Source organism: Papaver somniferum, chromosome 3 (assembly GCF_003573695.1).
Source record: "Papaver somniferum cultivar HN1 chromosome 3, ASM357369v1, whole genome shotgun sequence".
Classification (NCBI taxonomy): domain Eukaryota; kingdom Viridiplantae; phylum Streptophyta; class Magnoliopsida; order Ranunculales; family Papaveraceae; genus Papaver; species Papaver somniferum.
Genome location: NC_039360.1, coordinates 153,099,592 through 153,171,680, shown reverse-complemented (window position 1 = coordinate 153,171,680; position 72,089 = coordinate 153,099,592). Strand labels below are relative to the sequence as shown.

General features: G+C 36.5%; 2 protein-coding genes across 6 annotated transcripts; both read left to right on the top strand.

Moving 5' to 3' along the window:
• Positions 1 to 45,180: 45,180 nt before the first annotated feature.
• On the top strand, positions 45,181 to 49,561 carry LOC113357701 (BEL1-like homeodomain protein 7). Of its 2 annotated transcripts, XM_026601141.1 has the most exons (6): positions 45,181 to 45,621; positions 46,223 to 46,258; positions 46,360 to 46,972; positions 47,430 to 47,809; positions 47,899 to 47,959; positions 48,567 to 49,561. In XM_026601141.1, exons 3-6 carry the CDS (start codon positions 46,376 to 46,378, stop codon positions 49,194 to 49,196), a joined length of 1,668 nt encoding a protein of 555 aa, XP_026456926.1. In that variant the 5' UTR covers positions 45,181 to 45,621; positions 46,223 to 46,258; positions 46,360 to 46,375; the 3' UTR covers positions 49,197 to 49,561. The 2 variants fall into 2 exon arrangements, with proteins under 2 accessions (XP_026456926.1, XP_026456925.1); XM_026601140.1 differs by having other exon boundaries at positions 46,223 to 46,972.
• A 1,196-nt stretch (positions 49,562 to 50,757) lies between these two features.
• Positions 50,758 to 53,807, top strand: LOC113357700 (BEL1-like homeodomain protein 11). 4 transcript variants are annotated; one of them, XM_026601136.1, is made up of 6 exons: positions 50,758 to 50,879; positions 51,074 to 51,120; positions 51,370 to 52,382; positions 52,481 to 52,857; positions 53,131 to 53,191; positions 53,284 to 53,807. In XM_026601136.1, exons 3-6 carry the CDS (start codon positions 51,642 to 51,644, stop codon positions 53,461 to 53,463), a joined length of 1,359 nt encoding a protein of 452 aa, XP_026456921.1. In that variant the 5' UTR covers positions 50,758 to 50,879; positions 51,074 to 51,120; positions 51,370 to 51,641; the 3' UTR covers positions 53,464 to 53,807. The 4 variants fall into 4 exon arrangements, with proteins under 4 accessions (XP_026456921.1, XP_026456923.1, XP_026456924.1 ...); XM_026601138.1 differs by lacking the exon at positions 50,758 to 50,879 and adding an exon at positions 50,894 to 50,912; XM_026601139.1 differs by lacking the exon at positions 50,758 to 50,879 and having other exon boundaries at positions 50,952 to 51,116.
• Positions 53,808 to 72,089: the final 18,282 nt, after the last annotated feature.

The following is a 72,089-nucleotide window of genomic DNA, read 5'->3' as shown; positions in this document are numbered from 1 at the left end:
CTTATTTACAAGAGCGAAGAAAAACAAAAGATGAGAGCTATTGAAGTTTAGGATACAAAGACAATACAAGTTATGAAAATTCAAGTGGTAAAGTACTTCTTTCATGACCATGTTAATTTTGATTTCATTTATATTTTTGTAGTTCCAATCCTTTTGAAAAAAAGAAGATTTGCATTTAGGTTGTTATTTGTTCAATAAGGCCATAGGGAAGAAAAATATATAAAGAAGTTTCAAGCAACAAGGAAATAGAGGAAAAAAGTTACAAATTGTCAAAGTTCTACGAAGTTTAAGAGTTTATCATCAACAGTTGAAGACCGAAGACGAAGACCAAGAAAATGAATAAGATGAGCTGAAGGAAGACGTTTCTATTGGATGTTGTGAGGGTGGTGCTACCATTACTGCCAATCGGATGTGAAGGTGGTAAGTATTCCCATCCTTTCTATAGTGGTTGATTTCCTTTCTTAGAGATCATCAGAAAAGAATTTTTATTTCCCACGATCTTGTGGGGTCTCCAGAAATAATTCGGAAGGTTTCCTTCCCACCATTCAACGTGTGTAGGATTTATCTCTTCATTCCTACCTGCACAATGTGAGACCCATAAAAAAAAAAGTCGTCTTATTGAGTGTAATTATCATAAAACCCTATTGGTGAGGCAGAAGTCGAGGCGAAATGCTTATTGATCGCTCTCAAACACGTGTTCTCTCATTATGGTGTGGTTATTTCTCACTCAACATTTAAGAATGAGAATATGTTCTTTGGTATTTCTAACTTCTTATTACTAGCATGCAGAAACTCTATGTCCTCATAGCTATTTGGATGCTTGGGACGCTGGAGCGCTTTGAAGTTGGAGTAAGCCCTCACGAGACTATAACTCGTCCACTAGGAACACCTAGGGGTTTAAAGGCTTGTTACACATGCTAAGTGTGACCGTATCCTCGGCGAAATGGAGTTGTTGTATTTTAAGTTAGATAGTTTGCTCGAGGACTAGCAAAAGCCAAGTGTGGGGGAATTGGATAAGTGCATATTTCACATATATTTAATGTCAAATCCATTCTATTATTTGTTGGTTTTCTTGCAAATTATTGTATATTACGCTTGTTTTCTCTTATTTGTGTTTTATTAGGAAAAATCATCCAAAAGAAGTGAATCGACAATTAATTGTGAAATGAAAGAAGCTAGCTACAAGTGGAGAAGGGCCAAAGACCAATTGGAACTCGTTCAAATTCAATATTTCTACTTTCATTGTGTATAGGACGAGAAGACGGAGGCAATGGAGAAAGAACGGAATCATTCTGAGTTCGTATGAAGAAGTTACGAGCAAAACAAGAACTTAGAAGCATAAAAGGGCAAAGTGGTCATTTTAAAGGACAAGTGCTATTGGGACCCCCGATATTCGTTAAGGGAAGTCACTCTGCTAAGGTCCATTCAAGTTTCAAAGGAGATGCTATAGGCAGTCAGGTCTTTCACAAAGGGGGAGGCAGGAATTCAAAATCTGTTGAAGGCACCCGGCCTATTTGCTAGGGGCACTGCATCTTCATTAATTCAAAACCAGACACAATCGACGGCTGCTGTTACTCGGGATTGGTCATCATGATCACAGATGGTAACTGATTTGAAGTGATGTTCGAATGGGTCATTAGGTCATTGGAGGCAGTAGGAAATACGGGTTGTTGTCTGATTTCGATAATTCGAGATAGAAAACAGAGAACGAGGTTGCTGCCATTATCGAGCAGTGATGAGAGAGTCTTGTTCGTTGGGAGCTCGAGATCGAGTTGTTGTTGTGATGAATTCCTCCAGCGATGGAGATTTGAGCAAGGTAACTGTCGAGTAGGAATAAGAACATAGTGATGATGGTACTCAGTAATGGTGGTTGTTTAATATCACAGATGAAGAGCTCGTGGAAGAACAGAGGATGGTGTTGATTATCGATGATGAATTTGATCGTTTCTGATGGCTCGAGTCTATCATGGAGGAACTTGGAAGATGGGTGACGAATAACGAGATTTGAATCTGTGTTGAGTTTGGTAGAGATATGGCTACTGCTATTGATTGAAAGAAGAAGAGAAGAAGACAGAGAAGGAGTTGTTAGATGACGTCATCAAGGGACCCACTTCTATTGTGATAAACTCGTACAAGTCAGAAGAGGGAATAGGCAGAGCACGTGGTGGAGAACTTTGACGCGTTTTGAACATTAGTGATGATTATGTGTACTACGGAACGTCGAGGCTGGAGAGGTTGACGGTGCATATGAAGATACAAATGGTTCCTCAAAGGATCGGATGGATCATAATCCATACGTACGTTACTAGAATACACCTCGCTGCACTGAAGTATCAGCAGGATAAATTCCACAACTTTCGTTTTCTTCTTCTACGACTTTTGTGGATCGGCTAGGGTATGTATAAGCTATAAATAGGAGTTGAAAATCGGAGAAAAAATCACCTCTTCTTTTATTATTCCTTCTGTAGCTAGAAACAAAAAAATTTTGCTTCCTGACTTTTCTTGTAAACTTTTATATTTAGTTTCAATTTCTTTCTTTCTTATTTATTTAATTCTTATTACTTTTTAGTTATGAGTAGCGAAACTTCTTTTTGATTAGGGATGACTTGAAAGTTTTGAACAATGAAGCTTTAATTTCTTAAACCAAGTTTATTTCAAGTTTTATTTTATTGTTGATTATCTTTATTATTTTTAATTTTTAAGAATATTGATGGGTTATTTAAAATGATCAATTAAATTAACCAATTGATATTTCTTCTACTAGTTTAGGGTTGTGTGTTAAGTGTAATTGTCACATAAGCTCTTTACAAAGTAGTAAATCGCAGAGGTGACAGAGGGATTCTGTTAAGCAATTGTGTATAAGGATAACACTAGTAAGCGGGCCGAGCCTATGCGTCTGATGCTAGGATCAACCTGATTCACAGAGTGTAAAGCATTCGGTTAATCTACACCTTGAGAGATTATTCTTGGTGGGTTAGTTGGATAGAAACTGGTAGTCGAGCGCTTCCGTATCCAGTGACAACAGGAATCCGGGGGATAACATAGCTTATTGCTATTCTACGGTTGGTAACAATATAAATTCAACAATAGAAAACCTTGTATTTCAATTAAGTTTCATTTCAGTGACGGCGAAGGATTCCCTGGTCATCTTTTTTCTCATTGTTTACAACAAAGCTGTATTATTTCTTTTATTAATTAGTTCAATTCAAAATCTAAAAACCCCCCTTTAGGTTACTTATAACAACTAATGTCTCCATGCTCTTCGTGGGAACGAACTCCTTGCCATTATATTACCAGTTAATAGTGTGGAAAAAAGTGAATTAATTTGTTGTGTAAACGACGCGCATCAAGCTGCACATTTTAACTAACATCAACATCACACAAGGGGAGTAACACTCTTCCACCAATTTCAGATCCTCTTGACTGATAAAATTAACAGCTACAAGATCACCTGCCTCGGCTAAAACCCATTCAACCAACTACTGCAGCTTTGTATCTGAACCATTTCAACCATAACTCCATGAATAACAGACTACCAACACCTCAAAACTCAGTCGAAACCTTCATTGATCTCCAATAGTGTCTTCACTGCCACTACCCACTGCAACTCCCATTCTCTCTTTCACTGAACTTCCAACCCCGTAGAGCATACATTCCATAATACCGAGCACCTGCAACTCCACTTGCACCAGTTGCATTGCCACAATCACTTATAGCTCAGTTCAAACATCTTCGCCCTGTCTTCCACAGATTCGTGATTTCTTCATCTTCCTGCTCTTAGAAGTAAATTCATCAAAACCCCAACTCTGATTTCTTCCATGAGTTTCAACATCTCAGATCTACCATCTTCTTTATCTTCATCAGCACAAAACCCACATTCGAATTGAGTTTCACCCATATTATATTTCATCACCATCTCTCAAATCAACAACCATAACAGACCCTAACTCCATATTCTATAAACCCATTTCTTCACAGCTTCAATTAATCAAACTCAGGTCTTATGAAACCCTGAATTACAATCCTCTCTGATTCATGTCTTTCAATGCTACTGAATTCAAATCAAACCCTCTCAATTAATCTTCACCAGCAGCATCACACCATCTCGATCTCTCTCATCTTCCTCATCAATTCATACTCTGAATCTGCATCTCCAACTCTACAGCATCCGTCACTAGTTTAGGGTAAAAGAAGAAATAAATGTCTCTTCTCTGAATTTCAGGTTATCTGTATGAATGGCAATTTACAGAGGCACCCTTCAAAACGATACAGACCACCAAAGTGATATTTGGCCTGTCAGTTTTAGATAACTGACGGCCTATTCTGTTGGCTTACTCAACTGTCAGTTGTGCGGAACTGACAATTATTCTTCACCTCCTTTACTTTCTTCACCTCCTTTGATGCATAACCTACGCTGGTTCCAAGTGTCACTCGCCGGTGAATTGACCTTTTTGCCTTTTTTGCGATAAATGGACGTTTTTTCCTTCTTTTGCTCTAAACGACTCCAAAGCACCTAAACACTCAAGAGTAAACATAAGATACATATTTTACAAGAGAAATAACAAGGAAAGCAAAAACAATAGATATAAAATCAAGGTTTTTTAGACACCTATCAGTAACATCATCATATGCAGCATCACAATTTCTCTTTATATATGGATTTTCAGGTTTCTCCCATTCTCTAGTGGTTTGCATAATATTTGGAGAAACAGTTATGCTACTAGAACAAGCTATTCTATTACAATCAACATAAATAGTTATGGTACCAATTTGCTTGGGGGAGTACCATTCCATTGCAAAGCATGTTTTGTCTTATTTGAAATTTGGTGCACTTCCAAGTAAATAGGTACCCCTGTGTTTGAATCCAAAAAACTCGCCGTTTACTAGTACAATAGATTGAATATTGGTGGAGTTCTACTCTCTCTTTCTCCTTGTGAATAAGAGGGTGATAGTATTTAGGTACACGTGTAATAGGTGGTTTGGATAATTTTTGTATATGGTGAAAAAGATAGGATACCATGTACACCACAAACTTTTTATTCGGAAACTTGTATGGAAAAACGTGTCACGATCAGTAGCAGAGATCAAAAATAAAGATCCAATACCTGGTATGTGGACAAGTTTTACTTGACCGATCTCAAAAATCAATGTTCAAGTAAATAACCTAGTATGTACTCGAACCATAATAAGGACCGAATTCCAATAAGAACAAGTCTTGTAATCTTTCTTTCAAGACACAGATCCTCAAGAATAAATCTTGTAGGTTCTAGACAATCTTTTAGGCTTAAAGACTATCCAAATTATTTAATGTACTAATTGTAATATTAATATTATAAAGATAAACAACATCATGTAGGAAAGAAATAACATAAGGCAGCAAAAGTTTTGTTAATGAAGAAAACTGCGGTTTGCAGAAAACCCAGGGAACCAGTCCATAACTTGAACACCACATTGTATTAAGCCGTTACAAACAGTAGCATACTATCAGACTTTGGACTGGAATGTAGTTGAGGTCGAACTGACCCTTCAAACAATTCAACTTCAGTTGTGCTCCTTTACATCTCTTAGATATCGCAAAATCCTGCCAATATGATTCTCTAGATGACGTCCTTGACAGGCCTTGGAGTTGCTTTAATCAAAATGAAGACTATTTGACTATTTTTCTCTAACTGAAAGCCTATTTGATTTCCTTTCAGAAAAATATTCAATCAGGGTATGGAAATCTACATGCTTATGATATGGATCTTCAAGAAAAAAAAGTATCAAGAAAACTCAACGATTATGACAACTTATTCTCTTCAAAACTTATAGAGATGCTGATGAGGGTAGATTTATGGAAAACAACTATATTATTTTATTATTATTGTTTGTATTTTACTAATGATATTTTTAGTAAAAAATAATGCATTCTCGGATTCAATATTTAGGGTAATTTTAGGATAGTCTAGAAGTTTATTTTAAGAGTTTAATAAGTTAGGAAAGTTACCTAAAGGTGGTAGATATCTTATGCGTGTCGTGAGTACAATAAATTAAATCACTTATTTCCACACAATTAACTAGTAATATAAAGAAAGCAAAGATCGTTCCCACGAGGAGCAAGGAGTTTTCAGTTGTTGAATGTCACAAAAGGAGAGTTTGTTATAGATTACTAAACAATCATTAAAGTAATATATTCATTTATTCGTCACAAGTTATAGATTATCACCAACCATAGGATTATTATCAAACATTAGTATCAACTGAAGAAAAAGGAGTAGCATCCACGATGGCAGCATCGAGGTTGATCAGGACGAGAAGTATCATCATCCTCGCGGGATTGATCAGTACGAAGAGTATTATCAGCTTCACCACTGTCATTCAGAATAATGTCATCCAAAGCGACATACTTGGAATGCTTGTCCTTTTTAAAGAAAACACCGACATCATGATCGCTAATGTCACTTTTAATGGCTTCGCTATCCTCATTAGACAACTCATAATCAACTTTTTCCTCCTCATCATCTTCATCATTGCTAACTGGGCAAAATCCAAAGTCATCGGGGGAAGATTATGTTCCTCGCAAATCCTATCAGCAAGTTTCTGAGATTCAACATTGAGAGCTTGTCGAGCATTCTTCTTAACCTTGGTGATTGAAGACTCTATAACCCAGGTCGAAGAACTTTTGTTAGAGCACTGCTCGTTCGAACTCGCATGCGTTGCTATCTCAAGCATGTTTGTCAATGTTAGTGATCAAAACTATAAGTATTGATTTCTAGCCTATTTATAGATGTCTCGGACTAGGACATAGTTTGTGTAGTTGAGCTTAGACTTCACGGCGCTTATCACTTGAAGACGAAGAACTACTAAGGAGATCTTGTGGAACTTCATCGACAAAAGGTATGTGCAGACTTAGACTCATCTATCACTTGGAAAGTCTATTTCTACTCCATCTCCTATATTTAGACATAAGTCGTGTTACCATATAGTTTTCTCTATACACATTTGAGATTTCGAGCTGAGTATATCTCGCTTACATATTTATCGAAATATGCGTTGGTAAGCTTTCGCTTTGACCAAGTTCATCTTATATCATGAGAAAATTATCGAGTAACAACTTACATGGTTTGTGTGATACAATCATTTGGTGTAAGACTTGGAATGTTTCGATAATGATTATTTCAATATCTTGAAAATTGCTTTGATGCTAATAGTGTGTGAAAACGGTTATTGTCATTATAGAAGAATGTTTCAATAATTGAAATAAAGAGTTGAGATTATGTAACCATCTTTGGATATAAGCATATATAGTATGTTCGCACATTAGTGTATAAATCCATAAAGTGGGAACCAAGAGTATGCATATGTGTGTATACGAAATTGGTGAAGGAGACAGGTTAAGTATGTGTACCCGTAAGCATACTGGCGGAAGTTTTCCAACCGAAAAATTCTGCTGAGTTTGGGAATTAACAAGCTCTTAACTAGTCACCTTAAGTACGCATACTGGCGGAAGTTTTCGAACCGAAAATTTCTGCTGAGTTTGGAAACTAAACCAACTCATATCCGGTTGTTTAAGTACGCATACCCGTATGCATACTTAAGTTGGTTACTTTATCAAATCGGCTAGTTCATGAACTAAAACATTTATCAATAAGGAATACAATCTTTGCAAATGGTGGCTATAATGTTCATGTATTTATTCGAGTGAATCAAATCGATTTTGCTTCAATTGTGTTCTTGTATAAATCCATGATAATATAGCAATTGAACAACTCTTTAATTAGTTTCGTTTGAGTCATTTGAACTAGTAATGGTTAAGCTGAATAAGGTTGATATGATAGTAATCATATGGTTAACCTCGGTTAACTATTTATGAACCAACATGGTGTACACGTTTAGGTACGGTTACATAAACCTAAATGAGGGTACATTTCATTTGTGTGTAACAAGCTAAGTTCGATATAACAGTTGAAAGATATTAGCTTGGTTGAATCAGGTTTTTCATCTAACGGTGATTATTGAATGCTTTGTTACCAAGGTAACTTGGATTACAAACCCTGATTTGAAAACTATATAAAGGAGAACTCTAGCAACTGGGAAACCTAATCCCCACACCTACTGTGTGTTACTAGTTGCATAACTAGAGTCGATTCTCCTTTAACCTTAGATTTCTTCTCGAGACCCTGTAGGTTAACGACTTGAAGACTTCATTGGGATTGTGAAGCTAGACCCAACTATTCTCTTTGTAGTTGCGTGATCTGATATGTTGTTTCTATCGTGATTGAGTGCGATTGTAAAATTGGCTTGAGATTTATATCCGATAGGCAAGATAGAAAAGTAATCATAAACATTTTCGTCTCATCGTTTGTGATTCCACAATAACTTGTTTCGCTAGTCGATTAAGTTTATTGTGAGGTGATTGATAATACTAGGCCGTTCTTCCGGAATATAAGTCCGGTTTATCAATTGGTTCCTGTTCACCTTGATTTATCGAAAGACGGAACAAAAACTCTTGGGTATTTCTGTGGGAGACAGATTTATTCAATCCTATAGACTTTTCTGTGTGAGACAAATTTGTTTATCAAGTCTTCGACTTTGGGTTGTAGCACTCTTAGTTGTGGGTGAGATTATCTAAGGGAATCAAGTGTGTAGTATCCTGCTGGAATCAGAGACGTAAGGAGCGCAACTGTACCTTGAATCAATGTGAGATTGATTAGGGTTCTGTTAGAGCATTGCTCGGTCGAACTCGCATGCGTTGCTATATCAAGCATGTTTGTCAATATTAGTGATTAAAACTATATGTCTTGATTTCTAGTATACTTATGACTAAGTCCCGGTCTAGGATAGTTAAGAATAGTTGAGCTCCAGACTCCATGGCGATTATCTTGCAAAGACGAAGAACTACTCAAGGAACCGGTGGAACTTAATCTGACTAAAATGTATGTGGAGACTTGAACTCATCTTGTCACTCAAAAGTCTATCTACTCTATCTCCTACTCTTGAGACAATAGTCGTATAAGTATGATAGTTTTCATACATACACATTTGCTATTTCGAGCCGAGTTTACTCGCCTATCTTTTTCTCGAAATACGTGTTTGTAAGCTTTTGCTTTAACCATCTCCATCTTTACCCGTGACGAAAGTCATGATGACGTTTCAATCTTGAAAATAGCTTTGATGACGATAGTCGATTCTTTATGTCTAACGACTATTATAACATTATAGAAGAATGTTTTAATGATTGAAATGTAGAGTTGAGAATATGTAACCACCTATGGATGTAAGCATTTAGTGTGTTCGCACATTTTTGTATAAGTCCATGTGTCGGAAACCAAGTGCGTGCATATGTGTGCATGCGGTATTGGTTAAGGAGATAGGTTGGGTATGCGTACCCGTACGCATACTAGCGGAAGTTCACGTCCGTGAAATTCTGCTGGGTTTGAAGTTTACGAATTCAAAAAACCAGTCACCTTAGGTACGTGTACCCGTACGCGTACTGGCGGAACTTTTCACCCGAAAAAGTCTGCTGAGTTTGGAAACTAAAACCAACTCAAAATTCGATAGCCTAGGTACGCATACCCGTACGCGTACCCAAGCTGGTTATTTCTCAAATCGGTAGTTCATGGACTTAAAACAATAAATTATAAGGAATGCAATCTTCGCAAACCGTGGGTATATTGTTCATGAATTGATTCAAATGAACAAACCGATTTTGTTTCAATTGTGTCTATGTATAAATACCCAAGAAATTGAACAACTCTTGAACTAGTTCTTATGAGTCATTGGAACTAGTTATGAGAAAGATGAATACGGTTGATATGAAAGCACTCATATGGATAACCATTGGTAAACCATTTGTGAACCAACCAATGTACATGTTTAGGTACAGTTACTCAAACCTAAATGAATACATTTCATTTGTGTGTGACAAGCTAAGTTTCGATCTAACGGTTGAAAGATATTAGCTTGGATAAATCAGGTTTTCATCTAACGGTGAATATTGAATGCTTTGTTACCAAGGTAACTTAGATTGCAAACCCTGATTTGAAAACTATATAAGGAGACGTCTAGCAACTTTGCAAAACTAATCCCCATACCTCCTGTGTGATGCTAGTTGGTTTGCTAGAGTCGATTCTCTTTTAATCGTAGGTTTCTTCTCGAGACCCTGTCGATTATCGACTGAAAGACTTCATTGGGATTGTGAAGCCAGAAGAAACTACTTCTCTTGTAGTGAGCGATTTGATCTTTCCATTTTCCATCGTACGAGTTCAGTTGGACTAATTGACTTGAGATTGTATCTTCGATAGGGCAAGATAAAAAGAAATCACAAACATCTTCATCTCATCGTTTGTGATTCCACAATATCTAGTTTCGCTACCATACGATTTAGATTATTGTGATGTGATTGATAATACTAGGTTGTTCGGGAATATAAGTCTGGTTTATCAACTGGTTCTTGTTCACCTTTGATTTTTATCAAAAGACAGAACAAAACTTTTAGGTTTATCTGTGGGAGAAAGATTTATCTATCTTTGTAGACTTTTCTGTGCGATACAGATAAAAGTATTCGACTTTGGGTCGTAGAAACTCTTGGTTGTGGATGAGATCAGCTAAGGGCATCAAGTGCGTAGTATCCTGCTGGGATCAGAGACGTAAGGAGCGCAACTGTACCTTGAATCAGCGTGAGATTGATTAGGGTTCAACTACAGTCCAGACCGAAGTTAGTTTGTAGTAGGATAGTGTCTGTAGCGGCTTAATACAGTGTGGTGTTCAATCTGGACTAGGTCCTGGGGTTTTTCTGCATTTGCGGTTTCCTCATTAACAAAACTTCTGGTGTCTGTGTTATTTCTATTCTGCATTATATTTTGTTATATAATTGACATATCACAGGTTGTGCGTTTGTATCGATCAATTGTGAAATCCAACCTTTGGTTGTTGATTGGAAATTGATTGATCCTTGGACATTGGTCTTTGGTACCATCCAGGTTTATCTCTCTTGTATTTAATCGAGACTCGCAGATTTCTTGAGTAAGATTTAAATCAAGAGATAGAGATATAAGAACTCTTTGATATACTTTTCTATTGATTGAGTGTAACTGTCTAGTTGATTCTCATAAAAGTATATTGGAGTTAGTCCATACAGATTGCTAATCGAAATATTGGGTGAGGTTGTTAGACCCCCGCTTTTTCAATTGGTATCAGAGCAGGCAAACACGTTAAAGACCTTATAAGTCTGTGTTTGTAGCTATATGATTATGGATGAGTCTATCCCTAATAACATATCAGTTCAGAAATTACCAGATGATTCTAAAAGCTTGGATTCACCTGAGAGAACTGTCACATCTAAGTCAATATCAAAACATTATGTTGATACAAAAACTGTTGATTGGGAAACTCTCCTAGAAGAACAGTTGGATGAACTTTCTGATGAAGGTGATTCAGATATTGATTAAGATGTTGATGAGGAAGTATCAGATTATGTTAAGTTTTTGGATTCGTAGAATATGAAGAAGATTACAACCTCTCATGTATCACCTCTTCTGACTCCTCTCTGTCGAGAAAACAAGAAATTGAGAAGATGATATGCAGGTGTTTATTTTTCGAATCGTTCTAACGAATCGATCCTCAAGGATTCTGAGGAAAACCTACATATGAAGCCAATTGAATGTGATAATCTTTATCAAAAGTAATTTTTGTTGGAAGAGAAACTTGCAGAATCTGAAGCATGGTTTAACTCTCAACAAATTAGTTTTGATGACAGAGAAAGTGCTTGTCTTGCTCGAGAAAAACGCCTTGAGGCTGATTTAGCTGCTGCTCTTGATAAAATCAAGATGTTGGAAGATGACTTGAAAAAGTTAAATACTAGTTCAAGCAAATTAACCACTATGCAAGGAGCAAGTAAAAATCATCATGATACACGAGGATTGGGCTATAAGGGAATAAATGCTCCAAGTATTAGCAAAGAGGTAAAATTTGTCAAGGCTAGTGATTCTTCTCAACAAAAGGTTTCCACTGATGGAAAAAGTGAAATACCTTCACCGACAATTAGGGTTCGAAGAGCAAAGTATATCAACCTCCAAAGTCAGCACATGCGGATCGAGGTAAGAACATTCCTTATGTTTGCCACTATTGCGGAAATAAAGGTGGAACTTCTCGACAAAAAGGTATGTGAAGGCTTGAACTTATCTGTCACTCAAAAGTCTATCTACTCTATCTCCTACTTCTTGAGACAAAAATTCGTATGCTATATATATAGACTTAGATTATACACATTTGGTATTTCGAGCTGAGTATACCTCGCCTATCTATATCTCGAAATATATGTTGGTAAGCTTTTCGCTTCGACCAAGTTTATCTTTACCTAGTGACGAAAGTCATGATATGTTTCAATCACTTTGAAAATTGCTTTGACGAGAAATGGTGTAACAACTATATAACGTCCTTTAAGAATGTTTCAATGATTGAAATGAGAGTTTAGATTACATAACAAATGATGGACATAAGCATTTTTGTGGAAACACATTTATGTATAAGTCTTATTCCTTGAACCAAAGCTTGCGAACTTTATTGATCAAGAGAAACCGGAAGAATGACAAGTGCCAAGTCCGCGAACTGCCGAAGTTCTCAAACCCGAGAATTTCTGATGGAGTTGACATACTACTTGCGTGAGCTAAGTCCGCGAACTCAGTCCGCGAACCCAGTTCGCAAACCGGCGAAGTTCTCATCCCGAGAATTTCTGCTGGAGTTTTTAAACTCTGTCCGGTGTCTTAAGTCCGCGAACGTAGTCTGCGAACTTGAGAAGGTTATATATTTGAAGATGATTTCTGAACTTAAACTTTAAAAAGACTAAGGAATGCAGTTTGTAAACCGTGGCTATAAAAGTTCATGAACTGAATCAAGTGAATCAAATTATCTTTGCTTCAATTATGTCTTGTGTAGTTACATAAGATTTCCTCAACTCTCTAACTAGTTCATTTGAGTCATTTGAACTAGTTATGGTGAAGAAGAACATGGTTGATATGAAATTCTCATATGGCTAACCTTTTGGTTAACTATTGTTGAACCAACAATGTACACGTTTGGGTACGGTTAACAAACCTAGAAGCGTGCAGTTCATTTGTGTATAACAAGCTAAGTATTCGGTCTAACGGTTGATAAATATTAGCTTGAATCTAAATCAGGTTTTCATCTAACGGTGAATATGGATTGCTTTATAACCAAGCAAAACCCTGATTTGAAGGCTATATAAAGGAGACATCTAGGATTGTGCAAAACAAATCCCCACAGGTCTGTGTGATACTAGTTTGCGTACTAGATTCGGTTCTCCTTTAACCTTGGTTTTCTTCTTCTAAAACCAGGTTAACGACTTAAAGACTTCATTGGGATTGTGAAGCCATACCGATACTACTTTTATCATAGTTGTGTGATCTGATCTTGCATCTTCTATCGTACGAGTAAAATCAGATTGATTGGCTTGAGATTTTATATCTCCGATAGGCAAGCTATAAAAAGTAATCACAAACATCTTCGTCTCATTGTTTGTGATTCCACAACATCTTGTTTCGCTACCATACGATTAAGATTGTTGTGAGGTGATTGATTAATCTAGGATGTTCTTCGGGAATATAAGACCGGATTATCAATTGGTTCTTGTTCACCTTGATTGTTATCAAAAAACGGAACAAAAACTTTAGGGTTTTTCTGTGGGAGACAGATTGATCCTTTGATAGACTTGTCTGTGTGAGACAGATTTGTTTATTGTCAAAGCCTGCGATTTTGGGTCGTAGCAACTCTTAGTTGTGGGTGAGATCAGCTAAGGTAATCAAGTGCGTAATATCCTGCTGGGATCAGAGGCGTAGGGAGTACAACTGTACCTTGGATCAGTGGGAGACTGGTTGGGGTTCAACTATAGTCCAGTCCGAAGTTAGCTTGGAGTAGGCTAGTGTCTGTAGCGGCTTAATACAGTGTGTGTTCAATCTGGACTAGGTCCCGGGATTTTTCTGCATTTGCGGTTTCCTCGTTAACAAAATTTCTGGTGTCTGTGTTATTTCAATTTCCGCATTATATTGTTTTATCTTTATAATTGAAATAATACAAGTTGTGCGTTAGATCAATCAATTGGAGAATCCGACATAACGGTTGTTGATTGATATTGATTGACACTTGGATATTGGTCTTTGGTACCATCCAAGTTATTCCTTGTATTTGATTAGTACTCGCAATTTCTGTTTGAGGAAATCAAATCAAGAGAGAGATATAAACTCGTTAATATACTTTTAATTGATTGAGTCTTGTTGATTCTCTTAAAAGCATATTCGAGTTTGTCCATACAGATTGCTAAGCGAAATATTGGGTGTTGTTGTTAGACCCCCGCTTTTTCAAAAACTACTTCTCTTGTAATTGAGCAATCTGATCTTGCCATTTTCCATCGTACGAGTTCAATTGGAATAATTGACTTGAGATTATATCTCCGATAGGGCAAGATAAAAAGAAATCACAAACATCTTCGTCTCATCGTTTGTGATTCCACAATATCTAGTTTCGCTACCATACGATTTAGATTATTGTGAGGTGATTGATAATACTAGGTTGTTCTTCGGAAATATAAGTCCGGTTTATCAATTGGTTCTTGTTCACCTTGATTTTTATCAAAAGACAGAACAAAACTTTTAGGTTTATTTGTGGGAGACAGATTTATCTATCTTTGTAGACTTTTCTGTGTGATACAGATTTGTTTATTAAAGTCTTCGACTTTGGGTCGTAGAAACTCTTGGTTGTGGGTGAGATCAGCTAAGGGAATCAAGTGCGTAGTATCCTGCTGGGATCAGAGACGTAAGGAGCGCAACTGTACCTTGAATCAGTGTGAGATTGATTAGGGTTCAACTACAGTCCATACCGAAGTTAGTTTGTAGTAGGCTAGTGTCTGTAGCGGCTTAATACAGTGTGGTGTTCAATCTGGACTAGGTCCCGGGGTTTTTCTGCATTTGCGGTTTCCTCGTTAACAAAACTTCTGGTGTCTGTGTTATTTCTATTCCGCATTATATTTTGTTATGTAATTGAAATATCACAGGTTGTGCGTTTGTGTCGATCAATTGTGAAATCCAAACTTTGGTTGTTGATTGAGAATTGATTGATCCTTGGACATTGGTCTTTGGTACCGTCCAAGTTTATCTCTCTTGTATTTAATCGAGACTCGCAGATTGCTTGAGTAAGATTTAAATCAAGAGATAGAGATATAATAACTCTTTGATATACTTTTCTATTGGTTGAGTCTAACTGTCTAGTTGATTCTCATAAAAGTATATTGGAGTTAGTCCATACAGATTGCTAACCGAAATATTGGGTGAGGTTGTTAGACCCCCGCTTTTTCAGGTTCAACTACAGTCCAGTCCGAAGTTAATTAGTAGTAGGCTAGTGTCTGTAGCGGCTTAATACAGTGTGGTGTTCAATGTGGACTAGGTCCCGGGGTTTTTCTGCATTTGCGGTTTCCTCGTTAACAAAATTCTGGTGTCTGTGTTATTTCTTTTCCGCATTATATTTTGTTATATAATTGAAATATCATAGGTTGTACGTTAAGATCAATCAATTAGAATATCCAACCTTTGGTTGTTGATTTACATTGATTGATACTTGAACATTGGTCTTTGGTACCGTTCAAGTAATTCTCTTATATTCAATCGGTCTCGCATATTTCTATTTGCTGATTGCGGATTGAATTAAGAGTTAAAGATATTAAACTCTTTGATATATACTTTATTCTAGATTGAGTCTGACTGTCTAGTTGATTCTCTAGAAAGCGTATTGGAGTAAGTCCTCTCAGATTGCCAAACGAATTGTTCGGTGTGGTTGTTAGACCCCTGCATTTTCAATTGGTATCAGAGCAGGCAAACACGTTAAAGACCTGATAAGTTTGTGTTTGTAGTAATCTGACTATATGGACAAGTCTATCTCTGATAACGTACTAGTTCAGAAATTACCAGGTGATTTGAAAAACTTGGATTCTCCTGAGAGAACTATCACATCTAAGTTAATATCTAAACATGTGGAAACTGTTGATAACTGGGAAACACTCCTAGAAGAACAGTTGGATGACCTTTCTGACGAAGGTGACTCAGATATTGATAGAGATGTTGATGAGGAAGTCTCGGAGTATGTTTAGCTTTTGAATTCGTTGGAAAAGAAAAAGATGACAACTTCACATGTCACACCTTTTCTGACTAATCTCTGTCTTACAAACAAGAAATTGAGAAGATGTTACGCAAGTGTTTTTGTTTCGAATCATTCAAACAAATCGATCCTCAAGGATTCTGAGGAAAACCTAAGTATGAACTCACTTGAATGTGATAATCTTTATTAAAAGTATTATTTGTTGGAAGAGAAACTCTCAGAATCTAAAGTAAGGGTTAACTCTCAACAAACAAGTTTTGATGACAGAGAAAGCGCTTATCTCGCTCGAGAAAAACGCCTTGAGGCTGATTTAGCTGCTGCTCTTGATAAAATCAAGATGTTGGAAGATGACTTGAAAAAGTTCAATACTAGTTCAAGCAATTAACCACTATGCTAGGAGAAAGTAAAAGTCATCGTGATACACGAGGATTGGGCTATAAGGGAATAGATGCTCCAAGTATTAGCAAAGAGGTAAAATTTGTCAAGGCTAGTGATTCTTCTCAACAAAAGGTTTCCACTGCTGGAAAAAGTGAAATACCTTCACTGGCAGTTAAAGTTCGAAAGAAAAATGTATATCAACCTCCAAAGTCATCACACACGGATCGAGGTAAGAACATTCCTTATGTTTGCCACTATTGCGGAAACAAAGGTCACTTGGAAAGAAGATGTTGTTTCCGTATAAGGAATGAGAAACTTCATGATGTTCTTATTTGGGCATCACAAGAAGTTGTGAAACCAAAATCATACGTTAAGACTAATCCTCTTAACGTTACAGGTTGTAAGTGTCCAACCTTTAGGCAAAGGAATCATTGCTGTGATAAACCTAGATTTGCCTATAAACGTCATACGAAGCCCTTTCACAATCGTAATGGTTATCAAAAGGATAACTTCGTAAAGACGAAGACAAGATCTGATGCTCCCAATTGGAGAAAGACTAACTTGCAAAAGAATAGTCAATCCAATTCTTTTTCGAGAAATCTCGAAGAGAGTAACCGGAAGAAGGTTCCGGTTGTTTCTAAATGCACTCATAAGTGGGATCCAAAGAAAGTCAATGACACTTTGAGTGTGAAAAGTAATGATCTCCTAGAAAATTCCATGACTATGGAGAAGGCAGTATCCATGATGTTGGAACTTAAAGAGTTCTTTGGAAAGATGGATTTGGATGTGAAAGGTTCTAAAAGCGATCTCTTTCATGATAACCCAAAAGTCACTTGTGGTGAGAAAGACATTGTTCACCTCAACACAACTTGAGTGTGTTGTAAGTGCATCCTCGCCAAGGAATTCCCCGTTATGTACACGATGAGGAAAGCACGAAAATTGGGGAGCACAGACTATGTTCGCTAAGGCTGTAGAATTCAACTGGATTATTCTAAAAAGGTAGGTATATAAACTTGAGAAAGATTTGTGTTTTTATTTTCTTAGAGAACTTATAATGATCCACGTACCTTTCTTATCGTTCATTTCTACCTAACTTGATATGTGTTTAAGGTTCTTAAATGTTTAGGTTTGAAAGTAATAGTTCGGGATGTTTGGACTACATGGTACACATACCAGGTATGCATAACATCGTTTAAAATCAAAATCCAGGGGTTTAAGTACGCATACCCGTTTGCATACTGCTCCAGGATACGAAAACTCTTTTGCAAACCCGTATGCATACTTGACGTCGATATTCGGTAAATTTGTTTTGGACGTAACTTCTTCGTCCGAACTCGGAATGACCTCATTATTTTTGCATTCTCTTCCTCTTTGAATTCCATTCAAAATGGTGATGAGAAATCCTAAATTTGAATGAGTTGAGGTTGGGATTTGTCTCGTATCTTGTTTTTGAGTAATTTGCTTTGTTTCGTCGCACTTGTTCTACTTCTGTTGGACTTGGGCACTTGGATTCTTGGAGTAATTCTCTTATAAGCTCATTTTTAGATTTTACAAGAATGATGTTGGTGAATCACAAAGAAGGAAGTTCAAGAATAGGCAGTAGTACGCATTGCTATGGGATTCTTGAATGTTCACAATCATCTTACGTGAACTATGATGCATGGTCTTTAATGACTTTGTATGTTCTTCTTTGTTAAGAAAATATTTTTATACGCCTTTGGTAACCACTCTTGGTGTAAATCCGTGCGAAAAAGATTGATTCTACCTTCAAAGGGCAAAGATTGTTTTTGCAGTATTAATCTTTATTGGTTTTATATATTGCAATTTGTTATGGGATATGTGTATTTGCGTCCGTGTGATTGTCCCATACGTGGTCAAAAGTTAACACTTTCATATGTCAATATGCAAGTATTGATAAAAGATTGAATGAACTTTTGACAAACAAAAATTGAACCTATTATGTCATTATGCAAATAATTGATGGAAGATAGGATGAATTCTTGTCTACAAATATTATGTCTATTATATGTCATTGCGCAAATAGTAATGAAAAATAGAATGAATCCTTGTTTATTCCGCAATATTGGTCAATCTCCGATCCACATTTTTGTGCATATACTGTGTTGCTCCATAAGTTTTCTTATGTTTGAGCATGACCAATTGAATTGATCATTCTCTAGTGGTCAGTTTAGTTGTTACTCTGTAAGTCCTCTTATGACGAGCATGTCCAATTGAATTGATCACTTTCTTGTGGTTAATTTAGTTGTGTAATTCCGATTGAATTAATCATGAGTTTTCTTGTGGTTAATTTAATTATGCATTTCGATTGGCTTAATCATGGATTCTTTTGTGGTTAATTCAATTGAATATCTTGGATTCAAATTCATGTTTTCATGTAATTTGGTTATGTCCAAATAAATCCTGATTTTCTTGTGAAAGTAAGGTCGTCTTTGTTGTTCTTTCGGGAATGAAATTTTATGGGGGAGAGTTCTTTTTGAACTTGTGCTTAATTGCCAAATCTTTGTGGGGAGTACGGTTGTGGAATATTATAGGGGTTATCTTGTATCTTTATAATCTCCTTGATGAATTCATTTAGCTTCGGCTTTATGATGACATCTAAATAAGTTGATATGGTATTCTATTTTTGTCATGAAGTATATCTATGAAAATTTCACGAGGATCCCACTAGTTTTCGTATCTTTGCCAATTTATATTGACAAAAAAGGGGAGAATTAATGTGTATTGTGATACTACAAATACATATGGTTTACGGATCATTATGTAAGGGGAGTGGTTTTCATGTCGAGATGAAGTATTGACTAAGGGGGAGCGATACATATCACCATAGTATTGTTGTCAAAGGTGTGATACAATTGAACTTTTATGATGTATAATAATACTATGACACTGTATAACAATGATTGAAAGCACTTGTTTTCTCATTGGTATACTACGGATCTTCAGCAACTATGATGCTGAACTTACAACCTTTAGGATCATGGAGTACTTGGAAGTGACGAAGATTTCGAGTCGCGTTGAAGATGCCAAGGAGATCAAGCATTTGGATGAGAAGCTACAATTTTTATATTTTGTAATCCATCTGTATTGATAGTTTTGTCACTAAAATTGACAAAAGGGGAGATTGTTAGAGCACTGCTCGGTCGAACTCGCATGCGTTTCTATCTCAAGCATGTTTGTCAATGTTAGTGATCAAAACTATAAGTCTTGATTTCTAGCCTATTTATAGATGTCTGGAACTAGGACATAGTTTTTGTAATTGAGCTTAGACTTCACGACACTTATCACTTGAAGACGAAGAACTACTAAGGAGAGCTTGTGGAACTTCATCGAAAAAAGGTATGTAGAGACTTAAACTCATCTATCACTTGGAAAGTCTATTTCTACTCTATCTCATATATTGATACATAAGTCGTGTTTTGATATAGTTTTCTCTATACACATTTGAGATTTCGAGTTGCGTATATCTCGCTTACATATTTCTCAAAATATGTGTTGGTAAGCTTTCGCTTCGACCAAGTTCATCTTATATCATGAGAAAATTTCCGAGTAACATATTACATGGTTTGTGTGATACAATCATTTGGTGTAAGACTTGGAATGTTTCGACAATGATTATTTCAATATCTTGAAAATTGCTTTGATGCTAATAGTGTGTGAAAACGGCTATTGTCATTATAGAAGAATGTTTCAATAATTGAAATAAAGAGTTGAGATTATGTAACCATCTTTGGATATAAGCATATATAGTGTGTTCGCACATTGGTGAAGGAGACAGGTAAGTATGCGTACCTGTACGCATACTGGCGGAAGTTTTCCAACCGAAAAATTCTGCTGAGTTTGGGAATTAACAAGCTCTTAACTAGTCACCTTAAGTATGCGTACCCGTACGCGTACTGGCGAAAGTTTTCGAACCGAAAATTTCTGCTGAGTTTGGAAACTAAACCAACTCAAATCCGGTTGCTTAAGTACGCATACCCATACGCATACTTAAGCTGGTTACTTTATCAAATTGGCCAGTTCATGAACTAAGACATTTATCAATAAGGAATGCAATCTTTGCAAACCGTGGCTATAATGTTCATGTATTGATTCGAGTGAATCAAAACGATTTTGCTTCAATTGTGTTCTTGTATAAATCCATGAGAATATAGCAATTGAACAACTCTTTAACTAGTTTCATTTGAGTCATTTGAACTAGTTATGGTTAAGATGAATAAGGTTGATATGAGAGTAATCATATGGCTAACCTCGGTTAACTATTTTTGAACCAACATGGTGTACACGTTTAGGTACCGTTACATAAACCTAAATGAGGGTACATTTTATTTGTGTGTAACAAGCTAAGTTCGATCTAACGGTTGAAAGATATTAGCTTGGATGAATCAGGTTTTCATCTAACGGTGATTATTGAATGCTTTATTACCAAGGTAACTTGGATTGCAAACCCTGATTTGAAAACTATATAAAGGAGAACTCTAACAACTGGGAAACCTAATCCCCATACCTTATATGTGTTACTAGTTGCATAACTAGAAAGTCGATTCTCCTTTAACCTTAGGTTTCTTCTCGAGACCCTGTAGGTTAACGACTTGAAGACTTCATTAGGATTGTGAAGCCACACCCAACTATTCTATTTGTAGTTGTGTGATTTGATCTTGCCGTTTCTATCGTGATTGAGTGCGATTGTAAAATTGGCTTGAGATTTATATCCGATAAGCAAGATAGAAAAGTAATCACAAACACCTTCGTCTCATCGTTTGTGATTCCACAATACTTGTTTCCCTAGTCCATTAAGTTTATTGTGAGGTGATTGATAATACTAGGCTGTTCTTCGTGAATATAATTCCGGTTTATCAATTGGTTCCTGTTTACCTTGATTTATCGAAAGACGGAACAAAAACTCTTGGGTTTTATTGTGGGAGACAGATTTATTCAATCTTATAGACTTTTCTGTGTGAGATAGATTTGTTTATCAAGTCTTCGACTTTGGGTCGTAGCAACTTTTAGTTGTGGGTGAGATCAACTAAGGGAATCAAGTGCGTCGTATCCTGCTGGGATCAGAGACGTAAGGACCGCAACTGTACCTTGAATCAATGCGAAATTGATTAGGGTTCAACTACAGTCTAGTACGAAGTTGATTGGTAGTAGGATAATGTCTGTAGCGGTTTAATACAGTGTGGTGTTCAATCTGGACTAGGTCCCTTAGTTTCCGAAGATGATCTCTTGCGAGCACCTTTCTTCTTCGGATGAATCTCACGATTAGGGGACTGAAAATAACAAAATTATATTAACGAAGAAGCAAAATAGCAAAGGAAAGTAAAATCATGAAGCTAAAGAAAATAAAATACATCAACAGGCATCTCAAGCCAATGAAAGACCCAGGGGGTGTAGGGATAAAATTCACGACATTCTTCGGGACCTAGACGATTAGTGTTGTCATCATGTTTTCCCCAAATAAGAGGACCTTCAAGAATAAGAGGAAATTCCATCCAAGCTTCATCACTTTAATGGCGAAGATTGGAGTTGATGTTGCTCGATAAATCTACGTCAATCATAAGTTTCTTCTTGTTTTTAGCGAGTTTGGCTCGTTGAAAATGAATACTCCATAGAAGGTCATCGCGTTCAACAGAATTGGGAACATATTGCTCGAAGAAAGACTTGACAGTATAACCTTTGGGATCGTATGGGGTAGCCAAATTGGGAAGAGTTGAACGACCTTCACCCGAAGCACGAGTAGCAAACTCTTTAACAATATTAATCGCATTACCACATAACTGCTGAATTCCTCGTGTTGGTGTTATGCGAGATAGAACTTCATAAAACATAGGATTACTTTGATCGTATGGAGGAATTGTTAGACCAGCTCGTTGTTGTCCTAGCGAGATGATGACTCTGTTTGGATTCTAATCTTCCTTCGTGAGCCATTTATAATCAAGGGAGATTTGCAATGAAGAACCATTGGGAATGGAAAGTGTGAATCCTTTCTGTTTCAACTCTTCAATAAATTATGCTAAGGATTTTTGGGGTGTTTTAGGCGGCATCGGGCTGAAAGAATCAAAGTATGGGAATATTAGAAAAGAAAAATTAAACATATGGAAGATCAAAATCTCAACAGCAACAGTAGAAAAATAACTCAATCTATCAAGAACAACAACAACATATGATTTAAGAAAATAAAAGTGAAAAACGCAAAATTCAATATTGGAAAACTTAGTCGAATCAAGTAAAGTAAACTTACCTTGAGGATGAATCAATAACCGGGGAACGCTCTTTTGATCTGACATAAAGATCGAACTGAAGATGTTGCAGAGTACTGGGAGAGATGAAGTTATAGAGAAAGGGGAAGATGAAAAGACAGAAAGAAGAAAAGATTAATGTAGTTGCATGAAATCCTACACTACACCCCTCACAAGATTTCATTAACATTCAACTCATTTTAGATTAACAATCTTAATTTTATTGATGAATCTTTGAACAATCTTATAAGAAAAGATAAAGGAATCAAGAATAACCACTGCTCTAGATTTTCTCTCTCCTATTTACTTACTTCTCACTCAGAAAAGATCTCTCCCTTTTTCCTTTACAACTGAGCGGCTATTTATAAGGAATTACATAGTGGATGACAGCTAATCTGTCCTTTATTTTCGGATATGGCTTGCGACATTCTCGCAACCTTACAAATGTTAATCTCGCAAGCTCTCTAATTTTCGCAGGATTATCACATTTTTCTCATGATCTAGCTGACGTCGTTTATTATGTCATTTCTGAAATTGTTCTGCGACACTGTTGTGTTGTGTTGTTGATAACATCGTTGAGGCATTATTGCTGCGAGATTCTGATCCTACATCTTGCCTCTTCTCATATATTCTCTGCGAAGTAGAGAATGATGTGAGAAATGCTGCAGCTTTCCATCTCTTCATATTCTGCATTTATCACACGTATCCTTTCTTCCATCTATTTCTTGACACGTCTTCTGTAACCGTTGCTTTTAAACCGCTCACGTCTTTTCGCATTAATGGTGTTTATTTCTTCGAGTAAAAAATATCTTCTTTATTATTCTTCTTATTCTTCTTTCCATTTTTTTTTTACTTTCCCTTCTCTTTTTACTCTCTCATCTCTGCAACTCTATTGTTCTTCCGTAAGTTTTGCTACTGTAATTATTCCTTCTTCAATCTTCTTACTTTTCATCCATTCCCATACTCTCAAAATCATGAGAAAACTTTTAAGGAAACCCAAAAATATCTTGCCGAGAAAGGTTTCACACTTTCTACCATTCCTGGTGAAAGTGCTAAATCAATTCTTTTTTATCAAACTTTTCTTTGATCAACATTGTGATGATCAATCAATCATAGTTTCGCTGGGTCAAATTCTCGCAGGTCTCCCCATTCCTATTTATGACCCAGATATTCCTCTGTTTTATGAAATTCTCGCTCACTCGGGATTTTCGCGAGCTATCTTCCAATTGAGTGGGGATTGCATCCGTCTGATGCTGGAGTTCGCTAACCGTGGTGCTGGTAAAGGATCTCTTTACTCTAAAGAACTCAGGGATCCTAAATTCGTAGACTTGGAGATAATTGCTGAAAAATACACAGTAGCGAGTTTCTTTGAAAATTATGAACTGATCTCCATGAAGAAAGAGAATACTCGCTGGGGTATTCGCTTGAAAAGGAAAGATAATATTGATGAAGCTAAAATACTCATGAAAGATATTGATTGGAACTCTGGTAAGAACACAACTCCTCGCCAATCCAAAGATGATAAATTGTGTGTTTTTCCCTTGATGCTGAAAGGACCTTACATTGCTGGGTCAAATGTTCTTCCTGAGAATATCGCTTCTTATCAACCTTGGGTATTCTCTTGGGCCGGGAAGGAGAAAGAGGTATGTCTCTTCCAGTTTCACCCACTTTATATTTCTTTATTTGTCTTTATTCTTTTGTTCGCTGATTCTTGCGACATTCTACAGATCCAGAAACTAAAAGATAACTAACACAGGACTGGGAAGGCTAGTACCTTGTTAGCTCTTCGCTCATACACAGATGAGGTGATAAATATTCTCTTATGATTTTAAACAGTATACTGTTGCCTCTATTTCTTATTTCTATCTGTGTGTGAAGACTATTGCTGAAATAGAAGAGCCTGCCAATGTTGCGAAGACTGGTGATAAACGCAAATGTGCTCTTCGCAGGGAAAAACCAACTTCTCCTCCTTCAAAGAAGAGAAAAATCCGTTCTTCTTTCTCTTTCAAATATTCCTTCTCATGAATACTCTGAGGGTGATGAGGATGATGAGGATAATGATGACCTTGCTGCAAATGAAGATTCTCCATCTGAATCTTCTATGGCTAAGCTCTCTGGCCTCTTTTCTGATTCCTGGCAAGGAATGAGAGATAATCAATTCGCTAATACCTGCAAAGCTCTCGCCACGATTTGCGATGTTCCTTTATTGGATGGTGATAATTCTCTTCGTGGAGTTTCTAGATCGGTGACTCCCAACTTCCTGCATTCTCTTAATAGTCTGGTATGCTCTCGTCTTTTTACTTCTTCGTCTTTTTACTTGTTCATGATTGTAACTCAAAATCTCTTTCTATTTTAATACTTTTTACATTTTCTTGCAGGCTGGAAAAGCTTCTTTCGCTGTTGCCTCAGATCTGGAGAGGAGACGCGAAATTCTTGAAAAGAAAAATCTTCAATTTCATACAAAGAATGAGGAACTGGAAGCTGAAGTCAAATGTCTTCGCGAGAAGAACAAACAACTAGAAATTGATTCTTCTTCGTACAAGAATAAAATCTCTAGTCTTCAGCAAGCTAATAATCAACTCTATGGTATGTTACTTTTCTCCTTTCCCTTCATTTATTCATCCTGTTGTTTTATCTTATTTGATTGATCCTTTTTGCAGACATTTATGGTCTTTCTGATGAAGCTATCATTCTTCGTTCATTTCCTAATGCCTTGGATAATGACACCCTTCTTGAGCGTCTTAATAAATCTTTAAATAGTTTCTCAAATGATAAAATTTCGTCTCTTTCTCTGAATGAACTGAGATCCAAATTTCGCCTCTTAAAATTGACCATAGATCTAGTTCTTTCTCTGAATGAACTGAGAAGAAATTTTTCTCCACAGAAAGTTATATGGTTATGTAAATGGTCGAGGAGGTTGCTGGGTAAAAAGGTAAAAGTGATAAAGACGTGGCGGTCAAAAAAAAAGGGATACAAAATATGGTGACGGTTACCCGATAAATACGGAATCTTGTCTGTGGTTACTGGAAATATCAAGTGTTGATGCGAAGAGCAATAAATCATTACTGTTTTCATACCATCCTTCCTTCGTCAGAATGGTGCTAAAGAAGAGGAAAATGTAGATACAAAATATCACCTTGCCACGAGGAATGATTTAAGAGCACCAAATAGGTCTAAGAGGAGTTCATAGAGAGTATAAGAATATAACTCGAGTAAGTATCTAGGGTTCAAGAAAGAGACACGTGTAAATGATCGACCGATAAAGTTAGAAAGGAAGTTGGTCATTATTGAGGTAAGAGATGGCGTCAATTAGATGACGACAAGTTCACTTGCGATGTAAGTAGACAACGAAGATGGATTGAATTGCGAGGAGGTTATAAATTGGCGAAGATAACGTTGACTGAGTATTCATTATTTAGCCAGAAGAATAGGGTTCACGTGAAAGGTGTGAACATAGTTGGTGAGAAGAAGTTTGACCCATCAATACCTATCCTATGATAGTACGCAACATCGCGTAAAATAACCGAGATTGTAGGTGAAGTAGAAGGATTTATTAGCTGTAAACCACTATGTAAATTAGTTGTCATCCATTATGTAAATGCCTATATACGCTTCAAGAGAGCAATGTAAAAGGGGTTGAGTTATTTTCTAGTCTAAGAGATATCTTAGTGAGAAAGCTTTGTGTATTATGAGTTAGGGTTTGTATTCATTGTAATCCTCATTTATAATAAGATCTTCATCATCAAATTAATATCAATCATGGTTTGAGTTTATTGATGTCATCTAACTAATATAAATAAAACACGTATTTTCGATCGGAGAAAATTTTGGTTTTACCTAAAATCTCTAAAATATCTGATTAATGATTTTTCGTGGTTGTAGTAGTGAAGGTTCAAACTCTCGGATTTGTGAAGGATAATTTTTTTTAGACTTAATAAAACTAAAAAAATAATTTTATATGCACAATATTAAAAAAGTATGGGAGAGAATTTTTACCGGGGATCAGGATTCCACCATTCACCAAAATTTATGTGATTCAATAACAATTCTTATCATGCAATTCTAGACAATATAACTCCTATCAAAGGAAATTGTGATTCTAATCATTGCCTAAATTAGATTTTGAAAACATCCACTGTTAATCGCGAGCATGAAGTATCAAAAGCAATTTACTAAGCATACTCCATCAAGAGAAAACACAATTGATTAATAAAAATCATTTACTCCATTTTTATTCGGTGCAATTAATCATAAAAGAGTTGCATAAATAAATTTAAATAAATTTTACGACATAACTTTTGGAAGAATGGCTTCCTCCGTCACCCCTGGGATTGGGTTTAGCTACTCATGATGAAAAACCTCTCAAATTGATTCATTGATACTCAAAAGTTGTTTACAATCAAGAGAAAATGGAGAAAAACGGTTTACAACAGTGTTTGCGACACATATAGAGCGTTCAAAAAGAATGATACAACAGAGGTGTTGTTGTTCCGAAGTCGGGGAAAGGAATTGAGTATTGTCGCAATTAAGCGACACTAATCAACGACTGTCCCTGAGGGTATTATGTTCTTCGTGTTCTTCCTTTCACAAGCAGCAAGCTTTTCTCCTGCGTGACTTTCTTTCGATTCTTCTCGGCTCCTAAACTCTCCGAAAGACTCTCCAACTCTTCTAAACTCTTTATCCTTGTATTTATAGTGTTTTAGAACAAAAATATCCGACCATAACACCGTATAATCTCCCATTAATCCCGTCATTGCTCGCTGCCCATATTTAACAATAATTTCCATTTTTGGCTTCTACACACGTAAACTTTGATCCTGCACGCTCTAGTTAACCTTCCCCACGCCTCTGAAGTCATCGAACTCCTCCAAAACACTCCATGCATGGAAAACACACAATCAAACTCATGTTACAGGACACGTTGCTCTGTTTTGAGGTCGTGACTCAAACCAGGATTTCCAGCCAATTCCGATCGAATCCGATGCCCACAATGTGTTCCCTATCCCATATCACAACTTCCCACCAAATTTCAGCGATTGAATCGCACTAAAACACCTTCATTTTCTCGATCACAAATCTGCCAGTTTTGAATATATTTTTCCCGCCAAAAAGCTGTTTTTGAATTTAAAGAGAAGATGGATGCCCCTTAACCAGAGCTTCGGTGCGAACAACAATTGGGTGGAAATAGTAATTTTTGGGTGGAAATAGTAATTTTTATGGGTTCCTCCGGGACATTTCTGGGATGCTTCCGGTGCATTTCTGGGGTTCCTACGATACATTTCTCCGGGGTGTAAAACACTGCTTTTTGAGCCCATTTCGCCGCAAGGGCTTATTTCTCTAAAAATTCCTACAAAGACATAAAAGAACACAATAAATACAAAATTGAGCACTAACAATACATACAATAGAGACATATTAGACACATAAATGCGTCTATCAACACCCTCAAACTTATTATTTGCTAGTCCTCGAGCAAATTTATTCTAGAAAGGAAAATCATTTGAACCCCTAGGTGGCCCTAGTAGCGGAGTGTTGTCTCCGGAGGGTTTACCAGAGGTGTACCCACAAAACCTTTACTCCATACCCTAGCTATATACGCAAAACCTTGGAAAGCACTAAAGAACCTCCTTGGTTGGCATACAATTATTGACTCTAAGAGGAAGAACCCTGATGCGAAATTCCAATTGCTGTACACGAGTTTGCACTCAAGCATACTAAAATTCATATAAGTGACAGAGCTCTACTAAGATAGTTTCACGATGGACATCATACTCGGAGTCAGACTAATCACATGAAAAGATTAAGAAGATGGAAAAAGAAAAATGTAGATGGTTGAAAAGCGAACGGTGTTTCCCATATCTGTCTGAAGGCCTCTGCCAAGATGAACCTAACCTAAATGACTGAGATACCGGTCTGACTAATGTTAACACACTGGCATATACAAGGGAACCAGTGGTTAATAATCCTAACTCTAGGTCAACACAACTGGCATATACAAGGGTACCAGTGGTCGACTTTATTAAACACACATTTATTTAAGAACTAACAACATGATTGGACCTTGTGGACCGAAGCGCATGTTTCTTGTCAGCATATTACATGGTGATTCCCGTGGATCCTGCATTCCACGCTTGTTTAGGCGACGGAGACAGGGAGAACACACACATATTGCTATCCAAGTGTTAGTATTTATTCTGATTGATCTACTGGTCTGGTCTAATTTTTTTTTTGAAAAGGTAACTCAGTCACTCTATTTCACCCTAGCAAAGGTAACAACTTGAATCGTGTGCCCCACCAAATCACTTGAAATAAAAGAAAACTAAAAATAGAAAGTGAAAAGGACTCGACGAGATATGGCGAAACTATCATGTTAATTCTAACACCTGAGCTCTGTGCTTTTATGAATAAACTCTATAGATGTTTCCATCTAGTCAGATTGGTTCCTCAACTCCTAAAACAAAAATGTTTCCATCCACTTAGATTGGTTAGTGCTATCCTTAATAGGCGTAAATTTCTAGGCTCTGGAGTTTATTTATTGCAACTAAAAAGTTTCTCCCATACCCCCAAACTTAAAATTAACATTGTCCTCAATGTTCTAAAGATGAAATTAAAAGCATGAACAAGGAGAGACAGTTACTATTTGAAGCAAAAGAGTGAAGGAAGGATATTACCGGGTTGCATGAGATTGGGTTACCTCCCAAGAAGTGCTAAGTTTATAGTCTTCAGCCAGACTAAGAAAGGTTTAATCACCTCGAATCATATAACAATAGCCGAAATAATTGTGGGTTATCGAAACCAAATAGAGCTATCACAAGTAAAAGGAATCTGCAACAAGCCAAGAAAATGAACATGTACTGCATACCCTTATCTAGTTTCCTGATTAAGATACCTATGTCCCATTGTGGTTCAGGTTCAGGTTCTATGAAAGGATCTTGATAGAATATTTTCATTGGATGCACTTCCTCATAGCTAAGATCCAACAGTTCAGGTTTAAAAGTCTGGAAAAACTCAATTAAAAATAATAACAACCTGAATAACTGGGGATCCTTAAAGTCAATCAGATTTGACTTACACAGCTGACCACAAAGAGAGTGGTGGTCTTCCTTAAACAGATGTGTCGACCCTAATCTCCTAAAGTAATTAGGTTTAGTCTCAAAACTTAATAATTGACACATCTGAAATTTATATGTTCCCACAATTGGTAGAAAAGTTTTTGGTGGGAAAACAAAGTCAATCTTGGTATTATTGCCTGGGCTAACCTCATCAACCAGAGGATGGGTTTCTAACAGTTGAGACTCGTGTTGAATATTATTAAGTTCGGAAAAACGAGTACGAAGATAGTCTTGTAAGATGGTTGAGGCATTGATGTCAAGTCCCACGTGAGGGATTTTTGTAAGAGTTAAAGAACATGGAGAATGATAATCACCCCAAACCTAGAGTTTTCGGCGTCTCTAGGTAGACTGGTCATAATCTCCCTAATTTCTAGGTCATCAGATTCCTGAAAGTGGGCGATTGATTTTTCTAAGTCAGGTTCATCTCCTCTAATCTCTACGAGTTAATCTAAGACTATTGTTTCTAAATCATTTGACTCGAAAACAGTACTCTCAAGATAAACTGGTTCCTCTAAACCATCATCGGTTTCGTAATCATCGTCTAAAACGGGGGTATTTCTAGTCAAATCCTCGTCCTTTTGAATAGGTAAATAATTATTAAAATTATTTGGATTTGAACTAGAAATATCATTATAATCATCATCACCATCCTCCTCCTCCTCATCATCACAATATAATTTTTGATATTCATGAATTCTCAAGCTTTGTTCCCAACTACATGGTCTATGTTTATAATATTTCTCATAGATCGTTATAGGTGATTACTCAATAAAAGTTGGAGTATCCATATATCACTGCCCACGCATATATTCACCAAGAGTCATTTCCGAAGACGTCTCTTGATAACGAGAATTTCTAGACATATATTCTCGTAACGTCATCTCAGGTGGCGTCTCCTGATAAGAAATTTTTCGTGGTTGTAGTAATGATGATAAGGGGTATCGTTCAAACTCGAACTTGTGAAGGTAATGGATTTTTAGATTTAAAAATATATATACAAATATTGACAAATTGGTAGAGAGGTACTGGGACTAATGATTCGGCCAAACTTCATAACATAAGGGTTAATGATTTATTCTCAACAATAATAGCTCAAAACATATATGGACTCTTATTTTGCCAAAGTCGATTCTCAAAACATTGGTTGTAAGTCCTAAGCATGATGTATCAAAACACCTAAGCCAAGCATACATCATCAAATTAAATAACAACCAATTAATTCAAATCATATTTCAATTTTAAATTAATGCAAAAGTCTTAAAAAAATTAAATAAAATTACTCATGCATAAAGAATGGTTTCCTCCATCATCCCAGTATTGGGGTTTAGCTACTCATAATAATCATGTTCTCAAAATACATACTTGATGCTCAAAATATGATTAAAAGAGTGAAAAATATAAAACAGTGGTTCTGTGACCCACAAAATTCGTCCAGAAAGAAACGATACCAGTGAGCTGCAGTAAAACAACGACACCCCGATGCTGCTGTTGACGCTGCAAAAACTAAGACTGCTCTGAGCAGTCTGTTCTTCGTGTTCTTCAGAAGCTTTAATGGCAGCAGCAGCAGCAGCGTTGTCTCCTCTATTTGCTTCTCCTAGGCTATCATCGAATCTAAACTCTCCTCAAGGTTTCTAACCTTTCTTTGATGTAAACCAACACTTATATAGCCTTCAGGTTCCCTAGAAACTCGATCAAATTCGAGAATAAATCTCTTATTCTTCACGTGCTGTTTGAAGAATAATCTTCTTCTTGTTGCGTTCCAGGATGTTTTAGCTATTCTCTCGACTCAAATATCTTCTAGGACTTGGAATCAACTGTTTTAAGTATATCCCACGCAAGAATCTCCCAAATCTTTCAAACCAATTCAAAACCCTAAACAGACCGTGTGCACTGTCTTGACTTTGTGTGGATTTTGTGACTTATCCAGCCCAATTAGATGGGTCTAATCGCTTCTAACAGGTCCCTTATGTCTTGTAGAGTCCGTGGGTACCAAATTTGCCCATTGAATCGCCTCCTAGGTCGCTCAATCCTTGATCCAAAACTGTTGACGCTGCTGCCTTTTTTCCGCCAAAACCCACAAACTTTGAAGATGACCTCCCCCTATCCAGTTCCGGTGTCCTTTAGTACATGCCCTGAAATGGGGTGCCCCTTAGTAATTAGGTTACCCCTTATCCAAAGTGAGAGTCGTATAGTAATTTTCTCCCACGAGCGCAAAAACCACTTTTTAGCCAATTTCGCCGCAAAAGCTTATTTCTCCAAAAACACCTACAAAGACATAAAATAACCAAATAAGTACAAAATCGAGCACTAACAATATAAACAATTGGGACAAATTAGACACATAAATGCGTCTATCAAATACCCCCAAACTTATTATTTGCTAGTCCTCGAGCAAATCTAATCTAAAATAAAATGACTACACTTAGCACGTGCAGTAAGCCGTTAAACCACTAGGTGGCCCTAGTGGCGGAGTGTTGTCTCGGGGGGTTTACCAGAGGTGTACCACAAAACCTTAATACTCCAGAGCTTAGCTATCTACGCAGAACCTTGGAAGGCACTAAAGAATCTCCTTGGTTGGCATACTTATTGACTACAGGAAGAAGTACCCTGATGCGAAATTCCAATTGCTGTACACGAGTTTGCACTCAAGCATACTAAAATTCATATAAAGTGACAGAGCTCTACTCAGATAGTTGCACTATGGACATCATATCGGAGTCTAAACTAATCACATGGATAGATCAAGAAGATGGATATAGAAAACATAGATGGTTTTGATGTTTACTAAGTGAACGACGTTTCCCATATCTGTCTGAAGGCCTCCGCCAAAATGAACCTATCCTAATGGATTGAGATACTAGTCTGACTAATATCAACACACTGGCATATACAAGGGTACCAGTGGTCGATAACCTAACTCTAGGTCAACACAACTGGCATATACAAGGGTACCAGTGGTCGACTTTATTGAATTTATTCCTTTTGGTCAAATGGTCTGGTCTCAATTTTTTTTTTTTTTTTTTTTTCTTTTTGGTAACTACCATATTTTTTTTCATCTTTTTTTTTTTCTCTTTTTCTTTTTCAACTTTTTTTTTTTTTTTTCATGGTATCTCAATCACTCTAATTCACCCTAGCATTGGTAACAACTTGAATCGTGGGCCCCACCTATCACTTAGAGAAACATAGTTTAAAAACAAAATAAAATAAAAATAGAAGTGAAAAGGACTCAACGAGATATGGTGAAACTATCATGTTATTTCTAACACCTGAGCTCTGTGCTTTTATGAATAGACTCTTTAGATGTTTCCATCTAATCAGATTGGTTCCTCAAACTCCTACAATCAAAATGCTTCCATCCACTTAGATTGGTTAGTCATCAATAGCATAAATTTCTAAGCTCTGGAGTTTATTTAGTCATACTGCAACTAAAGTTTCTCCCAACTTAAACCTAACATTGTCCTCAATGTTCTAAAGATGAAATTAAAAGCATGAACAAGGAGAAACTGTTACCATTTGAATGAAAGAGTTACGGAAGGATATTACCTGGTTGCATGAGATTGGGTTACCTCCCAAGAAGTTAAGTTTAAAGTCTTCAGCCAGACTAAGAAAAGGATTAGTCAACTCGAACCGTATAACAGTAGCCGGAATAACTGTGGGTCTTTAAAACCAAAAAGAGCTGACAAAAGGAAACTGCAGTAAACCAAGAAAATGTACAAGACTAGCATGCCCTTACCTAGTTTCCTGATTAAGATATCTATATCTAATTGTGGTTCAGGTTCAGGTTCTATAAAAGGGTCTAAATATATTTCTTTAGGCTGCAACTCCTCAAAATTGAGATCCGAATTATTAGGTCCTAGAGTCTGTAAATACTTAAATAAGAACTTAGAAGCACAAAATAATAACCTAAATAATTGAGGATCCTCTAAGTCAATCAGGTTTGACTTACATAATTGACCACAGTGAGAGTAGTGGTCATTCTTAAGAAAATGTGTCGATTCTAATATCCTAAAGTAATTAGGTTTAGTCTCAGAACTTAATAATTGACACATTTGAAATTTATACGTTCCCACAATTGTTTGAAAAATATTTGGTGGGAAAACAAAGTCGATCTTAGTATCATAGCCTGGTCTAACCTCATCAACCAGAGGATGGGTTTCTAACAACTGAACTTCCTTATGGACATCACTAGGTTCAGGAAAACGAGTATGAAAGTAATCTTGTAAAATGGTTGAGGCATTGATGTCAAGTCCTAAGTGTGGGGACTTTCTGAGAGTTAAAGGTAAGGCACTAGGGAAGTGATAATCACCCCCAAACTTAGAGTTTTCAGTTTCTCTAGATAGACCTCTAATTATTTCTTGAATTTCCGTATCTTCAGAGTCCTTAAAATATTCAAGAGATTCTTCTAAGTTATTATCAGGTAGTGCATCTTTACTCATCTCTACGGGTCTATCTTCTTCTTCCAAGACTATTGTTTCTAAGTCGCTAGACTCTAAAACAGTATTTTCGAAATGAACCGTTCCTCTAAACCACTATCGGCTTCGTAAACAGGAAAACTACATCGTCTAAAACGGTGGTATCCCTAATCAAATCCTCGTCCTTTTGAATAGGTGAATAATCATAAAAATTATTTGGATTTGAACTAGAAATAATATAATCACTATACAACTCAATTGGATTACTAGACTCCTGATCACTATGCCTACATATTTCAGATTCTTCATTACTGCTATCCTCATCATCATAGTACGAAAATGATTGAACCTTATCTAAATAAGTAGTGTCTTTTATTCTAACCTCGTCCTCTAAATTAGGCAAATATTCACTATTGATATCAAGGGTAAAATTAGAAACACTATTTTGGAAATTTAGATTATTTCGAGCAAGTCTTTCATTCGTCTCAGCCATCAACTTGAGGGATTCCTCTATAGAAAGTTCTCTTTCGTCAAAAACTAAGTTATTCATTTCTGCTAACTTACGTGTTGACTCAGCTAATTTACGTGTTGACTCTAGTAAAGAGGAATTATCAGAAGGATCATAAAAAGGACTACTTTTCAATAGTTTGATTGTATCCTCTAGAGACGAAGAACTAGTACTATAATCTTCTTGCTCGTAAGACTGATGCATGTGTGGATAGTAATTGGGCTCACCAGGGTATGACCCATATCCTTCCAAAGGATGGCGTTCCCAACCACTATTCCCAACATGGTCATAAAAATGATGATGTCCATATTCAAATTCAGGTCGATACTCATTGTATTGGCTTCTATCATACCAGTTCGACATTCTTAATTGCAATGGAATTTTACACAACCACAAACAAGGCCGACTCGACTCCACCAAAACAAACCTAAAGATTTCTAGCAAACAACAAGCATGATGGCTCCATTTAGATTGTTTCTAGACCATATTCTAATCCTTCGAAAGGGAATTCGTTACAATTTGAGCAAACCCCTCTGGAATCAATCCGAGTTTAAGCAAGTTGAATCGAGGCGAGGGAAGCTCAGAGGAGCTTTGATACCCAAAACCTCACCGATCCAATGCGGCGCAGTCACGCATTCAACTCGCAGAAACCGTCAAGAACTTCGAGATGTGCTTAAAAGAGTAACCAATATTTTTCGAATGATTGTCCTGTTGAGCTCGATACCCTATAGGTCTCTTTCTAGTCCAAATTTTAGGCTTAGGTTCGCGTTAGGTTTCGTTTTCCTAAGGCGGGAAAGAAGGGAGCGGTGATGAAATCCAAACCCTTATCTTGTTTAGGCCAGGCCTTGCCCTTTACTAGGAATTTAAAAACAGTTCATATTCAAGTCCTCAGCATATATTCACCTTAAGGAGTCCAGTAACCCGCTTGCAGGAGATTCGCGGGTGTTTAGAATTTTACCTCCCGTACCAGACGAGCGAAGAACCGCTGAAGTCGACTCGGGCCACGACTCCTATGTCGTGTGCGAACCCGAGGGGCCGAGACGATATCGTAATCGTCGTCCTTCCCTGCACACAGTTTGTATTTAAGGGTACCCTTCCGTAGGGTTTAAAAATAAAAATAAAAATGTCCCAAAATTAATGTCCAAAGTCCATAAAAAAAAATACAAAAGAAAAGAAAGTCTAATTAAAAAAAAAAATTACAAAAAAAAAATGTCTCTCTTTTTTTTTTTCTCTTTTTATCAAAATAAATAAATTCTTCTTCTTTCGCTCCTTTAGGTTTGCTTTTCGCTCCCAAACTTTAAGTAAATCACCACAAGCTTTGGCAAAATTGTCTTTCGCTCCAATCTTCAAAAATCTGCAAGGAAACAAAAAAAAAAACAAACCAAAAACGTAAAGAAGAACAAGAATAATAATAAAAAAAAATCTAAAAAAAATGCTACCTAAACACAAATCCGCGTCGGCGGCGCCAAAATGATAATAAATTTTTCGTGGTTGTAGTAATGATGATAAGGGGTATCGTTCAAACTCGAACTTGTGAAGGTAATGGATTTTTAGATTTAAAAATATATATACAAATATTGACAAATTGGTAGAGAGGTACTGGGACTAATGATTCGGCCAAACTTCATAACATAAGGGTTAATGATTTATTCTCAACAATAATAGCTCAAAACATATATGGACTCTTATTTTGCCAAAGTCGATTCTCAAAACATTGGTTGTAAGTCCTAAGCATGATGTATCAAAACACCTAAGCCAAGCATACATCATCAAATTAAATAACAACCAATTAATTCAAATCATATTTCAATTTTAAATTAATGCAAAAGTCTTAAAAAAATTAAATAAAATTACTCATGCATAAAGAATGGTTTCCTCCATCATCCCAGTATTGGGGTTTAGCTACTCATAATAATCATGTTCTCAAAATACATACTTGATGCTCAAAATATGATTAAAAGAGTGAAAAATATAAAACAGTGGTTCTGTGACCCACAAAATTCGTCCAGAAAGAAACGATACCAGTGAGCTGCAGTAAAACAACGACACCCCGATGCTGCTGTTGACGCTGCAAAAACTAAGACTGCTCTGAGCAGTCTGTTCTTCGTGTTCTTCAGAAGCTTTAATGGCAGCAGCAGCAGCAGCGTTGTCTCCTCTATAATTGCTTCTCCTAGGCTATCATCGACTCTAAACTCTCTCCTCAAGGTTTCTAACCTTTCTTTGATGTAAACCAACACTTATATAGCCTTCAGATTCCCTAGAAACTCGATCAAATTCGAGAATAAATCTCTTATTCTTCACGTGCTGTTTGAAGAATAATCTTCTTCTTGTTGCGTTCCAGGCTGTTTTTAGCTATTCTCTCGACTCAAATATCTTCTAGGACTTGGACTCAACTGTTTTAAAGTATATCCCACGCAAGAATCTCTCCCAAATCTTTCAAACCAATTCAAAACCCTAAACAGGGACCGTGTGCACTATCTTGACTTTGTGTGGATTTTGTGACTTATCCAGCCCAATTAGATGGGTCTAATCGCTTCTAACAGGTCCCTTATGTCTTGCAGAGTCTGTGGGTACCAAATTTGCCCATTGAATCGCCTCCTAGGTCGCTCAGATCCTTGATCCAAAACTGTTGACGCTACTGCCTTTTTTTCCGCCAAAACCCACAAACTTTGAAGATGACCTCCCCCTATCCAGTTCCGGTGTCTCTTTAGTACATGCCCTGAAATGGGGTGCCCCTTAGTAATTAGGTTACCCCTTATCCAAAGTGAGAGTTCGTATAGTAATTTTCTCCCACAAGCGCAAAAACCACTTTTTAGCCAATTTCGCCGCAAAAGCTTATTTCTCCAAAAACACCTACAAAGACATAAAATAACCAAATAAGTACAAAATCGAGCACTAACAATATAAACAATTGGGACAAATTAGACACATAAATGCGTCTATCATCTCCTGAAAAGGATTCATCACCGAGGAAACACAAACTACAGAGGAATTCTACACAATCACAAACAAGGATGACTCAACCAAATTAAACCTATAAATTCTAGCGAACAAAAAGCATGATGGCTCCACTTAGATTGTTTCTAGACCAGCTTCTATCTTTCGAAAGGGAATTCGTTGCAATTTGAGCAAACCCCTCTGGAATCAATCCGATTCAAAGTAAGTTGAATAGAGACGGGGGAAGCTTAGTAGAGCTTTGATACCCAAGGCCTCACTGCATTAGAAGGCGGCGCAGTCACGCATTCAACTCACAAAAACCATCATGAACTTTGAAGTGTGCTTAAAGAGCAACCAATATTTTTCGAACGAGTTTCCTATTAAGCTCGTTACCCTATAGGTCTCGTTCTAGTCAAAATTTTAGGCTTAGGATCGCGTTTGGTTTCGTTTTCCTAAGGCGGGTAAGAAGAGAACGGTGATGAAATCCGAACCCTTATCTTGTATTGGCTAGGCCTTGCCCTTTACTAGGAATTTAAAACAGGCGTATTCAAGTCCTCAGCATATATTCACCTTAAGGCAAACAGTAAACCCGCTTGCAGGAGATTCGCGGGTGTTTAGAAGTTTACCTCCCGTACCAGACGGGCGAAGAACCGCTGTAGTCGACTCGGGCCACTGACTCCGGTGTCAGTGTGCGAACCCGAGGGGCCGAGACGATATAGTAATCGTCGTCCTTCCCTGCAAACAGTTTGTATTTATTATTTTTTTTAATTTATAACCCTTCCATAGGGTTTTAAAAATAATGTCCAATGTTCAATGTCCGGAAAAAAAAAATAATGTCAAAAAATAAAAGATTACAAAAATAAGAACTTTAATTATAGTTTCTAAAAAAAAAAATAATAAAAAAAATATCTAAATAATAATAATAAAAAAAAAGTCCTTCGTCTTATTTCCGTTCTTTTTGCTTTAAGCTTTGCTCCTAGTCTTTATGAAATCGCCAAAAATCTTTGACAACTTCTTCTTCTTCTTTTTCTTTTCGATCCAAGCCTCAAAACCTGTATCACATAGACAAATACCCAAAGAACGTAAAAAAGAACAAAGAAAAATAAATCTATAAAAAAAATTCTACCTAAACACAATTCCGCGTCGGCGGCGCCAAAATGATTAATGATTTTTCGTGGTTGTAGTAGTGAAGGTTCAAACTCTCGGATTTGTGAAGGATAATTTTTTTTTAGACTTAATAAAAATAAAAAAATAATTTTATATGCACAATATTAACAAAATATGGGAGAGAATTTTTACCGGGGATCAAGATTCCACCATTCACCAAAATTTATGTGATTCAATAACAATTCTTATCATGCAATTCTAGACAATAGATTTTGGAAACATCCACTGTTAGTCGCTAGCATGAAGTATCAAAAGCAATTTACTAAGCATACTCCATCAAGAGAAAACACAATTGATTAATAAAAATCATTTACTCCATTTTTATTCGGTGCAATTTATCATAAAAGAGTTGCATAAATAAATTTAAATAAATTTTACCACATAACTTTTGGAAGAATGGCTTCCTCCGTCACCCCTGGGATTGGGTTTAGCTACTCATGATGAAAAACCTCTCAAATTGATTCATTGATACTCAAAAGTTGTTTACAATCAAGAGAAAATGGAGAAAAACGGTTTACAATAGTGTTTGCGACACATATAGAGCGTTCAAAAAGAACGATACAACAGAGGTGTTGTTGTTCCGAAGTCGGGGAAAGGAATTGAGTATTGTCGCAATTAAGCGACACCAATCAACGACTGTCCCTGTGGGTAGTATGTTCTTCGTGTTTTTCCTTGCACAAGCAGCAAGCTTTTCTCCTGCGTGACTTTCTTTCGATTCTTCTCGGCTCCTAAACTCTCCCAAAGACTCTCCAACTCTTCTAAACTCTTTATCCTTGTATTTATAGTGTTGTAGAACAAAAATATCCGATCATAACACCGTATAATCTCCCATTAATCCCGTCATTGCTCGCTGCCCATATTTAACAATAATTTCCATTTTTGGCTTCTACACACGTAAAATTTGATCCTGCACGCTCTAGTTAACCTTCCCCACGCCTCCGAAGTCATCGAACTCCTCCAAAACACTCCATGCATGGCAAACACACAATCAAACTCGTGTTACAGGACACGTTGCTCTGTTTTGAGCTCGTGACTCAAACCAGGATTTCCAGCCAATTCCGATCGAATCCGATGCCCACAATGTATTCCCTATCCCATATCACAACTTCCCACCAAATTTCAGCGATTGAATCGCACTAAAACACCTTCCTTTTATCGATCACAAATCTGCCAGTTTTGAATATATTTTTCCCGCCAAAAAGCTGTTTTTGAATTTAAAGAGAAGATTGATGCCCCTTAACCAGAGCTTCGGTGCGAACAACAATTGGGTGGAAATAGTAATTTTTGGGTGGAAATAGTAATTTTTATGGGTTCCTTCGGGACATTTCTGGGATGCTTCCGGTGCATTTCTGGGGTGCCTACGACATTTCTCCGGGGTGTAAAACACTGCTTTTTGAGCCCATTTCGCCGCAAGGGCTTATTTCTCTAAAAATTCCTACAAAGACATAAAAGAACACAATAAATACAAAATTGAGCACTAACAATACATACAATAGAGACATATTAGACACATAAATGCGTCTATCAATATCCAGTGAATTAAATCTGACAAACTCTTTCAAACGCGATTTTCTTTCAGACGCCAGTTGATTTTCGATCCATCTTTCTCTTTCAAACGCGATTTGATTTTCTTACAAAACTACACAAGTTTCACCTAAAGCTGACATTCAATTCCTAATCCCTATTGCATGCGAATTTAGTTTCTTCTATATGTAAAAGTAAAGCCTCTGAATTTCATATTTAGTTTTTCTTTATCCAAATGGTTCTGAAGGTTTGACTATATAATAAAAAATTTGGAACATTTGATTTTGGTAGTTTGAAATTTGTTATCAAATGTAATATGAGAGGAAATTTAACTAAGGAAAAAAAATAGATCATGTTAGGTAACAATTACTTCTACACTTCACAGTTGTGTTCTTTTTTTTATTTCTAATTTCCTTGCATGCTTATCCATCATTCTAAATTGTAACACACTATTTATATATAGTGACAATAGTAGTTTGTAACATATCATTTAGATACAATATTTTAGGTATTAGTATAAAAGAGATTTAGTTTATGAACATTAGCTGTTTGAGTAAATTACTAAGAAAATTTCACAGTTTAGTTTTAGTGTTCCATGAACTCATTTTTTATTCTAAATCTCTGTTAAATTTTATGGCAGAATTTTATTCACTTTTTTATTTGAACTGCAGATGGATTCAATGCAAAGTAAGGTATCGGGTTTTCATCCATGCAAGTTAAACTAATGGATGTCTCCGGTGCTCCCGTTTACTGCCAGGTATTGATGTCCCTTCTTATTTTCTATCGTCATTATTTTTTGTTGGTTGAGCCTGGGTGGTTGCAGTTAGATCCTTGGAGCTGGTTGTGAATGTTGCAGGGTAATGATTGAATTGAGAATTACAAGGGAAGCTGAGGATCTTGTTGTGTTGGTAGGATGTTGTTGCAGCTCAGATGGAATTGGTGGTGCTATTTTGTGAAGCAGGTGCAATAGCTGATGGTGTTTCTGGCATGGAGGTGACTGAAATGGTCCAATTAGGAGCTGAAATTGTGCAGCTGGTGTTAGTCTGTTTCAGTTTTGGGTTGTATGTGTTGGTACTGGTATTGTTGCAATGAATTTGTATGTGAATGAATGCCTAAAGTGAATTGCAAGGAAGGAACGCTGTCGTGTCTTACATTGCAGTGGTAGAGCTATTTGTGGCGTTGAACTGAAGCACATAATGAAGTTGCAGCTGAATTGGTTGGTTCTGAATGAGAGGAATGAAGGGCCATTGTAGCGCGTTATTAGAGCAGGCTGTGCAGAATGGCTTTGGCCTGACAACTAGCCCACTCAGCCGGGTCAGTTAGCTGACTCTAATTCTGACTCGGCTCTGACTCATAACACAACTGAGTTGACTGAATTTTGACCGATGACCGCTGACTTTGCCTGTCACTTGAGCTACTATCTGGTGACTTTTTCGGTCAATTTCCGGTGATGGAACCAGTTTCCCGACGACATTTTTTTTGAGCATATTTTTTACATGGCCTATTTTCATACATGGGTTTGATGTGCTTAGTGGACTTCTTGGTGATGGACTTTGGAAACAAGGGAGCTATTAAAGGAAGATTTCTACAAATTTTTGGAAAATGACCTATATTCTACTTGGATCTATTGGAGGAGAGCCGCTATTCTACTAGGTTTTGCTTTGTTTCATCTTCTTTATTCATTATTATTATTGTGATGAACTCCATAGCTATGAGTAGCTAAATTAATATTATTGGTTAAGGATGTAGTCGGCTATCTACAACTTGTGCTGGATTAATGCATTAGTTTTCTCTCTTGATTATCGTTCAAATCTCTATGGTTTTCCATAATCGCATGATTGACATATTATAATAGGATTTAGATGTTTGTTTAGTTAAGTGGCCAATTAATTGAATGTACATCCATTTCCGTAGCTAATATAGAGTTTATCATCAAGCGATAACTCTAAATACAAGTAGCATGATATGATTAAGGTTGTAATGATACATTCTTGTAATCATCTATAGAGTTTGACCTTTGTCCGAATTGTCATGCGCAATGTATGACAATCACAGTGATCAGCCTATTTCTGGGAACTTAGTGCTCCAAGGGAATTGAATTTAATTACCGCAAGGCGTTAGGTTATTCTGTAGGTATAATTCACATTTGCAGCTCTAACGTGTTTGTTGATGAACTTAGGAAATTAGCAGATTATCTTACTCTCTTGGTAGTCTAGGGCTTTTGATAAAAAAAGAGATTAAATTGTAATTCTAACCATGTATGCAAGCACTTGTTTGATATTGAAGATGATCTCCTTGACCAATATTATCTACTATTGATTACTTTACATTATTTACTTTGCTTTCGATTTCTTTTTATTGATTTGCATATACAATTCTGAAAAATCTCCCCTAATTGGCTACTTGAGAAACTGAAATTGAATAACAACAATTGCCTCCCATGGAACGAACTATTTTTTATCATATATTTTATTAATATCTTGTTGAAGTAAGAAAGTGAATTTATTTTTGACGTGTACGACAATGGTCAATACCATCGTAAAGGTCAATGTTGCACTTGCAACCTGTAAAAAGAAGAAGTCAATTAGTTTCATGGGGTTTCTTCTTTTTATGAAGACATTATGCATGGTCCGAACCTTTGTATAAGACTTAGCAATTGGTACCTTGGCATTATTATTTTTTGTTTTGCTAAGACTTTTGTCGTTTACCAAAGATGAGCAAGAATATAAATTCCATGCAATGATTATGGAAATGCTCATGTGGGGTTTTGTAGAAGGAAATAAACTGTTTGGATTTGGCGATAACTATTGTGGATGACTAAGTAATTGTAATCTTCATATTTTATAATAATTGAAGGATTTTTGTAAGTTTTTTTTTCTTGTAGTTGTTGCATAATCTGTTATCCAGTTATAAAAATAGTTGCATAACCTGTTATGCGTCCGAGAAAATGGATGCGTAACCTGTTATGTATTAGAGAAAATGGCTACATGATGAGTTATGCAACAACTTTTTTGTTAGAACTGAAATTGGTCAAAAAACGGTTGCATCATCTATTATGTAGTTATAGAAATGTCTATATGACCTGTTATGTAGTCGAGAAAATGACCGCATAACGCATTATGTTGTCGGGAAAATTGACTACATAATGTATTATGCAACCCCTTTTTGTTAGCACTGAAATAAAAAGATGGTTGCGAAATCTATTACGCATCCAAGAAAATGGCTGAATAACACATTGTGCGTCAATTTTTTTCGTTAATATAGAAATCAACTAAAAAATGGCTGCATAACTTGTTATACAACTAAGAAAATAGATGCATAATCCCTTAAGTATCGTTTTTTTGTTGGAATGTTATCTTTCAGGCATATACATCGTTTTAGTGGTTGTGTAACCAGATTAGTGGACGCATGAACCAAAATATGGCTACATAATTTGTCATGCATCATTTTTTTCTTGTTGGAATGTTATTTTTTAGGTATACACATCGTTTTGGTGGTTGTATAACCAAATTAATGGATGCATAAACCAAAATATGTCATGCATAATGTGTTATGCATCATTTGTGATAGCTACATAATGTATTATGCATCTTTTGTGGTGTCTGCTTAATGTGTTATGCATCTATTTTGGTGGCTGCATAATGATTGTGTGTAAAGTTTTCGAACTTTTTTTATCTAAAAGAACAATCACCTCCGACTTTTTTGAAAAAAAATTAAATTTGATATTGTTGTTTGTACTAGTTATGTAAATCTCTTTAAAAGCTTTTAAACGAGATAAGATTTGTAAAACTCCAAAGCACGGTTTTTTAAATATGTTATATTCTAGTTTGCTTGCCAATTATACCCCTGAAAATATAGGATGCATAGCTAGTTGTGTAGATTTTTCCATAATTTCAAATAATTATGGGTCTCACGAAAACCCAAAAATATTTTGGTCCTAATAATAATAAACAAAATAATTCTTTTGGGCCTTAGCCTAATTTCCCAAATGAAAACCCAACTTATGATTCGTCAATTAAGAAACAGAATTAATACACCTAGCGTGGGGCGCGAGGGAAGGCCAACTATTGGATTTGACTAAATCAAGTAAGTTATTCTAGGAAGGGAGAGAAAATCACGGCCGATAGTTAGAAAATCTAATGTATCGTGATCGCGGGGTGACACACCAAACCCTCCTATTTTGTAAGCATATAGATATATTTTAGGAGTAATTAACTATGAGCTGATAAGGAAGTTTCTGACTCAGGGTAGAAGAAAAGTCCCATCAATTAATAAATGATTAGTTATTATGATTATTACAATCATAATTAAGCCAATCTTAAAGATAAGATTATTATTTCATTAATTAAACGTTTTTTTTTTTTTGATAATTATTGGATAAAGAGTACAGTAAAATTTTTTTAAAATAATAATTTTGGGACCGAGAAAAATTATTATTTTAGCGAGAAGAAATTTAACCTGTGCAATTCTAATTGGGACTAAAGTATTTTATTATTTTAAAAAAATTATTATTTTAAATTTTTTTTACTGTATTACATTAACTAGTTGGAAACCTAACAAACTAACCTTCAACAACATACTACTACGTTAATTTTTATTATTGCGAGCCTACCAGCTAGCCCCATGGTAACCTAACCTACGTTAATTTTTCTTTTGAAGTTTAACTTACATTTTTATTATTGCGTATACTGTACCTTTTTTTACTTGTTAAAATCTTCCTATTCTCTTGGACCAAAGAAGGTAGAAGATGAAGACGGTCAGTATTGTAGAGAGAGAGAGACAGAGAAAGAGGGTTTTAGGTCTACCCACTGGTTGTTAGAGTACTGAACACCCTTAACCAGCAAAGCACCAATAACAACCACCGTAACAACGTCAACTACGACAACAAGAGAAAGAAAAAGAGAGAAATTTTTCATGGTGAAGAGGGTTTACTACACGTGAGAGAGATAGGTATATGAGTAGTTGATAGCAAATATATAAACAAAATAAAGATACTGAGAAGAAGATTGTTGTTCATGGTCCTTGTCGTTCCATTCAAATTAAAAATTTGTGTCAAAGGTGTAACTTTTTTATGATCTTGGGATCAGTTTGTCTGTGTCTTAGAAGGTCTAATTTCAGTGAATTGGGAGTGCTTTTAAGCTTTATTGCTCCCCATAATCTAAGAAGCACTATTGGATTTTCAGGTAATAGTTTTTCCTTGATTTTGATGATTATTTATTTATTTATTTTGATCAAGTATTGTTTTTTTGTGTTGTGGGTTTTAGTTCTTCATGACTATCCATTAGAAAATGCTCATAGAGTTTTATATTTTTTATGAATAGTTCTTCAATCTGTGTGTTTTGTTTGGTTTTCTTGAATTTTTGGCTTTCTAATTTGGGGATTATTCGATGTTGACTAAACTTTAACCAGATTGTTAGATTAGTGGACGATTTTAATGAAATTTATCTTGTTCTTGTGCTTAATTGTGATGGCCAAATGGGTTTTTCCATTTTATATTCTAGATATGGAGTTTTAGTGTGTTGAGGTCTATCAGCAACAATCACTTTCTCATAGAAATATGTAAAGTTAAAGTTGAATCCTGCTTATGTTTATTTAATCATGTAAAATGCAAAACGTGTATTCCTTATAGTTTTGGATGTTAACAGTTTGTCCATTTATGAATACAGAAACCAATTCTATAAATTCAGAGGTTAGGCTTAATTTTTACTTCTGTAATTGTGGTTGTTTGGGGAGGTACTAACATCAGTAGTTTTTTTTCCTTCTTTTTTTCCCGGACCTACTCAGTTCATGAAGCAACGATATTCTGTATGAAGAATCCTGGTAAGTAATGTTTCTTTCTCCCGTTCTGAATCCTTGTTGAGGAATTTCGATTTCCGATACTGAAGAGAAAAAATTATGGCTACTTATTTCCACGGTTCAAGCAACAAAAAAGAGGATATGTCAGACAATTGTGCAAGAGATTCGGTCTATGCTGAATCGCCATATCTTCCTCCTGGTAACATAATGATGTACCTGAACCACTCAACTGCAAAGACTTTCACAAATACCTTGTCTGGAAATTCGCAGCCGCAAGAGAACTTTGTTGATATTCCATCTGTTGGAGCATCAGATTCAAACCAGTCACATCAACAGATCTCATCCAGCAACTTTGGTTCTCATACGGAGGATCGAGATTACAGTGTGTGGAGAGATGGAAGAAATGAAATGTTGCCGTCCACGGGTCCCAGTCAAAGATATTATGGTCCCTCTCAATATAAAATTACAGCTCTGCCGGATACGATTCCCAACTCCAAATACCTTAAGGTGGCACAAGAACTGCTTGATGAAGTCGTTGCCCTCAAGGCTTCTAAGCAGCATGAGTCTCACAGGTTTGGTTTTAAGGTCTCCAAGGTGAATGATGGAGAATTAAAGAATAGTAGTGCATTGCCGTCCCCAGTAGGATCATCAAACCCTCAGGATACAAGTACAAATTCAGTGAGTGAGCAACAAGATTTGCGGAACCGAATGTCTAATCTTTTATCCATGTTGGATGAGGTGAGATTTTCACTCAATGTTTTTAGTTTTGTTGTGCGTTTTCTGTTTCTCTTACCTATGTAGGATATATTGTAGTTGCTTACATATACTGAGGATGTCTTGTAGTTGTTTATTTTTATTAAAGAGTCCTTGTTGAAGAGGTAGGTGGTAGGTAATATGGTTTTGAATAATCTTTTATATTCTCACAAATGCAGAGTACTTAGTTAAGAATTGGGGTTACATTAGGTGGAACCTAGTGTCCGGTTGATCAGGGTTATCCAAGTAGAAACCGCATTGTCCTCCCAGTAAAATATCTAGAGGTAGCACAGAGGTAACTGTTGGGATGACTTTTCTATAAGTCGCTTCAAGGTGCATTAAAAGTGTGTCCGCGTTTGGTTTTTGTTATTGTATCGTATATCTGTTTTGCCACCTTACAAATTGTACGGGGTATGCTTATACCGTGTTACTATCGCTGCAGATTGATAGAAGATATAAGCAGTATTCCCAGCACATGCAGATCGTGGTTTCTTCCTTTGATCTTATAGCAGGATGTGGGGCTTCTAATCGATACACGGCCCTTGCTCTCCGGGTAATTTCCAACCAGTTTCACTGCTTACGTGATGCTGTAAATCGCCAGATAAAAGCAGTTCGAAGAAGCCTCGAGGAGCAGGATACTGGAGATAATGGTTCATCTGTTGGAATATCTCGCCTTCGCTTTGTTGACCAGCGGCTTAGACAACAGAGGACTCTTCAGCAATTTGGAATGCTGCAACAAAATGCTTGGAGGCCTCAACGGGGGCTACCTGAGAGCTCTGTTTCGGTCCTTCGTGCTTGGCTATTCGAGCACTTCCTTCATCCGTATAACCCTAACTTTGAACACTTAACTCATATTCTTTTCTTTCCCTCGCAGCAATTGTCTAACTCATTTCTTATTTTATGTTCACCAGCTACCCCAAGGATTCTGACAAATTTATGCTAGCAAAACAAGCAGGATTGACCAGAAGTCAGGTAAAAATGTAGAAACATTTCGTGTTTTTTTCCTTCTTTCTTTTCATTTAAAGCAAGTTGTATCGAGACCCGAAGTTTCATCCCAACTTGATGCTGTAGCCTGTATGGGTTTAACATTGGCATAGAAATGCGTCATTGCTGTGTCTCCGAAACCAATTTCAGAAGTTTCACTCTAGTTTTAGCAATTCAGAAGCTTTAATCCGGTGGGATTACTAACTGAAGATTCCCACAGACTGAGTTGGTACCAAAACACACTGGATTTCAAATGTCTAACATAAGACCAGTCATATATGGTATACCCCAGAAAATCATTACTGTGCATTTAACAGCAACTCCAACATCTTACTTGATGTTTATCTCCTCACACGTCACATTCTAGGGCCTTTGTAGGGCAGTCAACAGAATCAAACCTGATGGATACCAAGTCAATGGTAGATCTCACCCTTAAATAGTATTAATTACCATGTCTGCCTCTACGGTTTAGGTGGAGAATCCTTGTCGTCCAGATAATGAAGGTTTTTTTTTTTTATTTTTTTCGGATAAAAAACAAATACTTCTTGTTTTTTTCTTTGTTGTGGGCTAATCCTTAGTATATCATTTATTTCAGGTTTCTAACTGGTTTATAAACGCCCGTGTTCGCCTTTGGAAACCCATGGTTGAGGAGATGTACAAAGAAGAAATTTATGACCCTGACGTGGAGGCTAATTCTTCATTAGACAATGCAATCAAAGCTGCAACCAACGAGCTCAGGGTTTCTGAAGGTCGCAGTGAGGTGTTATTGCAGAACACAGAGTCCGCAGCCACCGAGGGAAGTCAACTGCGTAACCAATTTGAGGAATCGTCAAATCTCGCTGCACATGGAAACATATCTGAACTTACAGCAGGAACCAATGCGGACGAGTGTAATCTTCTCAAAGATATGATCATTCAATCTGGAGGGAGCACGGGCGGGAGGTTTATGACTGCTGCAACTAGGTACCAAGTTGCCGAGCTAGGTAGACTTAGAAGTGGAGGTGGGATATCGCTTACTTTAGGATTACAACATTGTGACAACAGTGGCATGCTTGCCATTTCTGGTAGGACCCATCACAATTTTATCAACACGAGAAGAGATGATTTGTGCACTCCAGATGTCTCATCTCTGGGGCCTAACACGTCGAATTACGATTGCTCGGATGCAGGGTATCAGCACAACAGGTTTGGCTCCTCCCACATGTTGCATGATTTTGTTCCTTGAAGATGATTACTGCAGCAGAATAATCATGAATATATCCTCGGAATGGGCATTGTTTATCCTACATTCATATTGTTGTTAGCACGATACAAACCGACAAATTAGTATGAAGCTGCAGTAGATACCAATAGAAACACTAGTCTGTAATATAACAGGAAAGTCCGCATATATGTACATATTCCGCACTATATTTGAATGAAAAACAGGCATGGAAAACAAACCGCATTAAAAGTTAGCGGCCCCTGAGTGAACTAATAGATTCAATCACTTGAGGATTAATTTGGCTTGATAAAATTTCGCCTCAATTCCCTATGCAGTGGTTTTCAATGGATTGCATCAGTTGAGAATCAAATTTTGTGTTGCAATTCTGTGTGTTTGTATTCTCAAACTCATTAGACTCGCTCTCAGTAAGACCCAACCATGCAATGTCCAGCAGTACAGTTGGGCCTTAATTGCTTTTACTTCTGAAGACTGAATCTGTAAAACTATTCAAAGGCTTATCTGAAATTAACTCCACAACTGGCAAAAGTGGGTGAGGTAAGATAAAAACTAGCTTGGGCAGATGGGTCTCTGGTCTGCTGAGTGCATCAGTAAGCACTCCATCTTTCTTTTGTGGTATGGGGGGGTGAGAAAGCCAAGGTGGTAGGATGAGTGTTCCCTGACCTAACAATTCTCTAGCTAGCTTAGCCTTAGGTGCCTACTCTCCTCTACTAAAAAAAAAAAAAATTGTGCTTGTTTATAATTAGGGTTTATATATAGGCTCGTAGGCACTAAAGAAAGAGACTAATTTCTTAGCATTCATAACTCGCTACTACTCATCAGCAGAGTTGAGGAGCTTTATTAAATATTCTGTGTTTGGCTCAGATGTTACAGAAGAAACTTTAATCTTAAGACGGACCCCACATGAAATGAGATCCTCTAAGAAAATAATATATTTTAAACTAGAAAACATGCAATCAGACAGAGACAACTGGAGCAGATCAGAAAGGAACAAACAAGGCAATGATTACAAATGTTATCAACACCCAATCAATCCTGCAAGTTTTCATCTCTTTTCTCGTCTATATATCTCTCTCTCATGAATCCATGATCAGTCATCAGCACACCAGCAAAGAAAGCAACAACACCATAAACCTCTCTTTCTACCTTAACAGTGTCCTTTGATGAATTTGCACCGAAATAGCCACAAGGCTTCACAATGAGACAAAATGAAAACTGCGAGTGTACAAAAGTTAGCCCACTTTTTCTCTATGCTTTTTCTCTTTTCTTGATAGATATCATGCACTGAACATATATATACTTCTGCCTGCAACAACAAAAGAAAAGCTAAAAGACATACATATATATAAGATAGAGCCAACCCATTGAGTTTTGAGTTGTGGAGATATTAAACTTTAAAAGCTAAATCTTTGATATCTTTTCTATTTGTACTCTCTCTTTAAAGTGAAAGGGGACCATTTTCTTTCCCTGTCATACCTATAGCTTTTAGTTAGCTTTGCTTGATTTATGGACACTCTCAAACTTCACTCTTGTTATCTATCTATTATAAAAGCTTTTAAAACTAGTTTGATAAGGGGAAAAAAAAAGAAAAAAAAAAAACGAGTGTTGGATTATTGTGTGGGTTTCAGTTGTCTTCTTCTTATGATATGATACTAATCTCACCTCCACAGCTCCACTCAACTTAAGGTATTTGGTTTCTTACTCTACTTACTTTGATAGGTATTTTTAGTTTTTGTTTCATACTTGAAATGACTTGTTTCTTTGAGGCTCTCTGAATATGGCTAGTCTTTTCTTATTCTCTCCCTCTCTTCCTTTCTTTGTCAAATATTTATATCTTTGGGGTTTGATTTGATTTCTGATGGATCCTTAAATCTCAACAGATGGCTCTTTCTTGATTACTGGTTTCATGGGAGGGTTCATGTTGTAGGTGAGCAGCTTTTTACATTTTTTTTTTCATTTTTATAGTATATTATACTGAACTAGCTTTTATTTTATATTTTGATGGATTCTAAACAAATATATACTGTATGTCTCATCTTTGTGCTTCTCCTCTGATTGGGTTCTATGTGTAGTTGAGTAGGCTGCGTTGTTCATCTCAGTTGTATCTTCTTCTCTGAACTTTTTATGTTTCAGTATTAATACTCCATTAATGAGACATTATGTGTTTTTGTTTCAGGACTTCCTCAGCTTTCTGTTTCTTGTCTTTAGGTTTATATTCTAGAGCTTAGTGGTTTTGTACCTCGGCAGCCAAGTACATCCAAAACTTCCCTAGTTCTCTACTATATATTTAGTACAGAAAAACCCCTTTTAATACTTGTTCTTTGTGGTTTGAATCAATATAATCTTAGTCTAGTTTTGTGTTAGAGCAGATCTCCGTTTGTTTCTTGACAGAGATTTCTAGTTCTTTGTATCTTGTAATGCACCTTATTGGTAGTGATCAAACTAAAAATGGTATCTCAAAGTTCATCTTCCGACCCCAACTCAAGTAATTTCCATCAATTCATAATCTCCGATTCGATTCCGAACCGGGCCCATTTCGAAGATCATGAAATCAATGGTCCTCATTCAAGAAATAGAAACATGTTCTCTCAATCTCTTGGTGTACTTCCTAGCATTGAATCACTGCGGCAACAAATGTCTAGATCAGTAGAACTAGTTCATCAGCAAGTTCCAACTCATCATAACTTCAGTAGGTTACATTTAACAAATCAGTTTGAAACATCAAAAGAGTTAGACCATCATGGGCAAAGGTTATCTTTAAGTCTAGGTTCTCATATTCCTTCTAATGGTCTAATGAGCACTTCTGATCAATACACTCAGAGATACTTACAACAACAAGATTTCATGAACTCTAACTATGTAATGTCTGATCAAGTAGATCACATTAGGACACTAGAAAATCAGTCCAATTATTCAACTTCTTTTGAAAGAGAATCCTTGGCTGCTTTAATTGGGAGCTCTAGATATCTAAAGCCGGCTCAATCCTTACTCGAAGAGTTCGTTACTGTTGGTGCCAAAGAGATTGATTTGAGTTCAGATAAATCTATTCGACGGTTAACACGTAATCGTAGACAAGGAGTAGGAAGTTTTCTCGAGCTAAGGTCGAGTTTGTGCAATAGCACTTTCTCATCTTCCATGGAACAAGAACTGCAGATTAAAATCACAAAACTGATTGCTTTACTAGACGAGGTAATATAATAATATTTGGCAGTATTTTAAACTTTCAATTCTAGACCATTTTGGAACTGGTAGTGTTACTCAACAAGTATTCTAAATTTTCAATTCAGGTTGAGAGTAGATATGAGCAGTACTATAATCAAATGGAAGAAGTGGCTTCATCATTTGAGGTGATAGCAGGATTAGGAGCAGCCAAGTCTTACACTGCCATGGCACTTCAAGCCATGTCAAGACATTTTTGCAGTGTTAGGGACTCGATAGTTACTCAAATTCGTGTAGCAAAGAGAGACCTTTTCCAAGGATCATCACCAAGAACTAGAACCGGTCTATCTCAGCTTAGTCTATTTGATCAGGAGCCGAGACAAAATCGTCTTCAACAGCTTGGATTGATCCAAAACCAGCGTCAACCATGGAGGCCGATAAGAGGGTTGCCAGAGAGTTCAGTTACTATTCTTCGCTCCTGGCTCTTCGAACACTTCCTTCATCCGTAAGGCTCAAACCATCTACGTTCTATATATTCTTCTTTATTTTTTCTTTAGAAAAATAATAATTAAATTCTCCACCCTTGCCATACCACTAGTTCCATGGCACACTTTCTAAAGAGCTCACTTCCAAAGCGGACTGCATAGGCGGGTATCAGCAGAGTGTAAAAAAGTAATGGGGAAACAAGTCTATAACTAGGGTGGAAGATACCATCCTAACTCTTTCTACTGCTGCTAACCTTTCTTCTTCTTCTTCTTCTACTTATCGATGAATTTAGGTACCCGACTGACCCCGAGAAGTTAATGTTGGCATCACAAACAGGCCTGAGCAAGAACCAGGTTAAAACACCATCTCGTATTATATTTGGTTTCACTTTGTTTGTCAAGGACAACGCTAAAAGGCCTTTTGGCTTTTTGTTTTTATATTTCAGGTGTCAAATTGGTTCATAAATGCCCGAGTTCGTCTTTGGAAGCCAATGATAGAAGAGATCTACAAAGAAGAGTTTGGGGAGTCGTCTTTGGATTTGGATTCATCGTCGGAAGCAGTGTTGACAACAAGGAAAGGTGATATCTCAGATTATGCAGGAAAAGAAAGAGAGATGGCAGATTGATTAGACAAAATCTAAAATATAAAGTTTTGGCAAAAATTAATTAGGTGGATCTCACCCCTATTAGTCAATGACATTCGGCCGTTTTCTTGCTATTTTAAGGCTCTGTGTTTTTGAGATGTTTACACCTTGGCTCGTCTAGAACTGCTCTTGGAAATTATGTTTGCTTAAAAAAGTAGAGAGATTGGAAAGGAAATGTTTTGGTTAAGCTTAGAAGTGTGCCTTTGTGAGTCGGGGGTTTACAGGGAAGAGAAAAATAGTCTACTAAGTATACAGGTATTTGCTTTACACATTTAATACATCTATCTATGAAATGAGTGATGTTCAACTGCTTAGGCAGGGGAAAACACCCATCATATTCTTTTTAAAAAGGCTTATTGTAGACTTAGTAAAATTCGAACTACGTAAAGTCATATCCATAAGACTTGTACAACCTATAAGTGTTAAACACACAAAGGTTTCATATATCATTTTAGATTACCAATACTAAAACCGAAACCACAAAAGTAATTTAGTATGTTATCAAGGAAACAATAGTCCGAAACAATTTTTTCTTACTCCGACAAATCAACGAAGGTGACTTAGTCATTAACCGGATCAATTGTGTATGTACAATCGCTTGTTTCGACAAGACACAAATAGAGATCAAAATGAACTCTATTTCTCTTATCAGGCTCTAATTATTTCATAAGATAACTTAGACCTTACTTTTAGACAAGACAAACACTAGGCTAGTTAACTAGTTTTTCTTGTCAAGGATTTCGATTAGACTTGAATTACCGAATCCTATATTTGATAAGTCCGACAAAGATCAGAAGTAACTTAGTTTCTCTTATCCGGAATCACATGGACTAAACAAATGACCCCGTAATTTATGTTAAACAAAAAAAAAAAAAAGATACAAACCAAAATAAATTGACTTGTCATAGTTTTCTCAACCGAAAGCTATTGAAACAAATATAATCAATGTAAACACCACAATTGCACCGAATTTCGTTAAGCAAAAACACTTGATACCAAACAATAAAGAAGATATCAAATCATAAGTCAATAAATTGCCACAATTATTCTTAGCGGGAAACAATTGAATCACAGTAATCAATCCAAACAACATAATGGAACATATCAATTGTATCGAAATTTTGTTAAGCAAAAAAAAAATATATGCAATAAAATCAAGCTTTTCTTAAACAGGAAAAACGATTAACTAACAAATAAAAACCGTTACCTTGAATTCCGCATCTATTTCTCCCCAGAAAAATATATCGTTTAAGCGCAAGTTCAATAAGAACTCTCCCCCTGTTTGTTGTCATCCTCTCGCAAGAACAAAAGAACAACAACAAGAGCAACCTTTATCAGAGGAAGGTTGAATCGATTTTAACTAATGCGTGCCAATAACAAAAGGTTAAACCCGAAACTCATGTGTTATGCTAAACACAACTTATTTAAACACAAATTGATTATCAACATATTGTAACTTTTCACGCATGAGTTTCAATCGGAACACCTTATGATCCTTTGATAAATCCTACCAACAAGGGCTAGGATTTAATCCCCCTAAATTAAAAAAGGCACACATATCATAACGGTTACACACAATATGAGATCGAATATTTATGTTAATAAAAACCGAAACTAAACATCTCACAATCCGAAAGCAATAACATAAAATATAATCATTCAAAGCAGGCTATGCAATCAGAACTATTAAATAATGAAACACAAAAAGTTATAAAATAAAATTTTGTTCATTCATAAATATTGATAGTTTTATTCAAATAGACCATATAAAAAATATCGAAATATATCAACATATTGAATAGTCTATTTCCTGGATCAAGTATCTAAGCATATGAATTAATCCTTAGAGGTGCTCTGATTGTTCACTGAGGTTTCTTTAGTGTTCAAGCTCTTGAGTTTCCTCTTTTCTTTTAGCTGATTGAATCGTCTCTTCAAAAAATTCAGATCCACAATCATCTTCAGAAGTTTTGACTCAATCCATTCCTCATCCTTTACAGAAGCTTCTAATTGTTCATGCGCGATTTCCAAATCTCTCATTAGCATAAACATGAGATCAAGAGATAGTTGATTTCTCTTATGTTCCTTTGAAAAGAACACTTAATCTCAGAAGGGAGATAAGTTTCAAGCTTCTGTAATTGAAAATCGATATCAATAGTATTTTCTCCCATCTTGAACAATAATCTTATTGTGGAGAAGAAATCGATTTTTCAAGATGTTATATATATCAAGTAAAACTTGATTTCCAAGTTTCGAAGCAACCAAAAAGGTATTTTATTTGATATTAAAAACAGGTGAGAACATACTCAAATTGAGAAATAAAATCAAGGAAGATTTTTTCGAAATATTGACATCAAGAGAGTCCGAAGATATCTTGTACAAATTTATCATGAACTTCTTAGTATGGACCGAAAATATTACTCGACAAAGTGAACATGATTCCATTTTTAGAAAATACTCATATTGTTCATGATGCAGATAGATCAAGTAAGGATTTCAGAAATCTCGTATGTTCTCTTGTGCTATTTGAGAACTTCCTCATTTACTCGAGTTGAGCACAATTATGAGGAAGTTCCAATCAACAAGCTTAGTTGTTGAATCGAGCTCTGAATAGCTCAATATTGTAAATGGAACAAGATCTATCAAAGTAATCTGTTAGAGCATTGCTCGGTCAAACTCGCATGCGTTGTTATCTCAAGCATGTTTGTCAATGTTAGTGATCAAAACTATAAGTCTTGATTTCTAGTCTACTATAGCCAGGTCTCGGACTAGGATAGAAAGTGTAGTTGAGCTCAAGAACTCCATGGCTATCATCATACAAGACGAAGGACTACTCAAGGAACCGGTGGATCTTCATCGACTAAAAGGTATGTGGAGACTTGAACTTATTTGTCACTCAAAAGTCTATCTACTCTATCTCATATTTTGAGACAAAAGTCGTTTTGCTATATAGACTTTGATTATACACATTTGCTATTTCGAGCCGAGTTTATCTCGCCTATCTATTTCTCGAAATATGTGTTGGTAAGCTTTTGCTTTGGCCAAGTTCATCTTTACCTAGTGACGAAACTCATGTTATGTTTCAATCACTTTGAAAATTGCTCTGACGAAAATGGTTTGTGAATAACAACTATATAACGTCCTCTGAGAATGTTTCAATGATTGAAATGAGAGTTTAGATTATATAACCAATGATAGATATAAGCATTGTGTGGTAACACATATATGTATAAGTTCTTTTTCCTTGAACCAAAGTTTGTGAACTTTGTTGATCAAGTGAACCAGAATAGTGGCGTGAGCTAAGTCCGCAAACTCAGTCCGCGAACCCAGTCCGCGAACTGGCGGAAGTTCTCGACCCGAGAATATCTGCTGGAGTTTGTGAACTCCTTCCGGGAACTTAATTCCGCGAACTAAGTTTGCGAACTTGAGTTAGTTATATCTAAAACGATTGTTTGTGAACTTATTCATATTAACTAAGGAATGCTAAATGCAAACCGTGGCTATATAGTTCATGAACCTATTCGAGTGAATCAAATCGTTTTTGCTTCAATTGTGTCTTGTGTAGTTAATAAGATTTCCTTGCAATTGAACAACTCTCTAACTAGTTGAATCAATGTGAGATTGGTTGGGGTTCAACTACAGTCCAGACCGAAGTTAGTTTGTAGTAGGCTAGTGTCTATAGCGGCTTAATACAATGTGGTGTTCAATCTGGACTAGGTCCCGAGGTTTTTATGCATTTGTGGTTTCCTCGTTAACAAAATTCTGGTGTCTGCGTTATTTCTATTCCGCATTATATTTTGTTATAGAATTGAAATATCACAGGCTGTGCGTTTGAATCAATCAATTGGAAATACGACCTTTGGTTGTTGATTGAAATTGATTGATCCTTGAACATTGGTCTTTGGTACCGTTCAAGTGATTTCTCTTGTATACAATTAGACTTGAAGATTTCTATTTTCTTGAGTAAGAATTGAATCGAGAAAGAGAGATATACTCTTTGATATACTTTATTAAGATTGAGTCTTATTGATTCTCTTGAAAGTATATTGGAGTTTGTCCATACAGATTGCTAAGCGAAATATTGGGTGTGGTTGTTGTACCCCTGCTTTTTCAATTGGTATCAGAGCAGGCAAACACGTTCAAGACCTTACAAGTCTGTGTTTATAACGATCTGACTCTATGGACATGAGTGTTATCTTAATAAATGCACCACCAGATCCAGAAATTACAGAATTTTCTTCTATGGATAATTTAATAAAATCTGTAGAAAAAATTCTATCTAAACCTCCACCAGGTTTAAAATACCTTGAAGTGTTTTCAGGAATTGAAAAAAAACTTGAAAGCCTTTCTTATGATGTTGATTTATTTCTCCGGAAAGAACAAATGTCCCTTGACAGGCTAAATCAAGTCATGATGAATAATATTCATGTTGAGGTTGATATTGATTTGCTAATCAATGAGTGTAATACTCCTCCTCTGTGTAACCCGTCTAGTCATAACAAACTAAACGAATTACAAGAGGAGTTTAAGTCTCAGTCATCTAAGTATATCACCTCAAAGGATGAATTGTTTCATTGCTCTGTCCTGACACTTCCTATCAAGATAATAGAATTGTTTATATTAAAGAAGCAAGGACGTCTCTTTTTATCAAAAGACCCTGTGCAATGCCAAAAATTATCTTCAGAAAAGGTTTCTCATAAGTTTTAAAATAAGAAGTCAGAAACACAAGTCTTGTTGCGCTTTCTGGATATTCTTTGAAAAATCTATAGAAACAATTTCTTGGGATTTTCCCATTAGTGTAAGATGTAATATCTGTTGGAAGGAGACACTTTCCTGGTGTCATGGCACTCAAGACTAGTCCACACTATGTCTTTGTGACCACATGTCTCGACTCTAGGGGTTTATTTTCTAAGCTTCTGCTTCAAATATCTGTTTTTGGTTAATCCAAACAAGTCCCCCTTCCACACGTGTGGCTTACACTACTTGAACTTGGTTTCTGTACGTCTTAATCTTATTCCAGGACGCACTTGAACCAGATCAAAACCACCGCTCGACACAATAAAAGAGAAAATCCAACTTCGTTCTCCTTGCCTCTTCTTCTCTCAAACAGTTCAAGAACAAAAAGAACAAACTGTTCACGAACTGTTGAATTCTATAACCTCAATTCTCAATCTTTTTGAGTGTTCTTAGGTTCTTTGGAATCACAATGAAAAATTACAACAAGGGTTGGTGTTTTTATTCATCGTCTCTTCAGTCCCGGAACTTCACCTTTGTCATCATTCCGCAAACCAAGTAAGCTTTTTTTTTTCTCTCTATCTTGTCCAAAAATGGCTCCTATGAAAAAGTTTTGCCGTGGTGAAGGTTCAAGTTCACAACCAAATCGAAACTTAGATAGTGATAATGAGTTTGAAGTTGATGAAATTGGTTTAGATGTTCTACAACCATTCTATGACCATGCCCTTCAAATTAGTTTTTCTAGTCTTCTTGCTAGGAATAAGTATGTTAAGTTTCTTAAAGGGAAATTTGTTGTAGAAAGAATATATGATCGTACTGTTAGTGAACCTGAGCTTCATCAGTTCATGAACCAACATGAGTGAGGATATATTCATGATGGTCTTGGGTCCTATTATCCTGAGATGACGTGCCAGTTTTATGCTAACTTGCATGCTGCTAACAAAGTCAGTTGTTGCTTCAAGACAACTGTTGGAGGAATTACTTTTGAGGTAAACCGTGAAGTGATTGCATATTTGTTGAATCTTTCTCTTGATCGCTCATTTGCAATTCCTCAACCAGAGAATCATATACCAACTCATGGTCAGCTGTCCGAATTGCTTCTAAATAGAAGTGAATCGTGGTCTGGGGGCAAGTTGTCTATTGACAACATTAGCTTTCATATGAAGGTATTCAGTAAACTGGCTGTTGCAAATCTGATTCCAAGTACTCTTGATAAGAATCTATGGAGCAGAACCCTTGCAGAGATGGTTTGCTATCTTATCTCTGGAGCAGAGATTGATTTTTGTGGCGTGATTATTCGTCAGATGATCCATATGGTTTCACAGAAGAAGAATCTTGGGTTCCCATGTCTTATGAGTAGAATTTGCAGTCAATTCAAGGTTAAACCTATTGGTACCTGCACTGGTTATGCTTCTCCTCTATCCTAGACAAACATCAACAAGATGAAGAAGCCAGTCACTTCTGAAGACAATCTTCTTAATGAAAGAATTGAGTGCCTTCAGGAACAACTAAGATATGTGTTGGGAATTCATCCTGAATTAACTGTACAAGTGTGTAAGATTGCTGAGAAATATAATCGCAATCAAGCTTAGTTTTTTTTTTTTTTTTGATATCTGTTAAACTTCTTATGTTGAACTACTGTTGTTTCTCTGGTTGTAATAACTCTTATGTTTAGCCTTGAATGATTTGATCTTTCAATTAAATTACTATATATGATAGATCCATAAGAAATACAGATATATCTTGTCGAAAGTTAAGTCCTTTATATGTCGGTATGCATGTGTTGATAAAAGAAGGAATGAACTTTTGACAAATACAAAAGTTAAGCCTATTATGTCAATTATTGATGGAAGATAGGTTAAAATCTTATGTTTTCAAGGATTATGTCTATTGTATGTCATTGTGCAAATGGTGATGGAAAATAGAAGGAATCCTTGCTTATTCCACGGTATAAGGTCGATCTCCGATCCACAATTTTTGTGTACATACTGTGTTGTTCCATAAAGTGTCTTAGGTTGAGCACAATCGACTGAGTTATTTTTAGCTTAGTTGTTGCTCCACGAGGTACTTTATGTCGAGCATGTACAACTAAATTAATCATTCTCGTTTGGTTTTTTAGTTGTTGCTCCGTAAGTTCTCTTACGTCGAGCATGACCAATTAAATTGATTACTTTTTGTGATTAATTTGGTTGTGTATTCCGATTAGATTAATTATGGGTTCTCTTGTGATTAATCTAATTGTGTACTTTTGAGTCTTCATAAGTTCACTTATGTTGAGCATTTCTGATTAAATTAATCATGAGATCTCTTGTGGTTAATTTAATTGAGTATTTTGGATTCAAATTCATACTTTTATGTGATTTGTTATGTCCAAAGAAATCCTTCTTTTCTTTTGAAATTAAGGTCGCTCTTGTTGTTCTTTCGGGAATGACATATTATGGGGGAGAGTTCTTAATTGAACTTGTGCTTAATTTCCAAATATTTGTGGGGAGTGCGGCTGTGGAATATTATAGGGGTTATCTTGTATCTTTCTAAACTCCTTGATGAATGCATTTAGCTTCGGCTTTATGATTGCATCTAAATAAGTTGATATTTTGCTTTCTTTTGGTCAAGAAATATCTCTTTCGGAAATTTCATTAGGATCCCGTTCTTGTACCTTTGCCAATTTTATTGACAAAAAGGGGGAGAATTAATATGTAGTTCACACTACAAATACATATGGTTTTCGGATCATTATGTAAGGGGGAGTGGTTTCCATGTGTGATGGAGTATTGACTAAGGGGGAGTGATACATATCACCATAGTATTGTTGTCAAAGTTGTGATGCAATTTAACTTTGATACTATATAATGATACTATGACACTGTATAACAATGATTGAGAACTCTTGTTTTCTCGTTGTTATAGCTACGGATTTTCAACAACGATGATGATGAACTTACAACCTTTGGGATCATTGGAGTACTTGGAAGTGACGAAGATTTCGAGTAATGTTGAAGATTAGGCATGTGGAATAGGAGCTACAAAAGTTAATTCATTTATTTTTGTATTCCATATGTATTGATAGTTTTGTCACTAAAATTGACAAAGGGGAAGATTGTTAGACCACTGCTCGGTCGAACTCGCATGCGTTGCTATCTCAAGCATGTTTGCCAATGTTAGTGATCAAAACTATAAGTCTTGATTTCTACTCTACTATAGCTAAGTCTCGGACTAGGATATAAAGTGTAATTGAGCTCAAGAACTCCATGTAAATCATCATACAAGACGAAGGAATACTCAAGGAATTGGCGGATCTTCATCGAATAAAAGGTATGTGGAGACTTGAACTTATCTGTCACTCAAAAGTCTATCTACTCTATCTCCTATTTTGAGACAAAGTCGTTTTCCTATATAGACTTTGATTATACACATTTGCTATTTCGAGCCGAGTTTATCTCGCCTATCTATTTCTCGAAATATGTGTTGGTAATCTTTTGCTTTGGCCAAGTTCATCTTTACCTAGTGAAGAAAGTCATGTTATGTTTCAATCACTTTGAAAATTGCTCTGACGAAAAATGGTTTGTGAATAACAACTATATAACGTCCTCTGAGAATGTTTCAATGATTGAAATAAGAGTTTACATTATATAACCAATGATGGATATAAGCATTGTGTGGTAACACGTATATGTATAAGTTCTTTTTCCTTGAACCGAAGTTTGCAAACTTTGTTGATCAAGTGAACCGGAATAGTGGCGTGAGCTAAGTCTGCGAACTGGCGGAAGTTCTCGACTCGAGAATATCTACTGGAGTTTGTGAATTCCTTCTGGGAACTTAAGTCCGCGAACTAAGTTTGCGAACTTGAGTTGGTTATATCTAAAAACGATTGTTTGTGAACTTATTCATATTAACTAAGGAATGCTAAATGCAAACCGTGGCTATATAGTTCATGAACCGATTCGAATGAATCAAATCGTTTTTGCTTCGATTGTGTCTTGCGTAGTTACATAATATTTCCTTGCAATTGAACAACTCTCTAACTAGTTCATTTGAGTCATTTGAACTAGTTATGGTGAAGAAGAACATGGTTTATATGAAAGTGATCATATGGCTAACCATTTGGTTAACTATTGTTGAACCAACAAATGTTCATGTTTGGGTACGGTTACATAAACCCAAAATAGTACATTTCATTTTTGTGTAACAAGCTAAGTTTTCGATCTAACGGTTGAAAGATATTCGCTTGAATCTAATCAGGTTTTCATCTAATGGTGAATATTGAATGCTTTGTTACCAAGCTAACATTGATCGCAAACCCTGATTTGAAAGACTATATAAGGGAGAAATTTAGCAACTGGGAAACCTAATCCCACACCTCCTGTGTGATACTAGTTCTATTATCTAGAGTCGATTCTCCTTTAACCTTAGGGTTTCTTCTTAAACCAGGTTAACGACTTAAAGACTTCATTGGGATTGTGAAGCCAGACCGATACTACTTTCTCGTAGTTATGTGATCTGATCTTGATGATTTTATCATGTTGAGTACAATCGTAACGATTGGCTTGAGATCTTTATCTTCGATAGGCAAGATAGAAAAGTAGTCACAAACATCTTCGTCTCATCGTTTGTGATTCCACAATATCTTCTTTCGCCGCGTCGATTAAGATTATTGTGAGGTGATTGATAATACTAGGCTGTTCTTCGGGAATATAAGTCTGGGTTATCAATTAGTTCCTGTTCACCTTGATTTATCAAAAGACGGAACAAAAATTTGTAGGTTTATCTGCGGGAGACAGATTTATCTATTCTGTAGACTTTTCAGTGTGATATAAAGTTGTTTATTAAAGTCTTCGACTTTGGGTCGTAGCAACTCTTAGTTGTGGGTGAGATCAGCTAAGGGAATCAAGTGCGTAGTATCCTGCTGGGATCAGAGACGTAAGGAGACAAACTGTACCTTGAATCAGTGTGAGATTGATTGGGGTTCAACTACAGTCCAGACCGAAGTTAGTTTGTAGTAGGCTAGTATCTGTAGCGGCTTAATACAGTGTGGTGTTCAATCTGGACTAAGTCTCGGGGTTTTTATACATTTGCGGTTTCCTCGTTAACAAGATTCTGGTGTCTGTGTTATTTCTATTCCGCATTATATTTTGTTATATAATTGAAATATCACAGGTTGTGCGTTTGAATCAATCAATTGGAAATCCGACCTTTGGTTGTTGATTGAAATTGATTGATCCTTGAACATTGGTCTTTGGTACCGTTCAAGTGATTTCTCTTGTATTCAATTAGACTTGCAGATTTCTATTTGCTTGAGTAAGAATTGAATCGAGAAAGAGAAATATAACTCTTTGATATACTTTATTAAGATTGAGTCATATTGACTCTCTTGGAGTTTGTCCATACAGATTGCTAAGCGAAATATTGGGTGCGGTTGTTGTACCCCCGCTTTTTCATAATCAATAACTTTTACAAGATATGCTTGATGTTTTCGGACATTCCTTTTTCTAGAGCGATTTCAAGAATAGGTTTCACAATTGTGGATCACCACTTGATAAATGTGATTTAACAGATAGTTCGATTCAAATAGAAATAGAGTTCTAAGTGTGATTTGGAACCTTTGAGTCATGGATTGAGTAGTATTCTTAGATTGACCCAGTTTTTTCTTGGAATACGATAACATCTTTTGATGAGATTGTTTCCTTGATCTTGAATTGCACAAATGATCAATAACAAAGCTAAATGGTATGCAATCATTAGTTTGTGTGCATTTAAGCTGATCTTTGTATTTTTCAGATAAATAGTCCTTGTCACTGTTAGAAACAGTTTTACTTGACTGGATATTAGTCAATGGATTATGTTTTGAAGTACAACTCTTTGATTCTTGCAGGTGGCTAGACTATCTGAATCAAAATGTTGTTTATTAGTTAAGAGATTTTGAAAACTGGAATCACATATCCTTGTCTTAACTAATAAATCTTTTTTGACAATAAAACGATTGTCAGAATTTTCAAATTCAGTTTCAAGAGGAGACAAGAGTGTATTCTCATTTTGAGATTGACTGGATGTGATTATCATCCTGTCAGGAGGCTTATAAATTTCAAGAGTTTCTTGAAGCACATTTTTTTTCTCTCGTGAGACCTGGATTTATCAAAGAATCTTTGATAATCTTTTGACAGATGGATAATAAATATATTTTTCAGCAAGTTTTATGAAAAAATTAGTCTCATCACTGTTATCTGAATCTCAATCGTGCATCACATGTGTTTGTTTTCTTATTAACTCATAATGGTTAATATTCTCTGAGTTGTGTTCAACAAATGAACTAACAATGTTGAATTGTTTATCAGGATTGAAAACAAATTGACTTTCTGAAGAGTATGATGTGAATACAGGATATCACCATCTTGTTCTACGTTAACTGAATCTCTCATAGGTTCAAATCTAATAGATGCCTAAAATATATCATTTGAGTATCATTTTCTTATACTTTTCTTTAATATTTCTCTTGCATTAGTGTATATTATGCTTCGTTTGCTTTTTGTAGGTACTTTGGAGTCATGTGGCGTAAAATACGAGAAAATGATGCTCAATTCATTATTTAGAGACATCAAGGGAAGTCATTTCTGTTTTTACCAGAGGCGTACGCAAAGAGCACCAAAGGGAAGTCATTTCTGTTTTAACCAAGCACCCAGGATAGTACTCAGGGAAGCCACTGAACTACTGCCGGGATTTGCTAAAAAGACCTGTCACTTTACTCGGGGCCACCTACATTTCCCTGGCTGCCTAAACTACAGAACTAGGTTGGGTCTCTTATTCCCAATTTCAATTCCCGTCCCAGCTCATTCATGCTCAAAGTAGTTTAGCACCAGTCCTTGTCGTCGGTTAGCCATGGTAATAGATGTGTACGAATGGTTTAGAGAGTTCTTATAGAAGTTCAGGGAAACACGGAGCAGTACTGATTTGTAAGAGAGGTTCAAGTTAAATTTGATCGCGAGAATACACAGAAGAAACCCGATATGCTTCCATCGATCTTGTGAGTAAGTGAAGAAGATTAAAGGCAGTCTTTGATGTTCTATGAGAAGAATTCGAAGATGAGTTTCAGGAATTCGATTACTAGATGATACAGTTCATGATATAGGAGTTTTGGGTTGTATTTCAAGTCTGCAAAACAGCCACGAAGTTTTATCTGATGCCAATGATTTGAAGTGATGAACGTTGAGATTAATGTATGATTTAGAGTTCTGAATGGTTTGGGTTTGTTGGGTGTGTATGTTATGTGCAGGGAAGGAGATGGAATGCTTTAAGAATCAACAGCAGCTGATTTCTGTATTACCATCAGAATGCAGATACTGTGTTTGTAAAATGGCCTGAACGACCTGTTCTGCAACAGCTACTATAATTCCTGAACCAGCAATGCTGTCAGCTAGATAATGGTCCTGGTGGGAATTTGAAACGAAATTGGAGGGTCTAAAGTAGAGAAAGAACAAGGCAGAAGTGAGTTTATGGGTGATGTCTTGAGCATCGAAACAGGGAAGAGGTCTGAATTTGCCGTGGACTTGTGGCCTGTTTAACTGTTTTAGAAGAGTTAGAGTTCAGTAAGTCTGGTTGTGTGCAGATTTGAGTCTTGGCTCGAGTTAGGGCATATTTGGTGTTGTATTTTGAGTTGAAAACGGTAGCCAGAGGTGTGTTATTGCCATGGTCCGTGTGACTGTTTCGAAGAGGTTTCTTGCCATATATTCAGTAAGGAAACTTGGGTCAGGGGAATTTGATTGCAAAACAAATAACAACGAGCTATAAAAGGAGAGAACCCTCGACTGCCACATCTGCATAATCACTCCACCTGCATACCCACTTCCATCTGCATACATCATCCCAGCACACCCATCTGCATAACATCACCAGCATACACCTTCACAGTCCATCTCCATTACCACCTGCATACCGCCATCAACAGCACTTCAAAGCACCTGCATAGCATTACCGTAGCAATAACCATGGCCTGGGAGGTATGGCCAAGTTGGCTAAGGTGAAATGGAAGGCTTTGCTAAGTTTCCTTGGAAAGTTGACCAATGACTTGGGAGGTTGGCTCAATTGGTTCGTGTCCACGGCCACAAAACTTCGGTAGGATGAGCAAGTTGGTCGCCACAACCACGAACTTTAGTGGAACGGAAAGATTGGTAGCCATGGCCACGAACTTTGGTGGGACCGGAAAGTTGATGGCCATGTCCATGAACTTTGGTGGCACCGGAAAGTTGGTATCTACGGCCACGAATTTTGGTGGGACCGTCAAGTTGGTGGCCACGCCCCAAATTGTGGGTGTGCTATACAACCAAGTTGGCCTGGCAGTGGGTCCTCGGCTATGTTGGCCTGGCCACGGGACCTCGGCCATGTTGGATTGGCCATGGGATGCGTCCATGTTCTTCGGTATGTTTTCCATGTTGATTCAACAACTTATCTTGGCTATTTGGCATGGTAGCTTGGCTATGGCCAAGCGTAGTTAGTATTAGCACTTTGTTTGTGTAGCGCCCCCAAAGCTAGCAGCTGACTAATCCAAGATATTAACTAAATAAATAAAGAGGCATTAAGAATCTAAATCATATACTTAAACATTCAATTAAGAAATCTGCTACAAAACTTAACCCAAAATCTAGCCCCGCTCAGAAATATATATACATACAAGAACTCCTCTCAAATGATACATATACAATAATCATTTGGTTTACAAATAGAATATACAACATAATAAACATAGCAGAAGTTAACCAACTAACAGACTCAACCCTTGAAGCTTTCGCTGCGCAACTCTGATCTGTCTCTGAAACTGGAAATGGGAATGGGTGTGCACATCATCCCTAATAGGGGTGCCCAGTAGGAATAACATTTAACTTTCAAGTAATTACTGGAATGATCTATAAAACAATACATGTTTTTCCTAAACATTAAAAGGCAACCAATTCACAGATTTAAACAATCATGTATATGGAACTAACTCTGTCAGCAAACAATGTATAATATTTGTGCTAACCACACTCAATAATAATATTGCGGTGTATCGCCCTAGCCATGTGCATAAAAGCTGAATTCATGTAGATATAAAAGAAGGTGCAGTATCCTATATACCACAGATGGAAATTCTCATTTCCAAACATACAAATGGAAATTCTTATTTCCCAAACAATTCATAAAGAGAAACAAAGCAGTACAACTCCTTTCCAAACAATGGAAAGACTAAAAGAGATTATAGAACTTTCGGAATTTAAAACTATAATGCAAGGAATACACAATCAGAAAATGCATGAATTTATTAAACATAAACTTTGGTAAAAGAAAACAACAATAATCACAAAAGAGTTAAATATGTTGGGTAATAACAATTAAAACTGAAAAAATCAAATAACTAATCAATAAAAGAGGCACTTATCTGATTTTCGTGTGTTCTCCTTAGTCAACTGTTAATGTCTTGAATATCCTGCTAAACACCATGGAAACAAGAAAAACGGTAATGGTAGATTGAGGCGCATGTTCAACATACTGTCCTTAAGACAAGAATGCCCGGCTACACTCTGAAAAAGATGATGCTATAGCCCTACGGGTACATCTGCCTCCAAGATACAACAATCTTAACAAGCTTGAATAGCACATTCAAACTTGTCCTTCTAGAACTTGGCAGCGGAAAACTCACGAATCGTTAGCACTTAGAACCCTCGTATCAAACATCGAAAAAACGAAGAAGAAGTACTAAAAATCTTAGGGGATATAAGAGAGGTTTTTCTATATATCTATACAATAAAAAAAAATTCTTCATATATATAAAACCCTAACCCGATAAAATTTGGAAGGTGTTTTTATTTTTGGAAAAACCTTTTTATTAGTAATTTTTATTCACATAAAACTGTATTTTTTCCAACAATCCCCCACATGAATAAAAATACGATAAAACACGGAAAACAAGAAATATCATGAATAGGCATAGGTGTCCATAAGGTCTTGAACCTTTGCTTAGTGAGAGGTTACCTGAACTACTTATTAGCCAGTGTCCATTAGGTCTTGAACTGTCTAACATTTGGTGTAACTCGCGATAACAACCACACATGATATCTCCACGGTTGCTGCCAAGCTCCGCCGTTGTGTCCATTTTGGCCCTGGACGTCTTGTTTCTCAGAATGCTCTAGAGAATCAGCTCATATTCTCATAGAAAGCGACCCACTTCCTCATTCAGATAGGTGAGTTCCATTAAGAGTGTTCACTGCTACACCCCACTTCAATCTTAAATTGAAACTATGGAACTCATTAAGACTTATTAAAGTCACCCTTCACATGCAGTCACACTATCACATCTACACCATAGGGAAGGGACAGAGAGAATATAATCCTCTGATAATGTTTACCTTTACCTACCATAAATTAGTTGTCTCATTCGAAACCTTGATCTTGGGATCTCCAGTCAGCAAGGTTGAGTATCCTTCATGGCAAGTTTATTTTATATGAGCTTAAGTCCCATTCCCCCTCGATGTATAATTACGAACTATCTCTTTAGAAAATCCTTTCGTCAAAGGACCACTAATTTTTCTGTTGACTTCCCTAAGTCTGTGAGGTTCTCTTTTGACTTTACATGTCTACTGAGACCTCTTTTTGACTTCACGAATCAACTAAAATTACTTCATTAAAGAGTATAGTTGTCTTACCGAATTAGCCTTCTTCGAGTATGTCTATACTTTGTCATTGCTCATTTACTTTAGACTCACATAGTCAATTGATTTTCTGCAATGATGGCCACAGGCTTCGGTCACAGAGGAATATCTTCTAAGAAGCATCTTAGTAATCATTCGTCTTCCTCTTATGCTTGAATTAAAGCACACGAACTTTGATTTCTTCAATATACAAGTTCATCTTGTCTGTTTTAAGGACTTCCTTAGACAGACACTCCTTAAGAGGATACACACATAGGCTAAGATTTATCCATAGCCTGAAACAACAACATCTCTTAAGGTCAGTACAATATGTATTACATACACAATTTAAGATGTACCTCAAGTATCACAAATATCTAATCAGATCATCCAGTAATTCTCTTGAGATACATGGGTATTTGTATACATCTGATATACTGCACATTTACAACACACATTAAACACATCGAGTTTGACAAAAACCATTTCCTTCAGAATTTCTTCTGGATCCTTTCGATCATTTAGATCATATCAGCCATCTTGGTCTTTCAGTCAAATCATAAACATATCACATATTTCATAGGTGGTTGTAAAGCATATATCACATAATTGAAATTAATTATGTACCTCATGCATTCCAATCTCTGGTCTTCTAATCAGAGCATCCCTGTGTTTTCCCAGATTAAACGCGGATATGCACATCTATTTTGCAACACGTACTAAACACGTTAGACAGAAAATAAAAAAAATAAAAAAATATATGGTTACCTACTGATCCTTTAGACCATGTCAACCGCATATTAGTTTCCTGTCAAATCTGAAGTGGTCCATAATCACGTGTCTTTCTTATATTCTTCAAGGTTGTTTAATGCATTCATCATATACCTCTCATCCTTGATGGATTGCAAGATCACATTTCTTATCCCCCACATTTAAATACTTCTCTTAAGAATTATTTAAAACTTAGCTCTTGGTTTGAGCAAGTGCAAACCGACATCAAGTACAAGAATTAAGCATGAATATGTGATGCTCTTCCCCTGAAGCGAGCTCCACTATTCCTTTGCATGCTTATTCAAAAGAATTGGAAAATTAACTTTCTCATACCGACGAGTACCGTTGTACCTTCGCATGATTTTATTGATGGAGAACACACTTTGATTCGCACAATCTAGTGATTCCAGTTCCCGCATACATCGCTTCGTCTTTGCACGTAAAACAGATGTGAAAGTTGTAACAGACCAATAAATCGATGTAACATATCGATCTCCTAGACTCTCATCAAGCAAGTCACCAAGCTACGTTCGTTCTGGATGGCTGCTACGTGCAACGATAGTATAATAAACACATGCAGCACAGTGAACGTAGAATATAGTCAGACAGAAAATCCTGACGCACCTCACCCAAAAGTAGTTGAACTTGATGTTTTTTCTCCATTACGGAAAGCAAAGAACACACTCTACGAAGACTCCAGAGACGAAGCATGATGCTCCAAGCAATTTCCCAATGGTTGTCAACGAATACGTAAGATTTTCTGTCGCGTAGCCAATGAAGAAGGTGATGAAGATATCTATCAAGAAGTTTCCATCGATGACAATATACGCGATCTCCAGTCCTCGAACTGGTTTGAAAAGAAAACCATATTGGAAAGGAGCCATCAGTGCGGTGTATACGACTAGCAGAAGGAGAAAGTTCTGCCATATTTTGTAACTTCGATCATCAGGTGAAATTACTGATCGCTTCATGACTCTAGGGTAACTCCTCCTAGCACCACCAACTAATCCAGAATGGCTGCTTCCATGGTTGGAAAAAAAAAACATCAACTTATTCAATGTCCTTCTCGATCTCAAATCCACCACCATCTTTTAATCAGTAGCAGACCTTCTCCCACTCTCAGCATCTTCATGACACTGCCAAGTTTCAAACCCGATGTACACTGCCTTCAACAGCAATCAATCCATTCCCAGGCATCGTGAGTAGCATCACTGATCAAACTAGCATCATCACTGCCAACTCCATTGGTAATGGCAGCAGCACCTTGATCTTCTCCGTCACAGCTCCATTAACACCAGGAGTATTGCATCTCTATATCGATAATGGCATAGACCAAGTCAGCTTTATCTCCTCACTGTCATTGTTCTGTTTTGCTCGTTCAACTCCTAAACATCACCGCAATTAGAATCGCTAGCAGTTATCGTCTACTGCAATAAATGGCTCGAGCAGCAGCCAACAACTTCATTCTTTCGATCAGTCACCGTTAAACCTTCTCGATACTCTGCTCGACTTCTATCTAAGCCATCTGTGATTCAATAATTGGAAGACGCACTGCAACAAGTTCAGAAAACAGCTCAAGAATCTCTTGTGCAGCCATCATGTTCTCCTCCCGAATGATATGCTCGACCCGATGACGAAAGTGCAAACTTCCACTTAGCGAATTCCTCGACAGGAAACTGCAGTTTCTTCTGTATGCGAGGACCACATAGGCTTCAAATATCTAGAGTTTTCCGTAATCTTATGAGATATGGTATAATGCTTACTCCAAGATTCTCTCTTGAGGTAATCTTTGATTACCCAAATTTCAAAACCGATGACAGGATTACCTAAAAGCACGCATAGACACCCATCCAACACACCAATATGCCGATATGTATAGTTAACGACTTCAGAATCGTCTGGTTGTAGGATTTCTCTGGTAATCTCATCTGTTATATCCAATGCAACTAATACTTCGGGTGTAACTACTACTTTGGAGGTAGAAGATGACCGACCTGATTTGGACAACGCAAACGAATGAAGAGCCCCATTACAAAATACCCCGTACTGTTGTGATTTAAAACTACACATAATATAAGGGATATTTCGAATTCGTTTCCATGCATTCGATCTAAGTGAATAAACGACAACTTCAGACTGGTTGAAGTTTGAATAGCTCTTAATTCATACGAAGTTGTATTCATCACACTTCGAGTTATAACCGAACCCATGTCTGGTCGATAGGTAACCAAGATTCGGCTTACGAGACATATCATCAAATTCAGGTGGTGGTCTTGCCAGCAGTTTGTATTCAACCCATTACATGAACCCACAAAAGAACTTTCAGCAGTCACCAGTTGTTTGCTAGCGGGCGAAGATTCTATCTTTTGAATCGGCACTTGATTAATACCATCACCATCAAGTAATGGTGATGTAAACTAATCATCATCTAAAGTGTTATATACTTCGTTGGCA

Bases quoted from the DNA above. Each gene is read 5' to 3' on its own strand.
- LOC113357700 (XM_026601136.1), top strand. From the start codon at position 51,642: ATGGTATCTCAAAGTTCATCTTCCGACCCCAACTCAAGTAATTTCCAT. The intron at 52,858-53,130 runs GTAAGGCTCAAA...CGATGAATTTAG, and splicing joins TTCGAACACTTCCTTCATCC to GTACCCGACTGACCCCGAGA. The intron at 53,192-53,283 runs GTTAAAACACCA...TTTATATTTCAG, and splicing joins CAGGCCTGAGCAAGAACCAG to GTGTCAAATTGGTTCATAAA.
- LOC113357701 (XM_026601140.1), top strand. From the start codon at position 46,334: ATGGCTACTTATTTCCACGGTTCAAGCAACAAAAAAGAGGATATGTCA. The intron at 46,973-47,429 runs GTGAGATTTTCA...CTATCGCTGCAG, and splicing joins TTTTATCCATGTTGGATGAG to ATTGATAGAAGATATAAGCA. The intron at 47,960-48,566 runs GTAAAAATGTAG...CATTTATTTCAG, and splicing joins CAGGATTGACCAGAAGTCAG to GTTTCTAACTGGTTTATAAA.